This window comes from Primulina eburnea, chromosome 1 (genome assembly GCF_022965805.1).
Source record: "Primulina eburnea isolate SZY01 chromosome 1, ASM2296580v1, whole genome shotgun sequence".
Classification (NCBI taxonomy): domain Eukaryota; kingdom Viridiplantae; phylum Streptophyta; class Magnoliopsida; order Lamiales; family Gesneriaceae; genus Primulina; species Primulina eburnea.
Genome location: NC_133101.1, coordinates 36,920,079 through 36,992,167, shown reverse-complemented (window position 1 = coordinate 36,992,167; position 72,089 = coordinate 36,920,079). Strand labels below are relative to the sequence as shown.

General features: G+C 36.5%; 1 protein-coding gene across 18 annotated transcripts; it reads right to left on the bottom strand.

Annotated features, from left to right (window-relative positions):
- Positions 1–14,025: 14,025 nt before the first annotated feature.
- Positions 14,026–24,151, bottom strand: LOC140829782 (uncharacterized). 18 transcript variants are annotated; one of them, XM_073193121.1, is made up of 11 exons: positions 23,991–24,151; positions 23,178–23,262; positions 18,664–18,799; positions 18,521–18,565; positions 18,376–18,450; positions 17,589–17,705; positions 17,449–17,523; positions 17,258–17,332; positions 16,917–17,182; positions 16,634–16,837; positions 16,462–16,554 (listed from the first exon to the last, which is right to left on the bottom strand). In XM_073193121.1, the coding sequence occupies exons 2-7, from the start codon at positions 23,187–23,189 to the stop codon at positions 17,489–17,491; spliced, it is 420 nt and encodes a 139-aa protein (XP_073049222.1). In that variant the 5' UTR covers positions 23,190–23,262; positions 23,991–24,151; the 3' UTR covers positions 16,462–16,554; positions 16,634–16,837; positions 16,917–17,182; positions 17,258–17,332; positions 17,449–17,488. The 18 variants fall into 18 exon arrangements, with proteins under 18 accessions (XP_073049227.1, XP_073049271.1, XP_073049249.1 ...); XM_073193134.1 differs by having other exon boundaries at positions 18,664–18,777; XM_073193075.1 differs by having other exon boundaries at positions 18,521–18,552; positions 18,664–18,777.
- Between the last annotated feature and the right edge of the window lie 47,938 nt (positions 24,152–72,089).

The following is a 72,089-nucleotide window of genomic DNA, read 5'->3' as shown; positions in this document are numbered from 1 at the left end:
AGATGGCTCGGAAGAATGAAGGAAATTTTCAAGATAAAGGAAGAATGAATCTTGCTATCCTAGTGAGTTGGTGAGATGAGGAAAATAGAATGATATCAAAAGATTCTTTGGGGATATTAGAGGTGCAAGGGGCCGAAAAAAAGTCTAGGTTCAATGAGAAAATTGCTTAATGAATTACTTGTTAGTGATTTAAAAGTGGGGAGAATATCTGCCTAGAAAAGATCAAGGAAGATAATAAAGAATGAGTTGTAAATTAATATTAAATCTTTTTTTTAAAAAAAAGGGGTGGCCGATTTTTATCTACCAAATCATGGGAGAATATTGTTTAATTTATTAATTCTTGGGGATTAAAATTGAGGGAATTATTCTACCATGAAGAGATAAGGAAAGATATTAAATAAATGGGTTGACAACTATTTTTAAATTAAACAAGGAGGGGCCGAAAATTAAAGGATAATGGGAGGAAAATATTTCTTAAATATTGTATTTTAAATCTTTAGTGTTTTATCTACCCATTAAATATTTTTGTGAATTAATAATTCAATTAAGGAATGCCCTTATCTTGCATGCATGACTAAATATTTAATTTACTTAGATAATTCCTAAAACATTCTTTTGCATTAAATTAACTTATTATTTATCAAAAATAAATTCTAAGAATGTTTTCAAAATATTAAATTTTATTTCCATACTCCAACTCCAGTCCGGCATCACTTATTTAACTAAAAAGGTAGAAACTAAACTACTGCATAGAATAATTAAATTTAAAGAAAAGAATTTAAATTCTCATGCAATAAAATCATATTTAAACACTAAAATTATGCATGGCTTATACGTAGTCTAATTTACAGGTTCTACAGAAGTAGACCTAGCGAAAGTTGCCGCAGTCAGAGATTGGGTTATGCCGCAGCATGCATCCGAGATCCGTAGTTTCCTTGGGCTAGCAGGATATTATCGGAAGTTTATTCGAGGATTCTCTTCCATTGCAATTCCACTCACATCATTGACCAAGAAGCATGTTAAATTTGTGTGGAGCGAGGAGTGTCAGAAGAGCTTCGATACTTTGAAGCAAGCTCAGTTTGGGCGCAGTATTGATGCAGCATGGGAAGTTGATAGCGTATGCTTCTTGTCAGCTGAAAATCCATGAGAAGAATTACCCTACCCATGATCTAGAGTTGGCCGCCTGGTATTTGCCTTGAAGATTTGGAGTCATTTTTTTTTATGGGGCGAAGTGCCAGATCTTTACCGACCACAAGAGCCTCAAGTACTTCTTTACGCAGAGAGAGATGAATATGTGTAAGGGTCGAGATTATTAGTCTTCATTGACGTGAGACTCGGAAGATATGAGTATGCATGACATGCAACGGGAGGTATTAAGTTAGATGATATGCGAAAATATTCAAAATAGGACAGAACAGATGGCGCACATGCGCGAAGATATGCGCGCATCTGCACGAGAATTACAGTAGCATCGGCGCACATGCGCGAGATAAGGCACGCATATGCGCGACACGTCCAGAGACATTGGCGCACAGGCGCGAGATAAGACGCGCATATGCGTGACACCTCCAGAAGCCTTGGCGCATATGCGCGAGATGAAGCGCGCATATGTGCGAGGTGTTGTATTGCCGAGACCCGTAGGTCTCGCGCATATGGGCGAGTGATGTCGCGCATATGCGCGAGACGTGTACTTCAAAGAACAAGCCATTTGTCCTAGGACATGCAAGATATATATATAGAGGTGTCTTCTTCCTTCCCATTTCAGCTGAGACCACCGAGAGAAAGGTTCAAGGAAAGGGAAGGCTCTTTTCATTTAAAAGCTAACTTGTACAAGATTTTTACATCCAAACGTTAATCCGATTTCGGTTTTGAGCTCCTCTCATTATTAGCTACAAGGTGATGTAAGTTTCCTTCAATTCCTGAATGATTTGAGATATGGTAATTGGGGAAATTATGAAGTACACTATATTATGTGTTCTTGTGAAGTTAATGATCATGTATTCAAAGTCGGATCGAAGAAATATGATCGTACGCAATTGTTATGAATTTCAGCATGTTTAGAACTAAATTATGCCAGATTTTGGGTAGTATCACATGACTATGATGATGTTTATGAGTTGAGAATTATGGATTGGTGATATGTGTCGAAAGTTGGATTAGCCGGTATCGAGAAACTACGCCGATATGCCGTTGAATTGTACTGAGATTGATTGTTGAGTATAATGTGTTGAATTGAGTTAGAATTTGATAGAATGTACATTGATGATGCCATTTCAGATTTGTATTGGCGACTTTGATATCGAGACTTCGACTACGACAAATTGTACGACGAAAGGTATAATTCATGTTTTGTTTGGGGAAGACACAACTCAAATGAGATTCAATTTGAGTTTCCCAACAAAATCACATACTAGATTCATTGTTTATCTCTTTGATGTGATTTGGATTTGTTTATAGTTTTATATTCACATCTCTTGATATGATCATGCTTTGTCCATAGATTTATATTCAAGCATTGAGATAGGAGAGTCATTGACAGAATTGTCAAACTAGACGTTCGGTGTATCGACACATAGGAGCAGACTTCCTCCGATTGTAGACATTCGATACAGACACGACCGAAGTCTAGGAGTAAGACGTACAGTTACCCCGAATGGGAGGGTAGGTAACAGACAGTGACGTCTTATTCATCCCGGGATCCCTAGAGTAGAGTCTAGTTGAGTCAAGACATGATTTGATTTGCATTGCATGCTTATTTAGATTGGTTTCATAGACTATGGAACCCATTATTATTGCTTTATGCATGATTCATGATTTTATGTTAGCATGTGTACATGTTTTATACTGGGATTTGTTCTCACCGGAGTTTCCGGCTGTTGTTATGTCTGTATATGTGCATAACAACAGGTGGGGCAGGATCTGGGTCACGACAGAGATGAGATCGAGATAGCGTGGTGACTACGGTTGCAAAAGATGACTAGTGGCTCTTACTAGACTTGTATTATTTGTAGTTTATGGTTTGTATTAAACACTAGTTTGGATTGATGGATTAGAATAAGACATGTATTTATGTTGTGAAATAAAACATAGAACTCTCTTATGCTTGATTTATAAACATTAGAATTAATGTCAAAAAGCGAAAATTTGACCCACATTTTCTCACAGATCCAATTAATCCCAGATAGAATCGATTTAGAGCCCGGGTCACCACAACAGGTGGTATCAGAGCAGTAGGTTCTGCAGACTGAGATAGAATAGAATGAGCAGGGTAGATCGAGTCATCTTCATTGCTTTTGATGTGCTAGTATGATTTATTGCTTTCCTTATTATATGTTGTATTGTAGCTGAGTTGATTTACAGCATATAATTGCCCAGACTGAATCAGAACCGATTCTGGATCAGAGGAGGGCTGAGACAGCTTGTATAGACTGTGTACTAACCTGTTTGATAACCAAATATGCCGCCTAGAAGGATACCGCAACCAGCTGCAGGACAAGTGCCAGAACAGGGGAGTACGTCAGGTACTCAGATGGACGTAACTGCTACCCCGATGGAGACTCTGTTGAAGCGGTTTCAGTCGTTCCGACCCCCGACTTTGAAAGGCACTGAGAATGCAGCGGATTGCGAAAGCTCGCTGGATGATATAGAAATGTTATTTGAATCACTTGCATATTCAGATGAACGTAGAGTAAAGCTGATTGGGCATCAATTGCAAGAAGTGGCCAAGAGTTGGTGGCTAACGGCGAAACGAGCCCTAGAACATCGAGGTATTGATATTACTTGGAAAGTCTTTAAAGATGAATTTTATCAACGTTTCTTTCCAGTGTCATACCGAAAAGACAAAGGGGCAGAGTTCGCCAACTTGAGACAGGGGCAATGGAACATAGAGGAGTATGTTGCCAAATTTTCTTCCTTGCTTCGATTTGCACCACATGTAGCAGGGAATGACGAGACGGTCGCCGATCAATTCATAAATGGTTTGAATCCAGATATCTTCACCTTAGTGAACACGGAGCGACCCAACACTTTTTCTGAGGCGCTGAACCGAGCAAAGGGAGCAGAGGCTGGCTTGATTAGGCAGCGTGGAGCTTCCTATAGTGTTCAGGGTCAGAGACCGACGCCATCGGCCACCGTACAATTTCCACTAACTCCTCCTCGATTTGATAGTGGAAGCAGTAGTGGCAAGAAAGAGTTTTTGAAGCCTAAGGGCAAGCAGTTTAAGAAATCAGGGAGCAGTTCGTCGAGCTCCAGTGGATCCCGACAGAGAGGTCAGGGTCAGAGTTCAGAGTATAGTGGTGTTTATTGCAATTCGTGTGGAGGCAAGCATGCCACGGAGCAGTGTCAGGGAGTCATGGGCCGTTGTCACTATTGCAGACAGCCGGGACACTTCGCCAGAGTTTGTCCCCAAAAAGGTGCCCAGAGATTTCAGAGTGCAGGGTCATCAGCTTCAGTAGCTCAGCCCGAGTGGCAAGCTTCGTCTGTCCATTCCTTCCAGCCCACGCCTACACAGTCCTAGCCTAGAGCCAGAGGTGGCCAGACAGTGAGCCAACCTCCCAGACAACAGGCTCAGGTGTTTGCATTGACAGAGGAGCAGGCACAGGATGCGCCAGACGACGTGATTGCAGGTAACTGTTTTCTTTGCGGTTATCCTGCATATGTGCTGATAGATACAGGTGCATCACATACATTTATATCAGAACGTTTTGCATTGTTGCATTCCTTGCCTGTCGAGTCAATGTCTACTTTAGTATCTATTTCTTCTTCGTTGGGAAGTGGTCTTATATCTGTGACTTCAGTAGGACACTGTATACTATAGTTTGAGGGACATGAGATTGATTTAGATTGTGTTGTACTTGGTCTATCTGATTTTGATTGTATTGTTGGGATTGACATGTTGACTAAGTACAGAGCTACCGTAGATTGCTTCCACAAGATTGTCAGATTCAGACCTGAAATGACAGAGGAGTTGAAATTCTATGGTAAGGGTTCCAGATCTCCGATTCCCTTGGTATCTGCTTTGACTATGAGTAGATTGCTACAGAAAGGAGCAGAGGGGTTCCTTATTTATTCTGTAGATCTACAGAAATCGAGCCCGACATTGGCAGATTTGCCAGTAGTACGGGAGTTTGCAGATGTATTTCCTGACGAGATTCCAGGGTTACCTCCAGCCCGAGAGGTTGATTTCAGCATAGATCTTATTCCAGGTACCGTTCCTATTTATAGAGCTCCGTATAGGATGGCGCCGATAGAGCTGAAAGAACTGAAAGCACAGTTAGAAGATCTTCTAACCAAGGGATATATCAGACCCAGTGTATCTCCTTGGGGCGCTCCAGTGCTATTTGTGCGAAAGAAAGACGGTTCTATGAGATTGTGTATAGATTACAGGCAACTGAACAAGGCAACGATAAAGAATAAATATCCTTTGTCTAGAATCGACGACTTATTTGATCAGTTGCAGGGATCTTCTATCTATTCCAAGATTGATTTGCGATCGGGATATCACCAACTCAGAGTTCGAGATGTTGATATACCGAAGACAGCATTCCGGACCAGGTATGGACACTATGAGTTTGTTGTCATGCCTTTTGGTTTAACGAATGCTCCAGCGGTGTTTATGAGTTTGATGAACCACATCTTTCAGAGGTATTTGGATGAGTTTGTGATTGTTTTTATTGATGATATTTTGGTGTACTCTAAGAATCTGAATGAGCATGCCAATCATTTGAGAATTGTGTTGCAAACACTGAGAAATGAAAGATTATATGCTAAGATGTCAAAATGTGAGTTTTGGCTGAGACAGGTTGTCTTCTTGGGTCATATCATATCTGGAGACGGTATTTCGGTGGATCCGAGTAAAGTGAAGCTGTTATCAGTTGGCCGAGACCGACTTCTGTGCCAGAGATACGCAGTTTCATAGGTCTAGCAGGGTACTACAGAAGATTCATCAAAGATTTCTCCAGCATTGCGAAACCGATTACCCAGTTGACACAGAAGAATGCGCCATTTGTGTGGTCTGAAGATTGTGAGTCTAGCTTCTTAGAATTGAAGAAGAGGCTGACTAGTGCACCTGTCTTGATGATTCCTTCAGGTACGGGTGATTTTGTTGTATATTGTGATGCATCTCACAGAGGGCTGGGGTGTGTTCTTATGCAGCGAGGTTATGTGATTCCTTACGCCTCGAGACAGCTGAAGACTCACGAGACTCGATACCCAATTCATGATTTTGAATTGGCGGCTATCGTATTTGCATTAAAGATTTGGCGTCATTATCTTTATGGCGAGAAATTTGAGATCTACTTGGATCATAAAAGCCTAAAGTACTAATTTTCTCAGTCAGAATTAAACATGAGACAGCGCAGATGGCTCGATCTGTTGAAAGACTTTGATTGCGAAATCAAATACTATCCAGGGAAGTCAAATGCAGCAGCAGACGCCTTGAGTCGAAAGGTTTGTGCTTTATCCTTGTCGACGATAGGGGTTTCGAATTTAGTTGAAGATTGCTGTTTGTCTGGATTAGCATTTGATACAGGTAGTAGACCATTGCTACTTTCTTCGATTCAAGTTGAGCCAGATTTGATTATGGGAATTAAAGAAGCACAAAGAACGGATCAGAATGTTCAGAGATCAATTCAGATGGTCAGATCAGGGCATATGTCAGAATATCAGGTACATAATCATGTTCTATACGTGAATAACCGTCTTGTAGTGCCAGATGTTTCAGATATGAAACAACAGATATTGTCAGAAGCGCACTGTAGTCGGTTTAGCATTCATCCTGGAGGCCGTAAAATGTACAAAGATCTGAAGACACAATTCTGGTGGAAACAGATGAAGACAGATATTGCAGAATTTGTGTCTAAGTGCTTAAACTGCCAACAGGTGAAGGCTGAGAGAAAGAAGCCCGGAGGTTTACTTCAGAGTTTATCTATTCCAGAATGGAAATGGGATCACATTTCCATGGATTTCGTGACGAAGTAACCTCGATCATCTCGGGGCTGTGATGCGATTTGGGTCATCATTGATCGACTAACCAAATCTGCATGCTTTATTCCATACAGAATGACATACCGACACAATCAGATGGCTGAGATATATATCAAAGAGGTAGTCAGATTGCATGGTGTGCCGAAGTCTATCGTATCAGATCGTGATCCACGATTCACTTCACACTTTTGGCACAGTTTGCAGCAGGCCTTAGGTACGACATTACACCTGAGTACTGCTTATCATCCCCAGACAGACGGACAGTCAGAGCGGACTATCCAGACTTAGAGGACATGTTGAGAGGTGTAGTGCTAGATTTTGGCACAATTCGGCAAGATTCACTACCGTTGTGTGAATTCTCGTACAACAACAGCTATCAGACGAGTATCGAGATGGCACCGTTTGAAGCTTTGTATGGCAAGAAGTGCAGATCTCCGTTGTACTGGGATGATATATCTGAGGTACCAGAACTTGGGCCTGATATGATCCGTGAAATGACTGAGAAGGTAAAAATCATTCAGAAAAAATGAAGACGGCACAGGATAGGCAAGCCAAATATGCTAATATCAGACGTAGGCCGTTGGTATTCGAGCAGGGAGACAGGGTATTCTTGAAGATTTCCCCTTTCCGAGGCGTTGTCATATTTGGCAAACGCGGGAAGTTGTCCCCTAGATACATCGGTCCTTACGAAATTCTTGAAAAGGTTGGCGATCGAGCTTATCGATTGGCTCTTCCTCCTTGTTTATCTGGGATACATGACATTTTTCATGTATCGATGTTACGTAGATATATGCCAGATATTTCTCATGTTATTCACCCTGACGAAGCCGAGCTTGATCAGACATCGAGTTATGTTGAACAACCGATACAGATTCTTGATCGGAAAGAAAAGAAGCTCAAAACGAAGACTATTCCACTAGTGAAAATCCAGTGGAGTCGTCATGGCATCGAAAAAGAGACTTGGGAGACAGAAGTGGATATGAGACAAAACATTCCGAGTTATTTACATGATGTAAGTGATTTTTCAGTTTTGATTATACTACCTTTCATGTACTGCGATTTCGAGGACGAAATCAATTCTTAGAGGGGGAGAAATGTAAGGCTCGAGATTATTAGTCTTCATTGACGTGAGACTCGGAAGATATGAGTATGCATGACATGCAAGAGGAGGTATTAAGTGAGATGAGATGCGAAAATATTAAAAAAAGGACAGAACAGATGACGCACATGCGCGAAGATATGCTCGCATATGTACGAGAATTACAGTAGCATCGGCGCACATGCACGAGATAAGGCGCGCATATGCGCGACACGTCCAGAGACATTGGCGCACATGCGCGAGATAAGGCGCACATATGCGCGAGACATGTACTTCAAAGAACAAGCCATTTGTCCTAGGCCATGCAAGATATATATATAGAGAGGTGTCTTCTTCCTTCCCATTTTAGCTGAGACCACCGAGAGAAAGGTTCAAGGAGAAGGAAGGCTCTTTTCTTTTAAAAGCTAACTTGTACAAGATTTTTACATCCAAACGTTAATCCGATTTCGGTTTTGAGCTCCTCTCATTATTAGCTAGAAGGTGATTGTAAGTTTCCTTCAATTCCTGCATGATTTGAGATATGGTAACTGGGGAAATTATAAATTACACTAGATTATGTGTTCTTGTGAAGTTAATGATCATGTATTCGAAGTCGGATCGAAGAAATATGATCGTAAGCAATTGTTATGAATTTCAGCATGTTTAGAACTAAATTATGCAGATTTTGGGTAGTATCACATGACTATGATGATGTTTATGAGTTGAGAATTATGGATTGGTGATATGTGTTGAAAGTTGGATTAGCCGGTATCGAGAAACTAGGCCGATATGCCGTTGAATTGTACTGAGATTGATTGTTGAGTAAAATGTGTTGAATTGAGTTAGAGTTTGATAGAATGTACATTGATGATGCCATTTCAGATTTGTATTGGCAACTTTGATATCGAGACTTCGACTACGACAAATTGTACGACGAAAGGTATAATTCATGTTTTGTTTGGGGATGACACAACTCAAATGAGATTCAATTTGAGTTCCCAACAAAATCACATACTTAGATTTATTGTTTATCTCTTTGATGTGATTTGGATTTGTTTATAGTTTTATATTCACATCTCTTGATATGATCATGCTTTGTCTATAGATTTATATTCAAGCATTGAGATAGGAGAGTCATTGACAGAATTGTCAAACTAGACGTTCGGTGTATCGACACATAGGAGCAAACTTCCTCCGATTGTAGACACGATACAGACACGACCGAAGTCTAGGAGTAAGACGTACAATTACCCTGATTGGGAGGGTAGGTAACAGACAGTGACGTCTTATTCACCCCGGGATCCCTAGAGTAGAGTCGAGTTGAGTCAAGACATGATTTGATTTGCATTGCATGCTTATATAGATTGGTTTCATAGACTATGGAACCCATTATTATTGCTTTTATGCATGATTCATTATTTTATGTTAGCATGTGTACATGTTTTATACTGGAATTTGTTCTCACTGGAGTTTCCGGCTGTTGTTATGTCTGTATGTGTGCATAACAACAGGTGGGCAGGATCTGGGTCACGACAGAGATGAGATCGAGATAGCGTGGTGACTACGGGCGCAGAAGATGACTAGTGGCTCTGACTAGACTTGTATTATTTGTAGTTTATGGTTTGTATTAAACACTAGTTTTGATGATGGATTAGAATAAGACATGTATTTATGTTGTGAAATAAAACATAAAACTCTCTTGTGCTTGATTTATAAACATTAGAATTAATGTCAAAAAGCGAAAATTTGCCCCACATTTTCTCACAGATCCAATTAATCCCAGATAGAAACGATTTAGAGCCCGGGTCCCCACAATATGCGTCAGAGGCGTTGGTTGGAGTTAGTGAAGGATTAAGACTGTGACATTAGCTACCACCCGAGTAAAGCTAATGTAGTTGCGGATGCATTGAGCAGGAAAGTCGCAATAATGGCTCATTTAGTGGTTTCTAAACCTCTCCAGTTGGAGATGCCGAGATTTGATCTAGAGACTTATCCTCGAGGTAGAGTTCCCCGTCTATCTACCTTGACTATTCAGTCCTCTCTTCTAGATCGTATTCCAAGTGGGCAGTCAGCAGATGAACAATTGGCAAAGTGGAAGCAGAGATATGAGGCCAAGGGCAGTGTCTTGTATACAGTTAGCGACGGTATTGTGAGATACCAAGACAGGATTTGGGTTCCTAGCAGTGATTCTATCCGAGCAGATATTCTATCCGAGGCCCATATGTCACCGTACTCTATTCATCCGGGGAGTACAAAGATGTACAAAGATCTGCAGTTGTTGTACTGGTGGCCAGGAATGAAGAAGGATATCCGGCGTTTTGTATCCGAGTGTCTGACCTGTCAGCTTGTGAAAGCAGAGCATCAGAGACCAGCAGGTATGCTCAAGCTTCTTCCCCTTTCCGAGTGGAAGTGGGAGAATGTCACCATGGACTTCGTGACTGGTCTGCCGAAGTCAGTCAGAGGATCAAATGCTATCTAGGTGATCGTTGATCGTCTTACCATATCAGCGCACTTCTTGCCTATCAAGACGACTTTCACCATGATTCATTATGTAGAGTTGTATATCCGGGAGATCGTCTGACTTCCTGGTATTCCCGTTTCTATCGTATCTGACAGAGGCCCTAGATTCACTTCCTAATTTTTGAAGAGTTTGCATTCGACTATGGGTACGAAATTTTTGTTTAACACAGCTTTCCACCCTCAGACAGATGGGCAGTCAAAGTGAGTTATTCAGATTTTGGAGGATCTCCTCCGCACTTGTGTTATGGATTTCTCTGGGATTTGAGAGTCGAACTTGTCATTAGTGGAGTTCACCTATAACAACAACTTCCAGTCGTCTATTGATATGGCTCCGTTTGAAGCACTGTATGGTCTTAAGTGTAGATCTCCTATTCATTGGGATGAAGTAGGGGAAAGAGCATAATTGGGTCCGGAGATTATTCAGCAGACTGCCGATGTAGTAGTCAAGATCCGAGATAGGATGAGGACCGCACAAAGCCGACAGAAGAGCTATGCAGATAAGAGGAGGAGAGATCTAGAGTTTGCCGTTGGCGACCATGATTTCGTGAAGGTAGCACCTATGAAGGATGTCATGCGATTCGGAAAGAAAGGAAAGCTCAGTCCGAGATTCATCGGACCATTTGAGATCCTCGACAGAGTTGGGACGCTAGCGTATCGTGATGCTCTTCCGCTGAATCTGGCCGGAGTACACAATGTGTTCCACGTCTCTATGATGAGTAATTACATTGCAAGTCCTTCGCATGTCTTCAACTGTGAGCCGTTGCAGCTTACCCGAACCTGTCTTATGAAGAGAGACCAGTGCAGATCTTAGACAAACAGGAAAAGAAGCTTTGGAACAAGCTGGTTAAGCGAGTCAAAGTCAAATGGCTTAACCATTCAGAGGATGAAGCTACATGGGAGTCTGAGCCAGAGATGAGGAGTTGTTACCCCGAGCTATTCGGTAAGTTTTAATTTCGAGGATGAAATTTATTTTAAGGGGGGAGAGTTGTAGAACCCGTAAACCAAACTACATATAAGCCATGCATAATTTCTTATTTAAATTAAAATGATTTTTATGCATGAGGATTTAAATTCTTTTCTTTAAATTTAATTATTTTGTGCAGTAGTTTAATTGTTATCTTTTCAGTTAATTAAGTGAGGTCGGACTGGAGTTAGAGTTTTGAGATAAAATTTAATATTAAGAAGACATTCCCAGAATTTATTTTAGCTAAAGAATAAGTTAATTTAAGGTAAAAGAATGTTTAAGGAATTATTTAAGTAACTTGAGGTAAGTAGGAAATAAGTTCATTTAGGTTCCATAATTAATGTGTTAATTCAATAAATTATTTAATGGATAGATAAGAGTCTAAAGATCTAAAATACACTAACTATTCAATATTTCACCTCCACTTAATAGCATAATTTCGGCCACCTCATAGATGATTTAATATTTCTTTGGCAACTCACCACCTTTGACTCTTTCCTTATTATTTCTTAGAATGATAACCCCTTCATTTTTAATCACCATTAATAATCAATCATTATCCTTGCCTTGTTTTGACATGGAATAATCGGTCATGCCCTCAATTATCCCTCCAAAAATCTTTTGGATATCAAACCAAGTCCTCATCTAACAAATTCAAAGAGAGCAAGACTTGGTCATGCCATTTAAATCCCTTCTATATTGCAACTCCCCTTCATTTTCCTCCTGACCATTTCCCCCTCTCCCTTGCACCGAAATTCAGAGAGAATTCAGAGTAAAAATCGAGAGTGAGCTAGGGAAAAATAAGAGAGAAAATCTAGTAGAAGCAAGAAAGTGAAGAGCACTCCGTCTTCTCCGCGCCGCGTCGTCGTTTCGTTCGTTTTTCTTTCTAAAAGAACCAAGGCATGATTATATTTTCATTCACTCCTCAATCAAGCCATATACTGAAATTTTTACATCACATGTTCAAGATTTTAATCATCAAAACCGAAAATCTATTCAGCACCATTCGAAAATGCATGCACAGAATTTTCTGGTTTCTTTCATGCTTCACGGTTTCGGCTGTTTTGTTTTTTCCGGAGGGTGGCTCGATCCTAGGCTGTCAAGACGGCACCTAGACATGTACTAGGGTGTATTAGGACCATGTCGGTCCATTATCAAGCCCGATGCATGTTGGAATTCAGAAATTGACAGCAACTCATCCCTAGTGTCACTTTGTGTTTGATTTTCTTGTTTGCTGTCAAAGGAGGATGATTCTGATCTTGGCTGCCCTAGGGGCTATAGCCATGGTTAGAACCCTTCCTTGACATGTCTAGGACATGAAAAAGATGCCCTTTCATGGATCGGTTCACGTCCCAATCGGTTTCAAAAATAAACAAGAACAGCCCCTTCGGTTTTGGAAAAATTCTGGTTGTTGTGTGTGTGTTGTGTTTCGAAATCATGGTGTGGTGTGGGTCTTGATTGGCTCTTTAGCCCTTAGCCATGGTCCATACCATACCCCTTCATGTCTAGATCATTCCATGGTCAACCAAATGGCCATTGGAATGATCCATGACAGCAAACAACAGCAACGTCCCTCACGTGCAGTTTGTTGATCTCGGTTGGGAGTGTGGTCACGTTTCTGGTGTGGGTTGGATTGTGGCTGGCCTAGGGCCCTTAACCATGGTTCAAACCATACGTTACAATGTTGGGGAGAGGCTATGGTTGGTGGTTCGAGCCCCAATGGCCATTAGCCTCGCAAACAACGCAAAGGAACGCAAGCGCTGCTGCTGTCACTACAAGAATAAATGCTTATGGTGACAATAATAAATGTCATCATATTCAATATTTATTGACATTTATGTTTTAGTGACACCTAAAACAAATGTCGTCTATTCCAATGTCGTATTAAACTTCCTGACATTTTTTAATGTCATTATAAGACGTTAATGATAACTTCATACGTGTTACTAATTATTCATATAATGACAATTTTAAATGTCAGGAAAACTCATGTTTTAAAGACATTTATACATGCCTTGCTATTATAGCAATAATGACAAATTTATATGTCAGGTAACATAATTTATAATGACAACTAAAAATGTCGTGTATATTATTTATAGTGACAATAAAAAATGTCACTAATGATATGTTATAAGGTTAATTTAAAATGTCTATTATGTAATCTGTAATGACACTTTTACAAATGTATTCTATACTAGTATATAAGGATATTGAAAATTGTCATTAATAGTTGTTTATAATGACTTTTTGAAATGTCTCCATATGAGTTTTACAATGACATTTTTTATGTACATGATTTAAAGTTCTATTGTGACATAAAAAATGTCATATTTTATGAAATGCCAACGATTTTCAATATTTTCATGACATAATATTCAAGGATATAACAAATTAACATAAATACAAATACAAAATTTTAAAATAGAAATTAAATTGCATTGTCATTAATTTTTATTTTGCAATCATTAATGTATAAGACTGACAAATTTGTTATCTCGAAAAACATCTATATCACAACAAATGTACCAAATATATTTAGTTTATGAACTAACAAACAATCAAGTCTTCTAAAGCAAAACATAAGGAAACTTGTGACGCATCTTCATTATTCAATCATCTCATCTTAATCAAAATCAAATATTCTTATCACCTACAATAAAAATTCATATATTTGTATGAATGAAATAAAATTAAAGAAACACAAAATAAAGAGATTAAAATTTAATTCCAACTAGTGAATATCATACCAAATGATAAACTGGAAAATTATTAATATCCAAATGCACCTAGTAGAAATCTTCCTCATTAACTGTCAGCTGTAAATATAATTGATATTGGTTTAAAAAGATAATAACATGACGGACATAATAATAAATACTAGTTAATTGAAAAGTTGAATATCATACCAAATGACAAGGCCAAGCTATCATTCCTCCAAGTGCATCCCCAACCTTTTGTAAAAGATCATATGGCCTAATCAAACTCTCTTCCCGTTCTAGGAGCACTAGAACTTGTATTTCACACCAATTTGGTCCCAACGTCTATCTTCCTACTTCGGTATTTGGATCCATGCTACGAACCACTCTTTTTGCCACAATTTTCGTCGAATCAAATAGATTTTTTATTGAGACAGAACATCCAATCTACGTGAAAGTGCAAAAGAGAAAGTTTTGATAAAAACAATTACAAAGTACAATCATCAACAACCATTATGCTAATGAGTGTGTCAGCTAGCCAGAAAACAAAAAAGCATAAAGAAACATCATTCAAATTAGTTAACTCATGAAAACAAATATACATGTAATATATATTCTCAACCAAAATATACTATCTAAATCAATAAATGGCTAACTTGAGATAATTATAAGCTCACACAAAACATAGCTTACAAAAAAGCAAACTCCAACTCATCATGCCACATCAAATAATAAATAATATCAAGGTTATAAAATTCTATGATATCGTCTCAAATTGAGGCCTGATTCTAGCAGCTAAGAACACATATATGCACAACTTCAAGAATTTAACATAAGGCAGTCAAGAAGAGCATTGATCATGAAAGAAAAGTACTAATTTTACAATGACTTTGATTCTAGTTCTCGGAAATCAGAAATTACTTCCAGCATTAATATAAATATATCAGCTCGTGTAACATTCAGGCATAAACTAAATCGTAAATCATTCCAGCAGTAATGCAAATATATAATGCCCCTCACATGCCTCATTCTTAAACTTCCATACCTACTACTTTTCACTTTGTAAGACAAGTAAATCGTAATCCACATGTTGCAGTCCCGTAGTTTGCCTAATAGCTTAACACTCACGCAAAACACTTTCACGAGCAACATATCATCAGACATCACCCAACATCTACTGCGAGATTGATGAATGAGTAACGCCCTCAAGGAAACAGTTTCTGAGGTACACGATTGAGGTGATTAAAAAATTGATGCCAGTATGAAATGAAACAACGGAGCAACTAGATGATGAAATTAGAGCAAATTAAACTATCCAGAAAAGTTAAACAATATGGAACACAAATTAAACACATTCAAACTGTAATAAAGACCAGTTTCTTCCATACCATTTTTTACTCACTAATCTTTCAAAGAAAAATCCTATCAGACTATGTATTGAATAGGCGCGACTAGGTTAAGCCCAAATTTTTTTTAAATAGGCGCGCCATGCGTACTATATGATCTAACGTATATTCTTAAACCAAAAGGCCAATGCTGAATCAATAAAGTACTAATTTCTGAAGTAATAAAACTAGAAAAAAGACTTTACCCTTGGAGATAATGGACTACTAGAGGATGTTGTGTGTTGTATTTTGTTGTAATTTGAAACAAGGTTTTGGTTTGGTTGATTGCAAATCTTTGATTCTAACATTGCAATGTGTTGGCCTTGTTTTCTAATTTGCTCATCCATTTTTGCTACCTTTGTCTTTTGCTCCATCACTATTCGATTGCATGTACTACGGCTTGGAACTTCTCCCCATAAATCAGATGGGTTAACACCATCACCAAGCATAAGCACTCAGGCCTGATCTATCTGGTCCAATGATTTGAGCAAATACGTCATTTTGACCAATTTGATCATCCTCATCTTCAGGAAGTTGATTTTCTAGTTCTTTCATTGCAGCCTTCACTAAAAAATCAAAATCCATAATTTATTCATAATGATTATGAAAACAAATAACTTTGAAAGTAATCTAGTTGAAGTTTATAAAACAACTTACCAATTTTTCTGCCACAATGTTGCCTGAGGGACTTCCATTAACATGAGTGAAACAGGAATGAAATAATTCAACTCTTGATGGAGGTCGCCCTTTTTCTTTTTTCTAATATGTAATTGGTTAAAAGTTTTTAGATTCTAATGCATGTAGATTTATAAGATTAAAAGGATAAATTACCAATTTTTGTTGCACTTGAGCGAAAGATCTTCTTCCAATTGTCTGATTCATTATCTTTTGGTTCCGAGCAATCTTATTTTTTTCACTTCTCTCCTGATACATTAAATTCAACTTGGTACACAAGACAAATGTCTACATGAACATTTTTATAAACATATAAAATATTGTATACCTTTGATTTTTTTGAGTTCCACTGAGAAACTAGTTTCACATATTATTCTACAAAAGCTCTTTTATCTCTTTCTTCAAGAAGAACTTGCATTGGCAACTCAGGATCATAATACTTCTGTTTTAGTTCTGACTTCCAGTTTCTCAATTTTGTTGCTATTGAACAAAGCGTCCAACTTTTTGTTCCAGGAGGAAGGTCGTACTTTTCCTACAAAGGCATTTAGACAATTTACCATCATAGTAAAAAATTATTTAATTATAAAATTATTCAATAACATTTCAATTACCTTTATAACATCTAGCATTTTTTTCTTACTATCTAGGGGCATTTTATGCCAATCTTCCACGTCAATCGGACAAAATTTACCATTTCTTGCCAAAGTACCCAAAAAATTAGTAAATTTATTTCTTCTTGATCCAATAGGACGTCCCATATCATCACATCGAATCTTAATACGTGGCAGCGTGCTAGGTCTACCACAAATTTCTTTCATAAATGGAGGGCCTCTAGTTTTCTTCTCAGCGTCAAGAGATTCACTTTCGCTATCTACATCTAGATGCAAAAAAGAGAAATAAATTATTGAATAAATAAAGTGAAATGAGTTATTACATTTTTCGTATATGTTACCTTGATCAGATTCTTCGTCCATAAAATCATTTTCAACATGTGGGTTATTGTTGAATGTGATCCTAGAAGTCAAACCTGTATGTTTTTTATATGGATAAATAAAGGATGAAGTAAGTATTATAACAAGTTATATCCAAATGTAAAAAACTATAATTGCATGTCTTTCTATATCTTAATTTTTAGGATGTTACCTTGTAATTCAATGTCATTTTGATTTGAAGCTTCATCTATTTAGTTTCTTGATGCACCTTGTATGCTTTGACAATCTGCACAAGCGTTATTTCAACAAAATATATGCTAATTAAGTTTATAATTATAAATAAGATGCTACCACTTTCTTTTGAATTTCGAGTTGTGTGATTGTCAATCAAAATCAGTGGTTGAGTATTTGTCTCATCTTGAAGTTGAAAATGAGTTTTTCCAACATTTTTATTTTTAAGAGCCATTCCTATCAAAAGCAAGTTATATAAGATAAATAAAGCATTAATAAGCATTATACCGAATTATATCAAAATTTAATCTTTTGAAATAAAAATTACTTAAGTTTCATATATTTTTATATATCATACCTTGTACATCATTGTGTTGCTGCTTTGAAACTTTATCATTTTGGTTATTTAGCATAACTTGTATGTTTTGACATTTTGTACAAGTATAGACTCCACCAAAATATAAGCAAGTTAAGTTTTAGTTATAAGCAACAAAGTTCTAACATTTTTCGCTAGCTACCATGTTATTACCAAGTTCTCTTGCAAGACTGACTTGAACAAAGTATACAACATTCATACAAATGCAAAAGGTCAAATAAGAGTTATACACAAGCAACAAACAGATTGTTTTTGTGTAAAATGTGATGATACCTCTTTTTTTTGAATTTGGAGTTACATAATTGGCAGATATAATACGTGGTTGTGTATCTTCCTAATCTCGAAGTTGAAAACGAGATTTTCCAAAAACTTTACTCTTACGAGTCATTCCTATCAAAAGAAAAGGTTAAAAATTACAAATACTTTTATATAGAATAAATAAAACATGAAGTAAGCATTATACATATCCAAACTTAATCGTTTCAAATAAAAATTAATGCTATAAGTTTCATATCCTTTTATATTTAATACCTTGTAAATCATTGTGTTGGTGCTTTGAAACTCCATCCATTTGGTTATTCAACATACCTTGTATGTTTTGAACTTCTGCACAAGTTTTGATAACACCAAAATATAAGTAAGTTGAGTTTTTAATTATAAACAAGAAAATGCTAACCTTTTCCGCTATCATTCATGCTACCGAGTTCTCTTGCAAGAGCAACTTAACAAAGTACATAAAATTCAGACAAAATCAAAAGGTCCAATAAGAGTAATACAAAATCAGCAAACATATCCTTGATGTATAAAGTTACATGCTACCTTTTTTTGAACTTCGAGCTGCGTGATTGGCAATCATAATTCGAGATTGTGTATTTGCCTTATCTTGATGTTGAAAATGAGGTTTTCCAACAGTTTTACCCTCACGAGCCATTCCTATCAAGAGAAAGAGCCAGAACTTGAAGATAAAAAAAAGTTAGTTATATCCTTTGATATGATAAATAAAAGATCTAGAGTGAAAAATGAAAATAAAATACATAATGTTATTATTATTTTTCTATCACAAATCCACTCTACTAGTTTCACTTTATATCATATTAACTAAAGATAAAAAAATATATATGCAAGAAAAAATTTCATCATTAACTAATTCTCATCATGCATCAACATCAATTTCAACTCCTGCAACATCATCCGAACCCAAATGACTTCTTCATGTTCATCCTCGTCTTCAGGATTACAAATACAACTTTGAAGATATGTATCAACATCTGCCATAGGTTGCATTTTATACTTTGCTCGTGCATCGGTGGTGATAATTACATGCCAATTACAATCAACTGGATTTTCCACATAAAAAACTTGCATGGCTTGTGATGCTAATATATAAGGCTCGTTGTGACGCTTCACATTTGTAAAATTGGCCAACATAAAACCATCTTCATCCAGTTTTAGTCATTTGCCTTTGGAGACCCAATCACATTCAAATAAAACAACTTTTCGACCTCCCTCATAATCTAACTCAATCACATTTTGCAAAATCCCATAATAATCAGGTTCACTTGATACTGGATTCTGATCTCTTATACTCGAATAACTTGAAGTGGTAGCCCAAACAATTACACCACAATTCTAAGTTTTTCTCTGGCCTTCCACTTCTTTTGTATGAAACCTAAAACCATTGGAAATGAATTTTTCATACCGTATCCCTATGAAATTTGGGCCTCTGGCAAGTGATGTCAAATCATTTGATACTGGATCATCTTGTTAAGGATTTTTATTTTCAATTTATCACACAAAAAAAATTGATAAATTATGTATTAAAATCATAATATTTAACCTTAATGACAATTACAAAAGAAACTTACATGTTTCGAAAACCAAGAGGCAAAAGACTCACTATGCATACGTTCAATTTGGTGTGGTGGAAGACCGGAATGAGTAAGATTCAAAATCTGACAGTGTTCACTGCAAATTAAGAAAGATGATTTGATAAACATCGATGATTATATATTTAAACACAATGAAATATATAATCACATACTCTATATAAGATTGTATGTGATGACAGTTGAGTAACACATATTGATGTGCCTTCTTTAATGTCTCTTCATCAAACTTAGTTACAATGGGCTTTCCAAGTGCATAACCAGAGGCCGTAAACATGTCCAATGCGAATGTTGAGCCGATAGTAGTCTCATCATTTCTTGTTGATTGATTGAATTTTGTCTCTACATAATCAGCTAAATAAAAAGAACAAAATGTCAAACATTCCTCAGCCAAATACCCCTCAGCAATGGATCCTTCTGGCCTACTTCTATTTCGAACATATAACTTCAATGTCCCCAAGTACCTTATACCAAAAACATAAATTTTGTATTATTTAGTGAAAATAATAATTTAAATAAAATAATATCAATAATATTTGTTTTTACCTTTCTATTGGATACATCCAACGATAGTAAACTGGTCCAACAAGTTGTACTTTAGTAGTCAAATGTACAGTCAAATGAATCATTATGTCAAAAAATAAGGGAGGAAAAATCTTCTCCAATTGACAGAGGATCACCACAATATCTTTCCTTAGACGAACCACATTAGTAGGAGAAATTACTTTACAACATAGCTCTCTGAAATACCTACTCAATCTAATCAAAGGAGTCCGGACTGATTTAGACAAAGTTCTACGTAGTGCCACCGGCAACAACTGCTGCATCAAAATATGGTTGTCATGGATTTTTAGACCAATTAATTTGCCGGTTTCATTTGAACACACCGTGAAATGTTAGAAGCATAGCCATCTGGAACTTTAACTTTTTTCAAAACCTTGCAAAATGTGCCCTTCTCATTTTTGCCCATTGAATAACATGTTGGAGGCAGATAAACTCTACTTGGTCCTTTCTCAATAGGATGAAGTGCTGATCTTATTCCAATTTCTTGCAAATCAAGACGTGATTTAATATTATCTTTTGTTTTTCCTTCCATATTCAGCAGTGTCCCACAAATTGATTCGCACACATTCTTCTCAATATGCATAAAATCAAGATTGTGGCGTACCACATTATCTTTCCAATATGGTAAATCGAAGAAAATACTCAACTTTTTCCAATTGAATGGTAGTTCTGGATTATCATCAACTGTTTTTACAAATTTCAAATTAAAATTTTTCGACTCGTTGATCACTGTGTCTCCCGAAAGTATGGGTGATGGTCTTCCATACTCTTCTGTGCCATCAAAATTTTGAGCATCTTTGCAAAACTCATGATCACCGTTCAAAAATTTGCGGTGTCCCATATAACAATATTTTCTGCTATTTTTTTTAACCAGCATGAATGTGTAAATTTGTGGCACACTGGGCATGCAAATTTACCTTTGTTGCTCCACCCAGATAGGGTTGCATATCCAGGAAAATCACTTATAGCCCATAATAATGCGGCATTCAATTGAAAATTCTGCTTGGTTGATGCATCATATGTCTGCACTCCTACCTCCCACAAATCCTTCAAATCTGCAACAAGGGGCTGCAAGTAGATGTCGATGTTATTTCCAGGAGCAGATGGACCAGGTATTAGCAATGATAACATAAAGTATGGTTGTTTCATACACATCCATGGTGGAAGATTATAAGGCACTAAAATGACTGGCCACGTACTATGTGCCACACTCATATCTTTGAATGGATTAAATCCATGTGAAGCTAATCCTAGCCTTATGTTTCGGGGATCCTTTACGAATTTAGGGTGGTTATGGTCAAACGTTTGCCAAGCTGGGGAATCAGCTGGGTGTCGCATGTAACCGTATTTCATGCGAGATTCAGAATGCCATCTCATATGGACTGCTGTTTTGCAGGACATGAAAAAACGTTGTAACCTAGGCTTTATTGGAAAATACCATAAAACCTTACGTGCAACTTTCCTCTTGTCACCAATAGGATCATTTTCAGATGTTTCCCATCTAGGCTCGTTGCATGTTTTGCATCGAACTTTTTCTTCGTCCAACCGCCAGTATAAAGTGCAATCATTAGGACAAGCATCGATCTTTTCATAACCAAGTCCTAATTGCTTCATCAATATCTTTGCTTCATAGTATGACTTTGGTAAATCTTTCATGGCATTTGGAAATGCTTCTCTCAACAAATCCAAAAGCATATTGAAGATTTTATTGGTAATTTTTCCAAGACATTTTAAGTGAAGCAAGCGAATGATGAATGAAAGTTTTGAGAATTTCTTGCATCCGGGATATAACTCTTTTTGTAAATCATCAATTAGTTTATAGAATTTCTCGGCCTCTCCGATTGGAATCTCTTTATCCTTTTCAAATACTACTGTATTGATTGTATCACCATCGTTTTGTGGGACCCCAAAAGCATCGTTAACTAATCCCTCCATATCATCTACATCATCACGAGATGGAACAGAACTAGATATTGAAGATACACTACATGCTATCTCTCCATGAGCCACCCAGTGAGTATAACCTTTGATAAATCCATCAACCGTCAAATGATCATAAGCATCCTTTCTTGAAACACATATGCCAATCTTACATTTTGCACAAGGACACGCAATCATTCCATTTATGTTTGCATTAGAAAATGCAAAATCTAAGAAACTCTCAAGTCCTTTCCTGTATTCCTTGGCTTGTCTCGGCAAAAAAATCCAACTTTTATCCATCACAATTCTGGTAAAAAGATATACTTAAACTAGTCCAGCAAACAAATATATAATTTGTGTATGTGGGGAGTAAAATATCGAACAAGATATATACAATTAGTGTATCAAAACACAACAATAATTTAATAACAAAAAAAATATGTGAACAAAAGTAAACTAGAGTGAAACCCAAAAATCCCTTATAGATAGTTATATTTTTTTTATAAATTAATTTCATATACTTTTATTATTTCCAATCATTTTAAAGAAAATAAGTTAGCTTTGAGATCACCACTTTTAACGGCGATATCCTAAACCCAGATAAAGAATGTAGCAGTCTATATATATGTTCCATATGCATCAAACACTGACATAGCATCATATGATTAGTTGCACTTCTAGAAAATGTGACCTAGCAAGAAATTATCACTCTATAACGGTAGTAAAAGCCCTTTTCTGGATGATTTTCAGAAATAGAAGTGACACTCAAAAAACATTTCAAATCTTGAATCTCAAACAATTAATCATTTAACTTCATAACTAAATAAAAACATATTGATTTTCAAAAAAAAAAAAAACTGAATATCGAGAACATAGATACTAAATCTTGAATTTGCCATAAAAAAGTTGAAATTCAAATTCAATTATGAACACATCCAACAAAACTATAGAGGGAAGCATTACATAAATGGTCATATGCTATATAACTTTTGCGATCGAGAAATGCACAAGCATAAGCCTCCCTGCTGAACAGTTCAATAAACTTCTCCTGCAATCGATGAGCACCATGGGCCATAAACAGTAGGTTTAAAGAGTTCAAAATCAAATCTAAATTGAAGTTTTAAGGCCTTCTAAAATTGCAAATTATTACCAGATGATCAACAATTACTATAAATGATTATTGCCAACCAAAAATTATAATCAGAAGCAAGCTATTAAGTATCATCATAAGTGTTCCATCAGGTCTAAGCAAAGAACTCAAATACATAGAGTAACTGTACCCAAAATAAGTAGATAAATTTCAAGCACGATAAGATGAAGAATTTTAACTGAAAATAGCAATGAAAAACAATATAATCCAGACATTTCTGCATTTTTCCAACTTTACTTGGGGAACCGTGTTCATCATACTGTACCCCAAGATTCGATACAAGCATACATTTTAAAATAATCCTTTTCAAGCTTCTATATATTTTGTCCATATTGATCGCATTTCCAGGGAAAAATTCAACATTTCCAAATATCTTAAACCAATCAAGCCATATCATAAACCAATCAAGCGAATATTTAGAGACAAAGAAGAACCAAGAACAATATTTATGTTATGAATCAACTTTGTAATCACAAAAATTGTGACTCAAAATCAAACACTCCTCTATTCTCAATAAATCAATGAAGCGAATCAAATGAATCGAACTCCTCTTCTCTATGAATCAAAAACTCTTATAAAAAAACCGTGACCAAAATCTCTTCCAAAACAAGGGATTCGGAACTTACCGGAGATGAGCGGCTGGACAAATTTGAAAATGAGAAGCGGCTGGACAAATCTCAAACCGTGACACTAGAAAAAAAATAAGAAGGAAGGATTAGCGGCTGAACGAGGGAAAAGAGAAGTGCGCGAGAGATTTGGGAGAAAGAGCGCGAGAGAGATTTGGCACACTGTATAAATTAGTCCATCGTTCTTTCCTTTTTTTCCTTTTAATTAAATTAATTTTTTTTTTGTTTTTTAATGAGAGTGAGAGTGAGAGTGAGAGATTAAAAAATTGGAAATGAGTGGGAAAAATAAGAACTTTTAGTGGCATTCATTAAAAACGTCATTATAACATATCTAATTTAATATTTTTTTTATAAAAAATTTTATGTGTAATCAATGTCATGATATGTATGTAATAACGACATTATTTTAAAAATGTCACTAAGAAAATGTCAGTATAGCCATTTTTCCTTGTAGTGTGTATTTGTTTGACAGCAACTTTGTGCTTCGGTTTGGAGGCTCGTTTGAGTTCTTGGTTGGCTTTTAGCCTATGGCCTTGCACTGGACAGTACCTCATCAAGTTAGGAATGTCGTGTTTTTGGCCGTTTGTGATTCACTTAAGTTTAAAGGTTGTACGAGATTTTATGGTGCGATGTGCCAAAATGACTCTCGAAAGAGCGTTTCTTATTTTTGGCCTCCATTCACCAAATTTCGAATTGTAAAATTTTGGGAGCATTATTTCATCATTTTAGGTGTATTTTAATCATGACTAAATGATGGTTCAGTGTTGGTTCGAGTTGGCACGGAGTCATGATTAAATACGAAGGCATTGGGCGTAATTGTCTCGTTTTTGGATTCAATTACAAAGTTTTGGTCAAGTTAAAATCATTTGCATATTTTTCATGTAAGATTTAGGTCGCAGCGAGCCTGGGGACGATCCAACCCATTCGGTAAAATTAATGCGGGATATTTAATTATGTTACGTGCAAAAATATAAAATATTCATTTTTGAGATTTATGCGATATTGCTTGTGGCCACTTCATTATCATGGGATTATTACTTCACCCGGTGGTCACTTACTGGTTCAGATCAGTTCATTTATTGGTACGGATATCCAGTCCAAGGGCTGTGATGATCTCTACCACCCAGTATACTGTGGTTTAGTCTGATCAGGCGATCCAGTTCAGTTCAGTTAAGGGGTCACTTGCGTAGAACATATTCTCAACATAAACTTATGACATGTTATTTTATGACAGAGCTCGATTGAGCAAACAGTTCACTTATGATTTTCAGTCAGTTATGCACGAACTATAATTACTCATGACACGATATTTTACGTTACGCCAGACTCATGATATTTTGACCATGCATGCAATTTTATTATTATTACTTGTTATTTATGATATATGCATGCTGAGTCTTTAGACTCACTAGACTTGATTGTTGTAGGTACTGATGAGATCGGGATCGAGGGCGGGGACCAGTGAGCCATCTTGGGTCGGCAGTAGTGGAACCCGAGGACCTCATTTTCAGCATTTACCATTTTTATGCCCAAACATTTTATCTTTGTTGGATTATTTTAATTTGTTATTTTGCAAACAATAATTTCTTCCGCTGTGATATTTTGAACATTAAACTCTATTTATCAGTTTATTTTACGAATGAGGCAAATTACTTGTTTTAAAAGAAAATTTTAAATTTTTCCGCAAATTTTCAAGTACGAATTTCGGGCCTCTACATTCACACTCAAGAGCAGGCTTTTGCTAAGCCTCTTTCAAACAGGTTAGGCATGGTTCCTGAACTTTTGCAGATACAACCTGTTGAGGAAAGGACCACAGCTCCCGTAAACGCAAAGGTCTCAAGTACTCCTGCACTACCAGAACTGCCTACTCGATCATCGTCTTGGATCTCTGTTCAAGAGCTGGCCTCGGTGGATGAGTTCATTCAGTCCAATGTTCCTACTGCTGCTCCACCACAATCAAATCAGGATGTGTTCTCCTCAGAACCTTCACACGAATCCCAACCCATGGAAGCTTTAGATGATCATCCATTACCAAATCTTGAGAAATTTTCTGCTTAACATCAAGCAAAAATGACAGCTCTCCTGCATAGGTTTTAATGCCCGGAAATTTAATCCTAGTAATCGGTAATTATGGATTTATAATTTGATATGATTACGAAGGATTAATCGGGACACGAAATAAAATTATATTTGAAGGGTGAAATTGTTGGACAGAACTTTCGGCGCCCGAGCGGTAGAAAACAACCGCCCGAGCGCCAATGTTTCTGTAATTCTCGTCGTGGGCAGAAGGTTCGGCGCCCGGGCGGTAGAGTTTGACCGCCCGAGCGCCAAGGGTGCATTTGGAAATACCGGGACAGAAAACGCCGCGCCCGAGCGGTAGTTTATCACCGCTCGAGCGCGAGCCATGCAGAAAGAAAAATTGACATTTGGCTTGTTGTACGCCGTGAGTATATATATATATATACAAAACGAATTTATCCTTCAGAATCGAAAAGAAATAGAGAAAAGGTTTCTGTGAAGTTGTTGAAAATCCTTACGCCTTTTCTGAGAAATCCGTCCGTCTGAATTGTAATCCGACTTCGGTACTGTAATCCTATCGACGTAGGCTACACTTTGACGTAAGTTTTACTACGTTTTGACATGATTTGAAATTATGCTATTGTCAGAATTGAATAGAATTCATATAAGATGTTCTTGACATGTTAGACATCATAGAATCGAAGTCAGATTTAGAAACGGACTAATTATGGAATTGTTGTGAATTTTTTTAGGGTATATTGAGTTATACCGGACAGATTTGAATTGTGATTGGATTACAGATTATACTGGATATGGGTTATGGATTGTAACTATTATCTGGTGATGTTGTATTGACGGGGATACTGAAATTGTACCATTATACCGTTGATTTTGAATTAGATCCAGATTGATCAGATTGTTATTGATTTGAACGGTATCTTGACATGAGATTGTTGGTATTGTCAGTACCAGACAGACTGTGAGTTCAGGACTTCGACTGAGCCAGAAACCGACGAAGAAAAGGTATAAGTCAATGTGGTATTGGGAGATGGACTTGAGTCGGTATGGACTTGGGTTTCCCTAAATCACATACTTTACTTTAGTGCATTGATATTTGCATTGATTTGATTAATATACTTGTTCTCTTGATATCTAGACAACAGGTATTGGTCGAACTGTCTTGTGACACACCGTGCCGGATAGTGGTGGTATCGCCACAGCACATTGCACGATGTCACAAGATAGGATGCTAGCGATAGAGCTACAGTCCTTGACGGTTAGGTCAGGACACTGGATGTTTGGTTATATCGAGTAATGGAATCTATTACGGAATTCGATATAGGAACACCATATTTGGTTATATCGAGTAAAGGGTATTGGAATTCTTCTATTACGGAAGAAGATGAACCGTGGGTGAGCAAGGGTATACGCGAGTGACTTGTTCTGGTTCAGTGCTTCACTGCGTGGGGTTAGGGGCTGGGCTAGGCTTCGGTTGGGTCTGGGCGTGGTCCAGGGAAGGTTAGGGTCGTTTGGGCTCGGTGGGGGCTTGGTTGGAAGAGTCCTAGTTGGGTTAGGTGTCCTAGACATACAAGGAAGCACCCACACAACACAACAGATTTTTGGGTCAACTTCAGTAGGCTTTGTGAGCGGGTTAGGATCATGTGTTCGGGCTGGGCTTGCACAGTAGGGTCCCTAGATGGGTTGGCTAGGTTTTGGTTCAAGGGGGCTCGGGCGTGGCTCGGGTAAATTAAGAGATGGCTCGGTGTATTCGTCGAAGGGTCAAAAACGAGATTAATTAAGCCAAAATTGATTCCATGGGTCCACGGGGGTGGCTCATGACTTGGAAGGGTAGAATAAATACTAAAAATGTTATGTTTAAAATTTGGGATCAAAATAACGAGTTTTTGGATTTATTCAGAATTTAATCGCCGCACGAAACGCTAATTGACGAGTTAATTGAAACGCCTAGTTTTAAGCTTCATAAAATTATGAAAAATTAGGTTTAAGCTTAAATAATTATTATAAGTCTAAGTTTTTAATTTGGGAATTTTATATTAAGGTTTGTTTTATTCGGGATTAAAACGCATTAATACGTCACATTTAAAGAATAAATTAAAAGTCATCGATTAAGCTAAATAAAATTATGAGAAAATTCTTGTAAGCTTAAATAATTATTTGGGACATGTTAGGGTCAATGAAATTAAGAAAATGTCAAAAACGAGAAATTTTACGTCCAGGGGTAAAACGATCATTTTACACCTAAAAATTAGTAAACGTCGTGGCAGTGCCCTATTTGCTGTTTTATATGCTAATATGATTATTTGGAATGTTTATGAATTTTTATATGTTCAAATGTTATTTTAAATGTTCATGGATATGTATATGTTAAAATGTTATTTTTAAAACGTTTATGGATTTTATGGTTTAATTAAGGACATTTAAAAGACATGATGCATGTTTGGTTTAAAAGAAAAACGTTATATGCATGTTTAAATTTTATTAAGTGATGAGAATATGAAACGTTGAAGGAAGTGAAGTAATTGTGACTAATACGATGATATGTTGGAAATTTCGTGAGGGTTATGGTCCCAGTGGGAGCCCGACGATCGTGTTTCCTTGGATACGGACATGTAGATGTATACGATAATATGTTAATACGTAAGGCCAAGGCCCAGTTGACCGGTGAGAGTGTTGCTGGTGTCCCCGCCGCCCAGTACTGTGGTTACATGTAGATGGATCCATCGCCCAACACGTAGACGTAGACGTAGATGAACACGAAAGTCACAATTAACGATCTGAATTCAACGAAAGGAAAAAAGAAAACGTATATGTTGATGATGATATGTATATGAACATGTGGATGATGACATGGATATGTTTATGAAAATGTTTATGAAAAAGAAATATGAAAACGTTTTTATTTAAAAGTTTTATGCATTATGAAAATGTTTACGAAAATGTTATGTTTATGTTTATGCATCTTCATGAAAACGATATTTTAAGTATAAGTATTTTTCACTATTATATGTTAACTGTATTACGTATTACTCGTTATCAAGAACATGACGTGTTGAGTCTTTAGACTCACTAGGTGTGTATGATGCAGGTGATATAAATAACTATGATATTGGAGGTCTTGACGAGTGACTTGCTGGACTGTCGGTGCACATAACCCGAGGACCAGCGCTTCTATTTCCGCATTTAACTTTACGATTTTAAGTTAAAGATTTTTACGACATTTTATTTTATGCTTTTTGAGAGATTTTGAGAGGTTTAGTATGGGCTACACTTTTCAACATTTATTGCTTTTTAGGTTTGGTAAAACATGTGACGATTTCATTTTTATGACTATTTCACTTGATTTTTTTTAAATGCTAGTTGGATGATGTTTTATTTTAAAGGGTAAAATATTTTATAAAAGAAAAAAATATTTTCTTGTGTAGCATGTTGGCCGAAATTTAATAAAAAAAAATTTAGTACTTTTAAAGAAATAAAAAGGGCAGATGTTTCACGAGGTAGGAGACCAAGTGTTCTTGAAGATTTCTCCTTTCAGAGGTGTTGTCAGATTCGGCAAGAAAGGGAAACTGTCTCCACGATATGTTGGTCCTTATGAAATTCTCGAAAAGATAGGAGATCGTGCCTATCGACTTGCTTTGCCGCCTTCATTGTCAGGAATACATGATGTGTTTCATGTATCGATGCTGCGGAAATATCTCCCTGATGATTCACATGTGATTCAACCAGACGAGACTGAGCTGGATGAGACATTGAGTTATGTCCAGAAACCGATCCGGATTATCGATCGTAAAGAAAAACAGCTCAGAACGAAAATGACTCCGTTGGTGAAAGTTCAATGGACTCGTCATGGTGTTGAAGAAGCTACGTGGGAGACTGAATCTGATATGAGACAGGAATTCCCAGCATTATTTCACTAATGTAAATTTGGAATACATTGCTGTATATACTCCTTGTTGATATGAGAGATTGCTTGTGATTTCGAGGACGAAATCATATCTTAGGGGGGGATGAATGTAATGCCCGGAAATTTAATCCTAGTAATCGGTAATTATGGATTTATAATTTGATATGATTACGAAAGGATTAATTGGGACACGAAATAAAATTATATTTGAAGGGTGAAATTGTTGGACAGAACTTTCGGCGCCCGAGCGTTAGAAAACAACCGCCCGAGCGCCAATGTTTCTATAATTCTCGTCGCGGGCAGAAGGTTCGGCGCCCGGGCGGTAGAGTTTGACCGCCCGAGCGCCAAGGGTGCATTTGGAAATACCGGGACAGAAAACGCCGCGCCCGAGCGGTAGTTTATCACCGCTCGAGCGCGAGCCATGCAGAAAGAAAAATTGACATTTGGCTTGTTGTACGCCGTGAGTATATATATATATATATATACAAAACGAATTTATCCTTCAGAATCGAAAAGAAATAGAGAAAAGGTTTCTGTGAAGTTGTTGAAAATCCTTACGCCTTTTCTGAGAAATCCGTCCGTCTGAATTGTAATCCGACTTCGGTACTGTAATCCTATCGACGTAGGCTACACTTTGACGTAAGTTTTACTACGTTTTGACATGATTTGAAATTATGCTATTGTCAGAATTGAATAGAATTCATATAAGATGTTCTTGACATGTTAGACATCATAGAATCGAAGTCAGATTTAGAAACGGACTAATTATGGAATTGTTGTGAATTTTTTTAGGGTATATTGAGTTATACCGGACAGATTTGAATTGTGATTGGATTACAGATTATACTGGATATGGGTTATGGATTGTAACTATTATCTGGTGATGTTGTATTGACGGGGATACTGAAATTGTACCATTATACCGTTGATTTTGAATTAGATCCAGATTGATCAGATTGTTATTGATTTGAACGGTATCTTGACATGAGATTGTTGGTATTGTCAGTACCAGACAGACTGTGAGTTCAGGACTTCGACTGAGCCAGAAACCGACGAAGAAAAGGTATAAGTCAATGTGGTATTGGGAGATGGACTTGAGTCGGTATGGACTTGGGTTTCCCTAAATCACATACTTTACTTTAGTGCATTGATATTTGCATTGATTTGATTAATATACTTGTTCTCTTGATATCTAGACAACAGGTATTGGTCGAACTGTCTTGTGACACACCGTGCCGGATAGTGGTGGTATCGCCACAGCACATTGCACGATGTCACAAGATAGGATGCTAGCGATAGAGCTACAGTCCTTGACGGTTAGGTCAGGACACTGGATGTTTGGTTATATCGAGTAATGGAATCTATTACGGAATTCGATATAGGAACACCATATTTGGTTATATCGAGTAAAGGGTATTGGAATTCTTCTATTACGGAAGAAGATGAACCGTGGGTGAGCAAGGGTATACGCGAGTGACTTGTTCTGGTTCAGTGCTTCACTGCGTGGGGTTAGGGGCTGGGCTAGGCTTCGGTTGGGTCTGGGCGTGGTCCAGGGAAGGTTAGGGTCGTTTGGGCTCGGTGGGGGCTTGGTTGGAAGAGTCCTAGTTGGGTTAGGTGTCCTAGACATACAAGGAAGCACCCACACAACACAACAGATTTTTGGGTCAACTTCAGTAGGCTTTGTGAGCGGGTTAGGATCATGTGTTCGGGCTGGGCTTGCACAGTAGGGTCCCTAGATGGGTTGGCTAGGTTTTGGTTCAAGGGGGCTCGGGCGTGGCTCGGGTAAATTAAGAGATGGCTCGGTGTATTCGTCGAAGGGTCAAAAACGAGATTAATTAAGCCAAAATTGATTCCATGGGTCCACGGGGGTGGCTCATGACTTGGAAGGGTAGAATAAATACTAAAAATGTTATGTTTAAAATTTGGGATCAAAATAACGAGTTTTTGGATTTATTCAGAATTTAATCGCCGCACGAAACGCTAATTGACGAGTTAATTGAAACGCCTAGTTTTAAGCTTCATAAAATTATGAAAAATTAGGTTTAAGCTTAAATAATTATTATAAGTCTAAGTTTTTAATTTGGGAATTTTATATTAAGGTTTGTTTTATTCGGGATTAAAACGCATTAATACGTCACATTTAAAGAATAAATTAAAAGTCATCGATTAAGCTAAATAAAATTATGAGAAAATTCTTGTAAGCTTAAATAATTATTTGGGACATGTTAGGGTCAATGAAATTAAGAAAATGTCAAAAACGAGAAATTTTACGTCCAGGGGTAAAACGATCATTTTACACCTAAAAATTAGTAAACGTCGTGGCAGTGCCCTATTTGCTGTTTTATATGCTAATATGATTATTTGGAATGTTTATGAATTTTTATATGTTCAAATGTTATTTTAAATGTTCATGGATATGTATATGTTAAAATGTTATTTTTAAAACGTTTATGGATTTTATGGTTTAATTAAGGACATTTAAAAGACATGATGCATGTTTGGTTTAAAAGAAAAACGTTATATGCATGTTTAAATTTTATTAAGTGATGAGAATATGAAACGTTGAAGGAAGTGAAGTAATTGTGACTAATACGATGATATGTTGGAAATTTCGTGAGGGTTATGGTCCCAGTGGGAGCCCGACGATCGTGTTTCCTTGGATACGGACATGTAGATGTATACGATAATATGTTAATACGTAAGGCCAAGGCCCAGTTGACCGGTGAGAGTGTTGCTGGTGTCCCCGCCGCCCAGTACTGTGGTTACATGTAGATGGATCCATCGCCCAACACGTAGACGTAGACGTAGATGAACACGAAAGTCACAATTAACGATCTGAATTCAACGAAAGGAAAAAAGAAAACGTATATGTTGATGATGATATGTATATGAACATGTGGATGATGACATGGATATGTTTATGAAAATGTTTATGAAAAAGAAATATGAAAACGTTTTTATTTAAAAGTTTTATGCATTATGAAAATGTTTACGAAAATGTTATGTTTATGTTTATGCATCTTCATGAAAACGATATTTTAAGTATAAGTATTTTTCACTATTATATGTTAACTGTATTACGTATTACTCGTTATCAAGAACATGACGTGTTGAGTCTTTAGACTCACTAGGTGTGTATGATGCAGGTGATATAAATAACTATGATATTGGAGGTCTTGACGAGTGACTTGCTGGACTGTCGGTGCACATAACCCGAGGACCAGCGCTTCTATTTCCGCATTTAACTTTACGATTTTAAGTTAAAGATTTTTACGACATTTTATTTTATGCTTTTTGAGAGATTTTGAGAGGTTTAGTATGGGCTACACTTTTCAACATTTATTGCTTTTTAGGTTTGGTAAAACATGTGACGATTTCATTTTTATGACTATTTCACTTGATTTTTTTTAAATGCTAGTTGGATGATGTTTTATTTTAAAGGGTAAAATATTTTATAAAAGAAAAAAATATTTTCTTGTGTAGCATGTTGGCCGAAATTTAATAAAAAAAAATTTAGTACTTTTAAAGAAATAAAAAGGGCAGATGTTTCACGAGGTAGGAGACCAAGTGTTCTTGAAGATTTCTCCTTTCAGAGGTGTTGTCAGATTCGGCAAGAAAGGGAAACTGTCTCCACGATATGTTGGTCCTTATGAAATTCTCGAAAAGATAGGAGATCGTGCCTATCGACTTGCTTTGCCGCCTTCATTGTCAGGAATACATGATGTGTTTCATGTATCGATGCTGCGGAAATATCTCCCTGATGATTCACATGTGATTCAACCAGACGAGACTGAGCTGGATGAGACATTGAGTTATGTCCAGAAACCGATCCGGATTATCGATCGTAAAGAAAAACAGCTCAGAACGAAAATGACTCCGTTGGTGAAAGTTCAATGGACTCGTCATGGTGTTGAAGAAGCTACGTGGGAGACTGAATCTGATATGAGACAGGAATTCCCAGCATTATTTCACTAATGTAAATTTGGAATACATTGCTGTATATACTCCTTGTTGATATGAGAGATTGCTTGTGATTTCGAGGACGAAATCATATCTTAGGGGGGGATGAATGTAATGCCCGGAAATTTAATCCTAGTAATCGGTAATTATGGATTTATAATTTGATATGATTACGAAAGGATTAATTGGGACACGAAATAAAATTATATTTGAAGGGTGAAATTGTTGGACAGAACTTTCGGCGCCCGAGCGTTAGAAAACAACCGCCCGAGCGCCAATGTTTCTATAATTCTCGTCGCGGGCAGAAGGTTCGGCGCCCGGGCGGTAGAGTTTGACCGCCCGAGCGCCAAGGGTGCATTTGGAAATACCGGGACAGAAAACGCCGCGCCCGAGCGGTAGTTTATCACCGCTCGAGCGCGAGCCATGCAGAAAGAAAAATTGACATTTGGCTTGTTGTACGCCGTGAGTATATATATATATATATATACAAAACGAATTTATCCTTCAGAATCGAAAAGAAATAGAGAAAAGGTTTCTGTGAAGTTGTTGAAAATCCTTACGCCTTTTCTGAGAAATCCGTCCGTCTGAATTGTAATCCGACTTCGGTACTGTAATCCTATCGACGTAGGCTACACTTTGACGTAAGTTTTACTACGTTTTGACATGATTTGAAATTATGCTATTGTCAGAATTGAATAGAATTCATATAAGATGTTCTTGACATGTTAGACATCATAGAATCGAAGTCAGATTTAGAAACGGACTAATTATGGAATTGTTGTGAATTTTTTTAGGGTATATTGAGTTATACCGGACAGATTTGAATTGTGATTGGATTACAGATTATACTGGATATGGGTTATGGATTGTAACTATTATCTGGTGATGTTGTATTGACGGGGATACTGAAATTGTACCATTATACCGTTGATTTTGAATTAGATCCAGATTGATCAGATTGTTATTGATTTGAACGGTATCTTGACATGAGATTGTTGGTATTGTCAGTACCAGACAGACTGTGAGTTCAGGACTTCGACTGAGCCAGAAACCGACGAAGAAAAGGTATAAGTCAATGTGGTATTGGGAGATGGACTTGAGTCGGTATGGACTTGGGTTTCCCTAAATCACATACTTTACTTTAGTGCATTGATATTTGCATTGATTTGATTAATATACTTGTTCTCTTGATATCTAGACAACAGGTATTGGTCGAACTGTCTTGTGACACACCGTGCCGGATAGTGGTGGTATCGCCACAGCACATTGCACGATGTCACAAGATAGGATGCTAGCGATAGAGCTACAGTCCTTGACGGTTAGGTCAGGACACTGGATGTTTGGTTATATCGAGTAATGGAATCTATTACGGAATTCGATATAGGAACACCATATTTGGTTATATCGAGTAAAGGGTATTGGAATTCTTCTATTACGGAAGAAGATGAACCGTGGGTGAGCAAGGGTATACGCGAGTGACTTGTTCTGGTTCAGTGCTTCACTGCGTGGGGTTAGGGGCTGGGCTAGGCTTCGGTTGGGTCTGGGCGTGGTCCAGGGAAGGTTAGGGTCGTTTGGGCTCGGTGGGGGCTTGGTTGGAAGAGTCCTAGTTGGGTTAGGTGTCCTAGACATACAAGGAAGCACCCACACAACACAACAGATTTTTGGGTCAACTTCAGTAGGCTTTGTGAGCGGGTTAGGATCATGTGTTCGGGCTGGGCTTGCACAGTAGGGTCCCTAGATGGGTTGGCTAGGTTTTGGTTCAAGGGGGCTCGGGCGTGGCTCGGGTAAATTAAGAGATGGCTCGGTGTATTCGTCGAAGGGTCAAAAACGAGATTAATTAAGCCAAAATTGATTCCATGGGTCCACGGGGGTGGCTCATGACTTGGAAGGGTAGAATAAATACTAAAAATGTTATGTTTAAAATTTGGGATCAAAATAACGAGTTTTTGGATTTATTCAGAATTTAATCGCCGCACGAAACGCTAATTGACGAGTTAATTGAAACGCCTAGTTTTAAGCTTCATAAAATTATGAAAAATTAGGTTTAAGCTTAAATAATTATTATAAGTCTAAGTTTTTAATTTGGGAATTTTATATTAAGGTTTGTTTTATTCGGGATTAAAACGCATTAATACGTCACATTTAAAGAATAAATTAAAAGTCATCGATTAAGCTAAATAAAATTATGAGAAAATTCTTGTAAGCTTAAATAATTATTTGGGACATGTTAGGGTCAATGAAATTAAGAAAATGTCAAAAACGAGAAATTTTACGTCCAGGGGTAAAACGATCATTTTACACCTAAAAATTAGTAAACGTCGTGGCAGTGCCCTATTTGCTGTTTTATATGCTAATATGATTATTTGGAATGTTTATGAATTTTTATATGTTCAAATGTTATTTTAAATGTTCATGGATATGTATATGTTAAAATGTTATTTTTAAAACGTTTATGGATTTTATGGTTTAATTAAGGACATTTAAAAGACATGATGCATGTTTGGTTTAAAAGAAAAACGTTATATGCATGTTTAAATTTTATTAAGTGATGAGAATATGAAACGTTGAAGGAAGTGAAGTAATTGTGACTAATACGATGATATGTTGGAAATTTCGTGAGGGTTATGGTCCCAGTGGGAGCCCGACGATCGTGTTTCCTTGGATACGGACATGTAGATGTATACGATAATATGTTAATACGTAAGGCCAAGGCCCAGTTGACCGGTGAGAGTGTTGCTGGTGTCCCCGCCGCCCAGTACTGTGGTTACATGTAGATGGATCCATCGCCCAACACGTAGACGTAGACGTAGATGAACACGAAAGTCACAATTAACGATCTGAATTCAACGAAAGGAAAAAAGAAAACGTATATGTTGATGATGATATGTATATGAACATGTGGATGATGACATGGATATGTTTATGAAAATGTTTATGAAAAAGAAATATGAAAACGTTTTTATTTAAAAGTTTTATGCATTATGAAAATGTTTACGAAAATGTTATGTTTATGTTTATGCATCTTCATGAAAACGATATTTTAAGTATAAGTATTTTTCACTATTATATGTTAACTGTATTACGTATTACTCGTTATCAAGAACATGACGTGTTGAGTCTTTAGACTCACTAGGTGTGTATGATGCAGGTGATATAAATAACTATGATATTGGAGGTCTTGACGAGTGACTTGCTGGACTGTCGGTGCACATAACCCGAGGACCAGCGCTTCTATTTCCGCATTTAACTTTACGATTTTAAGTTAAAGATTTTTACGACATTTTATTTTATGCTTTTTGAGAGATTTTGAGAGGTTTAGTATGGGCTACACTTTTCAACATTTATTGCTTTTTAGGTTTGGTAAAACATGTGACGATTTCATTTTTATGACTATTTCACTTGATTTTTTTTAAATGCTAGTTGGATGATGTTTTATTTTAAAGGGTAAAATATTTTATAAAAGAAAAAAATATTTTCTTGTGTAGCATGTTGGCCGAAATTTAATAAAAAAAAATTTAGTACTTTTAAAGAAATAAAAAGGGCAGATGTTTCACGAGGTAGGAGACCAAGTGTTCTTGAAGATTTCTCCTTTCAGAGGTGTTGTCAGATTCGGCAAGAAAGGGAAACTGTCTCCACGATATGTTGGTCCTTATGAAATTCTCGAAAAGATAGGAGATCGTGCCTATCGACTTGCTTTGCCGCCTTCATTGTCAGGAATACATGATGTGTTTCATGTATCGATGCTGCGGAAATATCTCCCTGATGATTCACATGTGATTCAACCAGACGAGACTGAGCTGGATGAGACATTGAGTTATGTCCAGAAACCGATCCGGATTATCGATCGTAAAGAAAAACAGCTCAGAACGAAAATGACTCCGTTGGTGAAAGTTCAATGGACTCGTCATGGTGTTGAAGAAGCTACGTGGGAGACTGAATCTGATATGAGACAGGAATTCCCAGCATTATTTCACTAATGTAAATTTGGAATACATTGCTGTATATACTCCTTGTTGATATGAGAGATTGCTTGTGATTTCGAGGACGAAATCATATCTTAGGGGGGGATGAATGTAATGCCCGGAAATTTAATCCTAGTAATCGGTAATTATGGATTTATAATTTGATATGATTACGAAAGGATTAATTGGGACACGAAATAAAATTATATTTGAAGGGTGAAATTGTTGGACAGAACTTTCGGCGCCCGAGCGTTAGAAAACAACCGCCCGAGCGCCAATGTTTCTATAATTCTCGTCGCGGGCAGAAGGTTCGGCGCCCGGGCGGTAGAGTTTGACCGCCCGAGCGCCAAGGGTGCATTTGGAAATACCGGGACAGAAAACGCCGCGCCCGAGCGGTAGTTTATCACCGCTCGAGCGCGAGCCATGCAGAAAGAAAAATTGACATTTGGCTTGTTGTACGCCGTGAGTATATATATATATATATATACAAAACGAATTTATCCTTCAGAATCGAAAAGAAATAGAGAAAAGGTTTCTGTGAAGTTGTTGAAAATCCTTACGCCTTTTCTGAGAAATCCGTCCGTCTGAATTGTAATCCGACTTCGGTACTGTAATCCTATCGACGTAGGCTACACTTTGACGTAAGTTTTACTACGTTTTGACATGATTTGAAATTATGCTATTGTCAGAATTGAATAGAATTCATATAAGATGTTCTTGACATGTTAGACATCATAGAATCGAAGTCAGATTTAGAAACGGACTAATTATGGAATTGTTGTGAATTTTTTTAGGGTATATTGAGTTATACCGGACAGATTTGAATTGTGATTGGATTACAGATTATACTGGATATGGGTTATGGATTGTAACTATTATCTGGTGATGTTGTATTGACGGGGATACTGAAATTGTACCATTATACCGTTGATTTTGAATTAGATCCAGATTGATCAGATTGTTATTGATTTGAACGGTATCTTGACATGAGATTGTTGGTATTGTCAGTACCAGACAGACTGTGAGTTCAGGACTTCGACTGAGCCAGAAACCGACGAAGAAAAGGTATAAGTCAATGTGGTATTGGGAGATGGACTTGAGTCGGTATGGACTTGGGTTTCCCTAAATCACATACTTTACTTTAGTGCATTGATATTTGCATTGATTTGATTAATATACTTGTTCTCTTGATATCTAGACAACAGGTATTGGTCGAACTGTCTTGTGACACACCGTGCCGGATAGTGGTGGTATCGCCACAGCACATTGCACGATGTCACAAGATAGGATGCTAGCGATAGAGCTACAGTCCTTGACGGTTAGGTCAGGACACTGGATGTTTGGTTATATCGAGTAATGGAATCTATTACGGAATTCGATATAGGAACACCATATTTGGTTATATCGAGTAAAGGGTATTGGAATTCTTCTATTACGGAAGAAGATGAACCGTGGGTGAGCAAGGGTATACGCGAGTGACTTGTTCTGGTTCAGTGCTTCACTGCGTGGGGTTAGGGGCTGGGCTAGGCTTCGGTTGGGTCTGGGCGTGGTCCAGGGAAGGTTAGGGTCGTTTGGGCTCGGTGGGGGCTTGGTTGGAAGAGTCCTAGTTGGGTTAGGTGTCCTAGACATACAAGGAAGCACCCACACAACACAACAGATTTTTGGGTCAACTTCAGTAGGCTTTGTGAGCGGGTTAGGATCATGTGTTCGGGCTGGGCTTGCACAGTAGGGTCCCTAGATGGGTTGGCTAGGTTTTGGTTCAAGGGGGCTCGGGCGTGGCTCGGGTAAATTAAGAGATGGCTCGGTGTATTCGTCGAAGGGTCAAAAACGAGATTAATTAAGCCAAAATTGATTCCATGGGTCCACGGGGGTGGCTCATGACTTGGAAGGGTAGAATAAATACTAAAAATGTTATGTTTAAAATTTGGGATCAAAATAACGAGTTTTTGGATTTATTCAGAATTTAATCGCCGCACGAAACGCTAATTGACGAGTTAATTGAAACGCCTAGTTTTAAGCTTCATAAAATTATGAAAAATTAGGTTTAAGCTTAAATAATTATTATAAGTCTAAGTTTTTAATTTGGGAATTTTATATTAAGGTTTGTTTTATTCGGGATTAAAACGCATTAATACGTCACATTTAAAGAATAAATTAAAAGTCATCGATTAAGCTAAATAAAATTATGAGAAAATTCTTGTAAGCTTAAATAATTATTTGGGACATGTTAGGGTCAATGAAATTAAGAAAATGTCAAAAACGAGAAATTTTACGTCCAGGGGTAAAACGATCATTTTACACCTAAAAATTAGTAAACGTCGTGGCAGTGCCCTATTTGCTGTTTTATATGCTAATATGATTATTTGGAATGTTTATGAATTTTTATATGTTCAAATGTTATTTTAAATGTTCATGGATATGTATATGTTAAAATGTTATTTTTAAAACGTTTATGGATTTTATGGTTTAATTAAGGACATTTAAAAGACATGATGCATGTTTGGTTTAAAAGAAAAACGTTATATGCATGTTTAAATTTTATTAAGTGATGAGAATATGAAACGTTGAAGGAAGTGAAGTAATTGTGACTAATACGATGATATGTTGGAAATTTCGTGAGGGTTATGGTCCCAGTGGGAGCCCGACGATCGTGTTTCCTTGGATACGGACATGTAGATGTATACGATAATATGTTAATACGTAAGGCCAAGGCCCAGTTGACCGGTGAGAGTGTTGCTGGTGTCCCCGCCGCCCAGTACTGTGGTTACATGTAGATGGATCCATCGCCCAACACGTAGACGTAGACGTAGATGAACACGAAAGTCACAATTAACGATCTGAATTCAACGAAAGGAAAAAAGAAAACGTATATGTTGATGATGATATGTATATGAACATGTGGATGATGACATGGATATGTTTATGAAAATGTTTATGAAAAAGAAATATGAAAACGTTTTTATTTAAAAGTTTTATGCATTATGAAAATGTTTACGAAAATGTTATGTTTATGTTTATGCATCTTCATGAAAACGATATTTTAAGTATAAGTATTTTTCACTATTATATGTTAACTGTATTACGTATTACTCGTTATCAAGAACATGACGTGTTGAGTCTTTAGACTCACTAGGTGTGTATGATGCAGGTGATATAAATAACTATGATATTGGAGGTCTTGACGAGTGACTTGCTGGACTGTCGGTGCACATAACCCGAGGACCAGCGCTTCTATTTCCGCATTTAACTTTACGATTTTAAGTTAAAGATTTTTACGACATTTTATTTTATGCTTTTTGAGAGATTTTGAGAGGTTTAGTATGGGCTACACTTTTCAACATTTATTGCTTTTTAGGTTTGGTAAAACATGTGACGATTTCATTTTTATGACTATTTCACTTGATTTTTTTTAAATGCTAGTTGGATGATGTTTTATTTTAAAGGGTAAAATATTTTATAAAAGAAAAAAATATTTTCTTGTGTAGCATGTTGGCCGAAATTTAATAAAAAAAAATTTAGTACTTTTAAAGAAATAAAAAGGGCAGATGTTTCACGAGGTAGGAGACCAAGTGTTCTTGAAGATTTCTCCTTTCAGAGGTGTTGTCAGATTCGGCAAGAAAGGGAAACTGTCTCCACGATATGTTGGTCCTTATGAAATTCTCGAAAAGATAGGAGATCGTGCCTATCGACTTGCTTTGCCGCCTTCATTGTCAGGAATACATGATGTGTTTCATGTATCGATGCTGCGGAAATATCTCCCTGATGATTCACATGTGATTCAACCAGACGAGACTGAGCTGGATGAGACATTGAGTTATGTCCAGAAACCGATCCGGATTATCGATCGTAAAGAAAAACAGCTCAGAACGAAAATGACTCCGTTGGTGAAAGTTCAATGGACTCGTCATGGTGTTGAAGAAGCTACGTGGGAGACTGAATCTGATATGAGACAGGAATTCCCAGCATTATTTCACTAATGTAAATTTGGAATACATTGCTGTATATACTCCTTGTTGATATGAGAGATTGCTTGTGATTTCGAGGACGAAATCATATCTTAGGGGGGGATGAATGTAATGCCCGGAAATTTAATCCTAGTAATCGGTAATTATGGATTTATAATTTGATATGATTACGAAAGGATTAATTGGGACACGAAATAAAATTATATTTGAAGGGTGAAATTGTTGGACAGAACTTTCGGCGCCCGAGCGTTAGAAAACAACCGCCCGAGCGCCAATGTTTCTATAATTCTCGTCGCGGGCAGAAGGTTCGGCGCCCGGGCGGTAGAGTTTGACCGCCCGAGCGCCAAGGGTGCATTTGGAAATACCGGGACAGAAAACGCCGCGCCCGAGCGGTAGTTTATCACCGCTCGAGCGCGAGCCATGCAGAAAGAAAAATTGACATTTGGCTTGTTGTACGCCGTGAGTATATATATATATATACAAAACGAATTTATCCTTCAGAATCGAAAAGAAATAGAGAAAAGGTTTCTGTGAAGTTGTTGAAAATCCTTACGCCTTTTCTGAGAAATCCGTCCGTCTGAATTGTAATCCGACTTCGGTACTGTAATCCTATCGACGTAGGCTACACTTTGACGTAAGTTTTACTACGTTTTGACATGATTTGAAATTATGCTATTGTCAGAATTGAATAGAATTCATATAAGATGTTCTTGACATGTTAGACATCATAGAATCGAAGTCAGATTTAGAAACGGACTAATTATGGAATTGTTGTGAATTTTTTTAGGGTATATTGAGTTATACCGGACAGATTTGAATTGTGATTGGATTACAGATTATACTGGATATGGGTTATGGATTGTAACTATTATCTGGTGATGTTGTATTGACGGGGATACTGAAATTGTACCATTATACCGTTGATTTTGAATTAGATCCAGATTGATCAGATTGTTATTGATTTGAACGGTATCTTGACATGAGATTGTTGGTATTGTCAGTACCAGACAGACTGTGAGTTCAGGACTTCGACTGAGCCAGAAACCGACGAAGAAAAGGTATAAGTCAATGTGGTATTGGGAGATGGACTTGAGTCGGTATGGACTTGGGTTTCCCTAAATCACATACTTTACTTTAGTGCATTGATATTTGCATTGATTTGATTAATATACTTGTTCTCTTGATATCTAGACAACAGGTATTGGTCGAACTGTCTTGTGACACACCGTGCCGTATAGTGGTGGTATCGCCACAGCACATTGCACGATGTCACAAGATAGGATGCTAGCGATAGAGCTACAGTCCTTGACGGTTAGGTCAGGACACTGGATGTTTGGTTATATCGAGTAATGGAATCTATTACGGAATTCGATATAGGAACACCATATTTGGTTATATCGAGTAAAGGGTATTGGAATTCTTCTATTACGGAATTCGATATATGTAAGGCCCGAGATTATATCATTTTAATCCGAGATTATTTAATTTACGAATTTTGGAATGAGGAATTAATTCCACGATTTTTGTAATTAAGTTGGATTGAAATTGAATTAAAAAGAGTTATTGGAGCCGAATTGCAATTAGTGTAAAGTTGGGGGGGGGGGGGGGCTAAAATGTAAATTGTGAGAAATGGACACTTGTAGTGCCATGCATGTCAACGTGTGATTCTCTCCTCATCATTCCAATTTCAGAATTTTGAGAGCAAAGAATAGCCGAGACTTTCATTCCTTCGGTCCGTTTCCATTTCAAAATCAATAGTGCAAGATCCGGCCACCCGATTGTTAATCCGAACACGGTTATGTGATTCTCTAGTCGACAGCTACTACTGGACGTAAGTTTTGTTAATTTCTGATATCATTTGAAAATATGATGTTGTAGGAATTTGATATAAGTCATATACGATGTCCTGGATATGTTAGACATCGTAGAATCGAAGTCAGATCTGAAAAAGGATTGATTCTGGAATTATTGTGAATTTCTGATTATATTAATTGAAATTAAATAGATTTGGATTATAGACTGATTACAAATCGTATCGAATATGGGTTATGATTTGTAATTAATATCTGGTGATATGGTATTGACGGGAATACTGAGATTGTGCCGTTATGTCGCTGATTTGAGTTAATTCAGATTAATCAGATTCAGAGTTGAATTGAGAATGGAATATTGATATTATGATTCTCGATATATCGTTTCAGATTAAAGAGACAGTCTTGAGTTCAGAACTGATATTACTTCAGACCGAATCTACAAACGAAAGGTATAAATTAATGTTGAGTTGGGATTGCACAACTCGAGGGAGGTTTGACTCGAGTTTCCCTAAATCACATAATGTACCTTATTGCATTGATATTTGCATTAGGTTGAGTGATATACCTGTTCTCTTGATATTAGATGACAGGTATTAGACGAGTTATCTTGTGACAGAAGTGCCGGATAGTGGTGGTATCGTCACGGCACATTGCACGATGTCTCAAGATAGGATATTAGCGATAGAGCTACAGTCCTTGACGGTTAGGTCAGGACACTGGATGTTTGGTTATATCGAGTAATGGAATCTATTACGGAATTCGATATAGGAATACCAGGGCACTGGTTATATCGAGTAATGGAATCTATTACGGAATTCGATATAGGAACACCATATTTGGTTATATCGAGTAAAGGGTATTGGAATTCTTCTATTACGGAATTCGATATAGGAATACCAGGGCACTGGTTATATCGAGTAATAGAGATTATGGTTCCATCCTTTACGGAATTCGATATAGGAATACCACATCTGGAAACCGGGATCCCTAGACTAGGATTGAGTCTAGTCTAAAACGTAGAGTCACTAGTCTGAGTGACAGCTAGATTGAATGGTATTGAGTAATACTGATTTATGTTCCTGATATTGGTACATGTTTAGAATAGAAGTTATTCTTGATATTGAGTATGTGCCTGATATTGGTATATGTTTAGAATAGGAATTATTCTTGATGTTGAATTATGTTCCTGATATTGGTACATGTTTAGAATAGGAATTATTCTTGATATTGATTTATGTTCCTGATATTGGTACATGATTAGAATAGGATTTATTCTAGATATTGAATTATGTTCCTGATTAGGGTACATGTTTAGAATATGATTTATGCTTGTTATTGATTTATATCATGATGTTGATATAGGATATGATTTTTGTTATATGCTCTTATATGATTTATATGATTGCATGTATACATGATTTATACTGGGATATTTATATCTCACCGGATTTATCCGGCTGTTGTCTTGTCTGTATGTGTGCATGGCAACAGGTGGGATAGGAGCGGGGTCAAGACGAGAACGAGGCTGGATTAGATAGCGTGGAGATCCGGGCTTCAGAAGCAACTTAGGATTCAGCACCGACATGTAGTTGAACCTAGTTGGATTATTGTAGATGACATCAGATTTGTATGTTCATATTTAACATGTAATTTGATTTTAATTACATTACGTTTCCACTTTGCCTTTTAAAAGAAAAATTTTTAGACCCTGTTTATTATGAATGATTAAATATTCCTAAAGATGATTAAGGAATGGATTAGCGTCCGGGTCCCCACAACAGGTGGTATCAGAGCTGTAGGTCCTTGAACTGTAGGTTCCTTAGCACTGAGATAGAAAAGAGTGAGCGGGGTAGACTGAGTTTTCTTTCCTGCTTTTGATTGCTAGCATGTGATATAGTATTATGTTGATTTACATTGAGTATGCTAGCATTCCAGCATGTTTTATTGCGTTTAAATGTACGTACCTGAATATCTGAACTGATTTGGTAATATATCTGATTTGAAAATAAATCAGAACCAATTTTGATCAGAAGGTAAGCTGATCAGAAAGGGATTGAGATTGATTATCTCCTGTGATTACTGACTCCTGTGATCATCAGATATACCTCGTAGAAGAATTTCAGAAAGGGGTAGTACTTCGTCTGATCAGATAGATGTATCAGAAATTCAGATGAAAACTAAATTGAAAAAGTTTCAGTTATTTCAGCCGCCGATTCTGAGTGGTATCGGGATGTCTGAAGAGTATGAGAACTGGGGTGATGACATAGAAATACTGTTTGATTTACTCGATTGTACAGATGAACAGAGAGTTAAACTTGTATTCCCTCAGTTACGAGAAGCTGCCAGAAGTTGGTACTAGAACTGAGAGGTTCCCGAGGATTTCAGGGAGCTGGATCATCTGGATATGGTGATCAAGGAATCAGACCCAGGATACACTCGATGATATAGTGGCAGGTATTGTTCCTTTATGATTATGGTGCATATGTATTGATATATACTAATGCAATCGATATGATTATCCTGGATTGGGTGGCACTGATATACGCTTTACCTGTTGAGTCTGTATCTACTGTAGTATTGTTTCTTTACCTTTTTGGGGAAAGAATTTGATATCAGTGATATTCTGTGATATGTTGTATACTGCAGTAAGTTGAGAATGGGATTGAATTAGAATAGATTGTACTTGTATTGTCGGATGATGCCTGCATGATTGATATTGATATATTGAACAAGTACATAGCTATGATAGATTCTTGCCAGGAGATGGTAAGATTCGGACCTGAAATGGCCAAGGAATAAATGATATACGGTAAGGATTCTTGATTTTGAATTCCTTGATATCTGTATTGTTTATGATTCGATGATTATCGAAAGGAATGGAGTAATTCCTTATGTATTCAGTTGATGACTGAAGTTGAGCTTACCAGGGATTGATTTACTAATAGCAGGAAGTTTGCTATAGTCTTTCAGATGAGATTTCAGGTTGTCCTGTATCCGGAAGAGTGATTTCAGCCTTGATTTGATACCAGGTATTGGTTTCATTTTATAATTTGTATAGACTGATACTGATTGAACTGAAAGAATTGAGATATCAGTTGAAAGAATTATTGTCTAAGAGTTAGAGTTACATTTGAATATATGTTTCTCTGGAAAGTATTTCAGTTCCGATTATGGATTGATGGATCCTGTGTTCAACAATATTCTGAAGACCTTATGCTCGTTTTATCTATGACATTTTGATATGTTCGCAGCGTATGATTGAATTGAATATTCTGGGAACTGAGATTGTGGTATACAGAATTGTTCGGATATGAATCTCGATTGTGACAGATTGTATTCAGAGTCTATGATATCTGAAGATAGTATACTGACTGACTTATAGTACTGTTGAGACAGGGATCAGTGACTGAGAATGGCCTGGAATATGGCAGAATTTCAGAGATATCAGAAATGTCAGAAATTGCGTCTTATGCAGTCATTAGATCAGTATTGCGTATTGATATCCTGAATCTGATCTGATATTATTATCATTCTGAGTCTGTGTTTGACACCGATTGATATGAACCGTTGAGTTTAAATACAGTTCAGTCGAGTCAGAACTGGTTTTGAAGATTAAAGCAGTTCAGAAGTTTGATCAGACTGTCCAGAACTTGATTTTGGTAGTTAGAACAGTGTGTCAGAGCCGAATACCAGGTAGGTAATATTTTATTTTATATGATTAGCTGATTTGTTTGCGTCAGATATTCGAATTTGAATGACAGGTATTGTCAGATGCACACAGTAGTAGATTCAGTATTATTCTGGTAACAGGAAATGTGTGATAATTCGAATAGACAGTTTTGATATAAACAGATGAAATCAGTTATGACAGAATTTGTATGGAGATGTCTAAATCGCTGTCTGATGAAGACATAAAGATAGAAACCAAGAGATTGATTATCTTGATTGTTGATTTTTAAATAGAAATGGGAGTACATTTCTATGGATCTGGTGATGGAATCACCGAAATTTTGCCAAGATTGTACCAGTAGGTGGTTATGATTGAACGATTGTTCAAATCTGCCTATGTCATATGGTACAGGATGACGTATTGATATGACCAGACGACTGAGAGGTATGTCAGGAACGGAGGTCAGATTGTATTAGATGCCAAAGTTGATTTTATCAGACTGTGATATTCGTTTGATTTTGTACTTTTGGCTGAGTGTACATCATGATTGTTCATCTATGACTTATAGATTGAAGGATAGTCAGAGTGAACTATCCCGATACTGGAGGATATCCAGGAAATGTAGTGCTTGCTTTTAGCACTAGTTGACATGATTCATTGTCATTTGTGAATTATTGTACAATAATAGCTAGTAGATGAGTATCGAAATAGCTTTAGTTGAAGTATTGTACAGTGAGAACTGTGAATTTCCTTCGTATGGAAATGATATTGCAGTGATGCTTGAGAGCAGATTTGATAAGATCGAAGATCTGATAAAGAAAATGAAACTGATCCCGAAGAAATGAGGATAGCTCAGAATACATAGATTAAATAAGCCAACGTCGGACGATGACGATTGGTATTGGAGGCCGAAGGTTGAATATATCCTTGAATAGGATTAATAGATGAGGATATTGATTTGCTTTAGAATTGTTGATTGGTATATACGGATGTTGTATAGCTAATAGTGGTGATTGATTCTATCACAAGTTAGTTCGAGTAGGATTATGATATTATACTCCTTGGATGATTATTCCTGTCTGGAATCAGAGATTCATGAAAAAGAGATATTTCCGGATGAAAAATATTTCGTTGTTGGAAGTACAGTACAGTCGTTGGGACATCGAAGAGGATAACTGAAAGACCGAATCTGATATGAGATTGAAATGTCAGAGTTGATTCATTGAGATACGTTTTCTGATTTACCTCTTGTATACGTTTCGTGTTGATATCTGACTTAATTACCTGTGATTTCGAGGACGAAATCGTATCTTAGAGGGGGAGAATTGTAAGGCCCGAGATTATATCATTTTAATCCGAGATTATTTAATTTACGAATTTTGGAATGAGGAATTAATTCCACGATTTTTGTAATTAAGTTGGATTGAAATTGAATTAAAAAGAGTTATTGGGGCCGAATTGCAATTAGTGTAAAGTTGGGGGGGCTAAAATGTAAATTGTGAGAAATGGACACTTGTAGTGCCATGCATGTCAACGTGTGATTCTCTCCTCATCATTCCAATTTCAGAATTTTGAGAGCAAAGAATAGCCGAGACTTTCATTCCTTCGGTCCGTTTCCATTTCAAAATCAATAGTGCAAGATCCGGCCACCCGATTGTTAATCCGAACACGGTTATGTGATTCTCTAGTCGACAGCTACTACTGGAAGTAAGTTTTGTTAATTTCTGATATCATTTGAAAATATGATGTTGTAGGAATTTGATATAAGTCATATACGATGTCCTGGATATGTTAGACATCGTAGAATCGAAGTCAGATCTGAAAAAGGATTGATTCTGGAATTATTGTGAATTTCTGATTATATTAATTGAAATTAAATAGATTTGGATTATAGACTGATTACAAATCGTATCGAATATGGGTTATGATTTGTAATTAATATCTGGTGATATGGTATTGACGGGAATACTGAGATTGTGCCGTTATGCCGCTGATTTGAGTTAATTCAGATTAATCAGATTCAGAGTTGAATTGAGAATGGAATATTGATATTATGATTCTCGATATATCGTTTCAGATTAAAGAGACAGTCTTGAGTTCAGAACTAATATTACTTCAGACCGAATCTACAAACGAAAGGTATAAATTAATGTTGAGTTGGGATTGCACAACTCGAGGGAGGTTTGACTCGAGTTTCCCTAAATCACATACTGTACCTTATTGCATTGATATTTGCATTAAGTTGAGTGATATACTTGTTCTCTTGATATTAGATGACAGGTATTAGACGAGTTATCTTGTGACAGAAGTGCCGGATAGTGGTGGTATCGTCACGGCACATTGCACGATGTCTCAAGATAGGATATTAGCGATAGAGCTACAGTCCTTGACGGTTAGGTCAGGACACTGGATGTTTGGTTATATCGAGTAATGGAATCTATTACGGAATTCGATATAGGAATACCAGGGCACTGGTTATATCGAGTAATGGAATCTATTACGGAATTCGATATAGGAACACCATATTTGGTTATATCGAGTAAAGGGTATTGGAATTCTTCTATTACGGAATTCGATATAGGAATACCAGGGCACTGGTTATATCGAGTAATAGAGATTATGGTTCCATCCTTTACGGAATTCGATATAGGAATACCACATCTGGAAACCGGGATCCCTAGACTAGGATTGAGTCTAGTCTAAAACGTAGAGTCACTAGTCTGAGTGACAGCTAGATTGAATGGTATTGAGTAATACTGATTTATGTTCCTGATATTGGTACATGTTTAGAATAGAAGTTATTCTTGATATTGAGTATGTGCCTGATATTGGTATATGTTTAGAATAGGAATTATTCTTGATGTTGAATTATGTTCCTGATATTGGTACATGTTTAGAATAGGAATTATTCTTGATATTGATTTATGTTCCTGATATTGGTACATGATTAGAATAGGATTTATTCTAGATATTGAATTATGTTCCTGATTAGGGTACATGTTTAGAATATGATTTATGCTTGTTATTGATTTATATCATGATGTTGATATAGGATATGATTTTTGTTATATGCTCTTATATGATTTATATGATTGCATGTATACATGATTTATACTGGGATATTTATATCTCACCGGATTTATCCGGCTGTTGTCTTGTCTGTATGTGTGCATGGCAACAGGTGGGATAGGAGCGGGGTCAAGACGAGAACGAGGCTGGATTAGATAGCGTGGAGATCCGGGCTTCAGAAGCAACTTAGGATTCAGCACCGACATGTAGTTGAACTTAGTTGGATTATTGTAGATGACATCAGATTTGTATGTTCATATTTAACATGTAATTTGATTTTAATTACATTACGTTTCCGCTTTGCCTTTTAAAAGAAAAATTTTTAGACCCTGTTTATTATGAATGATTAAATATTCCTAAAGACGATTAAGGAATGGATTAGCGTCCGGGTCCCCACAATATAGGAATACCAGGGCACTGGTTATATCGAGTAATAGAGATTATGGTTCCATCCTTTACGGAATTCGATATAGGAATACCACATCTGGAAACCGGGATCCCTAGACTAGGATTGAGTCTAGTCTGAATTGTAGATCTACGAGTATTGTCGATAGCATGATATTGATTATGTTTCAGATTTGTTACATATTCTGTTACCTGATTACATGCTTTATATTTGTTTATATGATTGCATGTTTTGTTGATTTATACTAGGATTTATTCTCACCGGAGTTATCCGGCTGTTGTCTTGTCTGTATGTGCACTTGACAACAGGTAGGGACAGGATCAGGGTCCAGGAGATGAGAAGAGATCGTGATTAGAGTGGAGGCTCCGGACTTGGATTGTAGATAGGGTTGGACACTTGACATTAGTTGTTTAAACCTTAGTTGAATGTATGTTTGTAGTACAGGACTTGTACTTTTATATACTGAGTTGTATATTAGTTTGACTTCACTACGTTCCGCATAAAAAAAAAAAAAAAAAAATTTAGACCCTGTTTATAATTGATTAATTAGTCCCAATGATGATTAAGAACTTGATTAGCGTCCGGGTCCCCACATAGGTCATCTGAACTCACCCCATCGGAGCAACCACTAGAATCAACCGAAAATGTTCACCACGACGAGAATGTCGTTTCTGAACAAATCAATGCTCTTGAATTCACTTCTCCTGCTCCACTATTGCAGCACATACTCTCTTGACTGCTCCAGAAAAAATCTCTGCTAAACCTGGTCCTTCTACTTCTCTGCTGGACACAATCCCTCCTACTGCGCCACCATAGTTTCCAGTCTGTACTGCATTGTTTGTATCTGTTTCTGACTCTGCTGCTCATATTGCCCATGTTGCCGAAATCAGGCAGCGTATGCTCACCAGAACTCCATCTCCGGAACCAGAAATATTTAACATGGAATTTGAGATAAAAGCTCTGCAAAGAAATCTCAACAATTTATCAGAGATGGTAAAGCAAATCTGGCGTGAACATGCCGCAGAAGTGAGTGGCGCACAGTTTTTCCGAGAACATATCTCTAAAGAGATATTTTGCACGATGGAATCTGTTAACAAAATTCATGTTGAGACAATTGTTGTTAGACCTAAATTAATTGTGGCGATACGAATCAAAACCAGCAGGCTATTAGTACAAATCAGTAGACAATATAAAAGCAGGACTAAGTTTTCAGAACTTAGATAACCAGAAGCAGAACCTAGTCTGGAAGTAGAATAACTTGACGTCTTCTTTGCAAACTGAAGTAGTCATAAAAGTTACCATTACTTTATCGAGTACAAGTATTTATTGCCCCATTAAATTCTGTACTAATTCATTTAATTCACTTTACCCATTTTAGTAAGTAACAAGACTGATTGTGTTGAAAGCTTTTTGCAAGATCCATTTAAGGAATAAAGCTTGTTTCTTTCAAACACCAAAAGAGCCGTTTTTTATTATAGACGTTGGATTCAAGTTATCTATATATATGGATCAAACCACTTAGAGATGATCGCTGGTCATTTTTATCTATCAAACGCTACTTTGAGGAACCGCAATTCAATCACCATCTTCTAAGCTGAAACTTGCAGAAAAGCAGTACACGATTCATATTTTACATCTGATCTTTGGAGATCATCTTGTACTTTTGTTTCTTCATCTATTCAAACAAAAAAATTTTCTATATTTCGAGAAGAGCTTGTAAACTGGAAACGAGTCTTTTCCAGAACTTTGTTATACTGAATCATTTTGTGTTTAGTTACTAAGAGTTTCAGTGGGCAAAAGATAAGCCCTGCTGAATTGGGTGTGTACAAGTGTTGTACTGTAAAATCCAAAGTCTTTTAGTGATACCTTCTGGAAACAGAAAAAGGGGGACGTAGAAGATTTTATTTTCGCACTTCCAGAAACAACTACTATTTTATTGCATACTGTTATTACTGTTGTCACCCTACTCCATCGGATCGTTTCCTGCACTTACTTTTGTGATCTGCTGGACTTATTCGAACAAGAATATCTACAATCAATCTCTAACAGAATTGTAGCACCTTTTGCAAAAACATTCATCAATGGAGAAGAGTTTATTCACCCCCCCCCCCCCCCCCCCTAAACTCTACATCGATCCCCAACATCATCATCAAGGTAATGGTCAAATTGAACTTGCAATTAGAGAAATAAAACAAATTATTAGAAAAAAATTAATCCAAATCGAAAAGATTGGTTTTTAAGATTAACTCATGCATTATGGGCTTATAGAACTGCATTTAAAACATCATTAGGGATGTCACCATATATGTTAGTTTTTGGTAAGCATTGTCGTTTATCAGTTGAACTAGAACATAAAGCATATTGGGCAATTAAAGCATTTAATTTTATTCTAGATGATGCATCTAAAGTAAGATTATTGCAATTAAATGAACTTGAAGAAATAAGAAATGATGCATATGAAATTCAAAAATTTATAAAGATAACACTAAATTTTTTCATAATAAAAATATTATGAGAAAGTAATTTGAAATTGGACAAAAAGTTCTACTTTATAATTCTCGTTTGCATTTATTTCCAAGAAAACTAAGATCGAGGTGGTCAGGACCATTTATTTCCAGGAAAACTTATAATTCTCGTTTGTATTTATTTGCAGTTATATTTGATTATCCTCATGGTGCTGTTGATACTGAAAATCCTAAAAATATTTATGTGTTTAAAGTTAATAGGCAAAGACTTGAACCTTTTATAGAAAATGAAATTCTTAATGATGAGTTTATGCCTTTATATGATCCACAATAGTTGTTTGATATTTTCATTCTGTTTTTGCATATAATAGTTCATTTCTCAGTTAAGTGGCGGTAAAGGTACTCCGTGACTGTGTAAGTCGGTTTCCCCAAAATAATTGAAATATATATAATAATTATAATAATAATATGGGTGCTTGTATTATAAATCTTCGTAAATATTTTGCTTTTTTACCCGATAATGCGTTGAAATAAATTTATAAAGCTAGATGTGAGCGACTAAGGTTGATGATGTCATATGACATACCGAATGATGTCCGTTTGACAATTGAAGCAAAAGTCCGATTGGTTTGGGAAGCAAGTGAAATAATATTAAGACATATGCCAAGATTTGGTAAAAGCACATATGCCAAAAAGCAAAGAGCTAAACGTATATATGGATATAATAACGTGCAAGGTGGAATTGTAAAGGTAAATGAAAAAATGTTGGAATGACATAAATGAATAGAGAATATAAAATTTTATTCATTAAGAATGGTCTTAGTAAAGAGCCTTAGAATAATTTTCTAGAGGTTCTTGATACGCATTCTAGTGGATATGTGTAAAATGATCTTCTTAAACTATGGTGGCAATTTCAACATGAGGAATATCAATATGGATGGTTGAATTAGCCTTACAACGATCCTACTGTAGCAACGCATATCTGTTTAGATAAGTAAAAAAAAAATATATATATATACACAATTTAGTCTTGGGAATCTGACGTTAGAAGACAATGTTTGCCAAGTTATAAGAAAATTGGATGGGAAGCATATACTCGACTCATAGAAAGCGTTGAAGCCGTTACTGAACGTAAAATCAGAAGAAGATGTGAGCCACCACAACTACGTTATACATATATATATATATATATATATGTGTGTGTGTGTGTGTGTGTGTGTGTTTTAATTTTATGTCATTTTTATTTTCTTTTGAAAATAATAATTTCCTGTTCAAATATTGACCTTTGGCATGTTACAGTTATAAATATATATGATATGATCTAACAATTGCTGAAAACATATTTCTAAACATGTCAACATCCACGGTAAGTAAAATAAAAAATATTTGTCTATTTTGTGGATCTAGTGCAGGAAAAGATTCAATTTATGAAGAAGTAGCAGAAAAGCTTGGAATAACACTTGCTAAAAAAAAGATTCATTTGGTATATGGTGGTGGTGAAGTTGGTCTCATGGGTAAAGTTGCTAAAGCAACGCATATATGTGGAAGTGAAGTCTTAGGCATTTTTCCGATTACCTTAGCCAATCTTACTGGACCAACAATAGGTGAAGAAATAAAAGTGGACAACGTGTATGAACGAATTACTAAAATGATTGAACATTCAGACGCTTTCATTGATTTGCCAGGAGGTTTCGGTACTTTGGAGGAAATATTTCATACTGTTTGCTGAAATATCCACAATAAGCCGATTGTTTTGTAAAATGTTAATCATAATAGTTGTTAAATGTTAACAACTATTATGATAAACTGTTATTGTTTCTTGATGATGATGTGGAGCAGTGATTTATTTCATTAGCTTCACGAAGGATGTTAGTTCTACTACAAGTTAAGGTGAACTTATTGATTTACTGCAAGGATTTAGTCATGAACCAGATCCATTCTTGTCTAAACTAATTGGCCAACTGCCAAGAGTAAGAAAAGAAAATTCATGTGATGCTAAACTTGTGATTCAATGGTAATGTTTTTTTTAGGTATGAATAATCTCCTCTTCTTCTTCTCTTAATTTTTTTTTATATGAAAAAAAGAAAATTTATACATATATATAGTAATAAAAATAATAATTTTTAGTTCAATGTCGAGTAAGGTGTCAGTAAAATGTACCTGAGACGCATTAGTTAATAATTATTGAAAAATCACAATACGCTAGATTTTAATATTCATTATATTCCAATTACAGATTACAAGAAAAATTAGTTTTTTTTATTGATGTACTATCAATGTGTTCTAAAAACATCAATCAATGTGTTCTAAAAACATCAATTCAATGTGTTCTAAAAAAACAAAAAGATTTGTTTGTATTGGATAAGTTTCAAAAGTAGTCGGAGGTATCCGATTTATGTTATTGTAAAACTTTTCAGTCACATTTAAAAAAAAAAAAAGAGAAAAAAGGAAAGTTTATTTTTTGTAAATTTTTCTATTTTGTTTTCAATATTAGTTTATTTAATTGTCTGCTTTAATACTTATACTTTTTCAATGAGAGTTAATATTAATTCTAACTCCATGAGTGTAAATCAATTATTCATTAAATATTTTGACCTAAAAGAATATGGAGTTAAGGCTTTTACGAAAATATTTTTGATATTATACATGTTATGGTGGGTGGTGTGACTGATTTTTTTGACTATATTATTATAAAAAAATTAGAATTTAAAATATATATATATATATATATATATATATATATAAATTGGTATATGATTTTGTTTTTAAAATAAATATGTTTGTATATTGAATATATAAAAGGAATAAAGAATCTAGCTTGTGATTTTCTATTAAATTTTATTACTAAGGGACTAGTAAAAAGATAGTGTGGAGATGTGATAAAACTTAAAATAATAATTTTTATATGTTACAACCTATATTTTAAAATTTAAGTTTCATTAAAATAAAAAAATTATGTTATTTTAGTATTGTTTGTTTATATTTAGTAGTCTTACTAAACATGTTTTATTTTCAGGTTTTCAGACGTTGGTAAAATAATGATAACTCAAGCTACAAAATTCAAATTGAGATGACTCAAACATGTTTGTAATTTTTGAGGAAGTACTTAAAACTTTGCAGAAGACATGAATTTTAAAAAAAAAATTCATTAAGATGATCAATTTGTGCAAATATCAAAAGTATGACATATTTACTTTTACTATGATGAGCTTATAATAAAAATATCACAACGATTTCAATATTTAACCAAATGAGGTGAACTAAAATGCCAAATTCATCAACAGACAAAGCCCTACATGTTTGCTGTTTTCAAATTCGGAGATTAAAGTCGTGAATCATAGCATTCGAAGAAGGGTCATGGAGTTGAAGTTGGAGGAGACAAAAACTACTATTACAGCTACATGGCAAAAATGAAATTTTTGACCTTTTCTCTCGTTTGGCTTATAAATAAAGGCCTTATGTTAGCTTGAAGAGTATCACATCCCATTGTAAAATATAGTTTGTGTGTATAAAAGTTCTAAGTTTAATATTTTTTATTTCAAAACCTATGAGTGAGGATTTTAGAGTGGATCAAAAGTAAGCTCATGGCAAGCTAAATCTAATATGTCAAGGTGAAGAGGATGAATTTTTGTTGAATTAAAATTGTTTACATTTTGTATATTATTTCTCTATTTCTTTTCATTTAATTAACTTCTTTTTATTGTAGGTATAAAAATGAGTTATTTGTTGTTATCAATTTAAATCAAATGCTTGATACCATTGAAGTGATTATCTTGATTTATTGTTTAATTTTGATACAATAAATATTTCATCAATTATTATTATTGTTATAATTGTTATTATATATATATATATATATATCATATATTTCATTTAGACGATAGCTTGGCTCTGTTGGTTGTTCTAAATGAAATATTATGATTTAATACTAACATCTAACAATCTAAGATTTATTTTATTTTAACTAAATTTTACTTTCTCCAAACTAAATAATTAAATCATATATTTCATTTAGGCAATAACGTGTCTCTGGCGGTTGTTCTAAATGAAATATAATGATTTAATTTAACATTTATTTTATGTAATTTTATATTTATACAGTTATATATATTGTAATGCTCGAGAATTTGATCCTAATAATCTGTAATTATTGATGCATAATTTGACATGATTATAAGAGGATTAATCGGGACACGGTTTGAATTTGATATAAAGATGTATATGTGCGAGGACAGTAGCATCGGCGCACATGCGCGACCGGATGCACGCACATGCGCCAAACAGGCAGAAGACCTCGCGCATATGCGCGGAAGATGTCGCGCATATGCGCGAGCCTATACAAGTGAGCTCCAGAAGCTATCGCGCATATGCGCCAGTAATGTCGCGCATATGCGCGAGCTGCCAAGGCCGAGACCAGTAGGTCTCGCGCATATGCGCCAGTAATGTCGCGCATATGCGCGAGACATGCAAAAGGAAAAATTGACGGGTGGATTCTTGTGCAACGTTGATTATATATATATATTTATATATATATATATATATATATATATATAAGCACTCCTTCAGCAATTCAGAGGTAAGGAAAACGAGAAGAGTCTGGGGGAATTCAAGAAAAATCCTTACGCATTTATATTTCGATTTGTTCGTCCGAATTTGAATCCGAGTACGACACCGTGTTCCTAGCAACGACAGCTACCACAGGACGTAAGTTTTGTTACGTTTTGTTAAGATTTGAAATTATGATATGTCCACAATTAGATATGATTCATATATGGCGTTCTTGACATAGTAGACATCATAGAATCGAAGTCAGATTAAGAAACAGATTGATTATGGAATTGTTATGAATTTCAGAGTTAAATTGACTGAGATGTGATGTCAGATTTGTACGGTACTTGATTATAAGTTAATAGAATTGGTATAGACTGATATGGTATTACCAGTACCGCAAGATTGTACTTTTGTACTGTCAGAATTTGATAAAATAGAGGTGTCGTGATTCGATTAGAATATTGATACAGTATACTGATATTGTCATTGCCAGATTGAACAGTGACAGACTTTGAATCAAGACTTCGATTGTATCAGAGCGACATAAAGAAAGGTATAAATAAATGTTGATTCGGGATTGCACAACTCGAGTTAGCTTTGACTTGAGTTTCCCAAAATCACATACTTTATTTTATTGTATTGATATTTGCAGACTATCAGATTGATATGTTAATCTATTGACTTAGAGCAGAGTCATAGTTTGAGTCTAGGGCAGATCAGCCTAGCTAGGGCAGAACCGCCGAGTCTTTGTCAGAACTGCGAAGACTCTAGACTTACGGTGTATCGATTAGCTTAGATGTAGATCGACGTCTATTGTAGACATACGATACAGCATACCAAAGTCTAAATTAGATCGAAATACCTAGGTTAGAAATAAGATAAGATAAGATAACAAGTCATTGACTTAAATACAGATTCGTATTTGTTCATGTAGTCAGATTGGATATATGTTTTAATGATTGTTTATGCTTTTATATATGTTTTATATGATTGCATTCATACATTGTTTATACTGAGATATTTATATCTCACCGGAGTTATCCGGCTGTTGTCTTGTTTGTATGTGTGCATGACAACAGGTGCGACAGGTTCAGGGTCACAGAGGTGAAGAAAGATCGAGTAGAGTGGAGACTACGGACTTGGACTAGAGATAGGGTTTAAACACTTGATAGTTAGTTGTTGAACCTGAGATGTGTATGATTGTATATTGTAGCAGATTTATATTTTATACTGATATGTATAGGAGTTTGATTCCATTACCTTCCGAATTTAAAAAAAAAAGAAAAAAAAATTAGACCCTGTTTATTATAATTGATTTCTTTAGTCCCATTGACAATTAAGAAGATGATTAGCGTCCGGGTCCCCACAACAGGTGGTATCAGAGCGATAGATCCTTTAGATTGAGATAGAAGAGGCTAGTGAGCGGGGTAGATTGAGGTTTTCTTTCCTACTTTTGAATGCTAGCATGTCTTACTGCTTTAATACATGTTACTTCTTTATCTGATTTGATATAGTAATATGTTTTATTGAAATTGGATCAGTACTGATTCTAGATCAGCAGTAAGATGATCAGAGGCGGATTGAAACAGAATTGTGGTATTTGTTACTAATCTATTTGATTATCAGATATGCCTCCAAGACGAGTACCAGAACATGGAAGTACATCAAATCCTCCAATGGATGTAACACCGACTCCAATGGAAACGTTACTGAAACGATTTCAGTCATTTCATCTGCCAACCTTGAAAGGAACAGAGAACGCTGTGGAATGCGAGAGTTGGCTTGATGATATAGAAATGTTGTTCGAATCCTTGGAGTATACAGATGAGAGGAGAGTGAAATTGATTGGACACCAGTTACACGATGTTGCAAAAGACTGGTGGATTACGAGAAAGAGAGCCATGGAGCATAGAGGTACGACTATTACCTGGAATATATTTGTTGCGACTTTGATTGTTGCACTCCCAAGAGCAGGTTGTCCACAAGTAATATAATTCGGTGAGTCCGAATATCGTATCCACAGGGAAGCTAAGGTAATTACAAGTCCACTTACAATGTCTTTTGTTTGTTTTGTTTTGTTTCTTTTTAATTTTAATTGTTCGAATATTTAATGCGTAAATTTTAATTGTTCAAATTTTAATTTAAGTAGTTGAGATTAAAGGATCCACTCTTGGTATTTAAATAAAGTTAACATTAACGAACAATATTGAAATCCACTTAATAAAATGGTTCCAATATATTAAATAATCATATTTATATTATGTTATAAATTATTATCTCATAAATAAATAATATATACCAAAACTTATAAATGTGGTCAAGTATTTATTGTGCTATATATATATTTGTAAACACTAAATCAAGGTTCCCACTTTAAATGGTTGGTAAAACCAAACTAACATTTAAATGGTACCAAGAAAATATTATTATGATATATTTATATATAGTAAATCAAGGAATCCAAGTTAAATGGTTGGTAAAACCAAACTAACATTTAAATGGTTCCAAGAATTTAATATATATTTATATATATTAAATCAAGGCCTCCAATTTAAATGGTTGGTAATACCAAACTAACATTTAAATGGTTCCAATAATTTAGTGTAACATATAGCAACAATAAATCAAAACTCCCACTTATAAGTAGGGTATAAAAATGCTTAAAGAAATAAATATAACATAAACAATAAATAATGATTAAATAATATAAAACATAGATTCTTACCTTTTAATAACCTTATTATCATGCCAAGAGTTTCACCTTATCATCTCAACTTTTGGAAGTTAGCTATTCATTATTCAAAGTGTAAAACTTTGAATACGAAATTAACATGCTAATTATATTTAAATGAAGAAATAAAGGAAAAATATAGAGAGAAATATTATGAACTCAAAGGTTTGTTCATAGAATGAGGGATATCTCAATACATTACAATGCACCCCTATTTATAGCCAAATTTGGGGAGACAACCAAAAATAAAATATTATTTTTTACACATAAGTCTTCATTGGTGTTCCAAGAAATTAATATTTTAATACACATCACTTTTGAAAATCTTCTTCTCCGAATTTGCTTCTTCACATCCAAAGAAACATGTGGATAATTGAGTTGTCTAGTTGTGGTAATTTTTTCAAACCATTTGACCAAGTAATTTGAGAGATATGGTCAAAATACTAGAGCATGGTAAAACTGCCACTCCTTTGGTAACTTTATTTGTTGCATAATTTGATCCCACTTGTGAGAAGATTTTTATCTCATGCTTTCCATTAATATTGTAGATATTAACATCAACTTTCTACAGGTTCAAGAATCATCTTAATCCCATTTGCAACACCAAGTTTATTCGTGTTTTATCGAACCTGTAAAAATAGTAAAAACTTATAATTACACAACAACTTATATTTTATACAATTTATTATAAAACATATAATATTTAAACATTTAATAAAACAAAAACTATATATTTATATAATAAAACATTTAATTAATATACAATATTTTATCTTTATCACACTCCCCAACCAGCTTATTGCTAGTCCCTAGCAATTTAAGCGTTAATATCAACACAAAACATATTGATTAATTTAAATAGAAATGTAATCAAAACTATCCAAGTGTTTAAATTAAATTTGAAAACTGTCAAAGTTATATTAAGATCATTATAATTATAATTTATGAAATAATCTGAACTGATCAATTCAAAGCTTGTTTTCAGGTAGTTAAATGTACATGGCCTTCAGAAATTCCTAATAAGAGTCTCAACTCCATATTCTCACAGGTTAATAAGTGTTTCAATTTATGGGAATGATTTCTCTCATGGAGTTGGAATACAGATAAATGCTCAAGAAAATTGTTTACAGAATGCAGACAGACAAACGAGCCAAACTAATCCAAAGATAGGAAATCCATTGATTTAAAATCCAGTTGTTCTTATTATATATTTTTTTTCCTGATATTTTTTTTTACATCATGGAATCAGACTAAGTTTATGCTTCTTGACCACATATTTATTTAATTTGTACAATGTATTTCTCTCTTTCTTTCTTTTTTTCCTTTTTTTTTATTTGTATTTTTATGAGAGATAAATGGGTCGCAACATGTAACTTAAAAATTACATAGATCTTCAACATCTTTCTTTTTTTTCTTTTTTCTTTTTTCAGGAAATATCAATTTTTTATTTTTTTTTCAAAATAAGAACACAAGAACTAAACAATAGATAGCCTCTCTGATGATCAATAAAGGCTCGGAAGCTGTTTTCTCAATCCTCTCCACTCACTCATAAAATATGTGTGAGTTTAAAAATTTTAGACACTCTTATCAGGTATATCATGGACCACAACTTTAATAACTGATTTTATCACAATGGTTAATCATTCAAAAAGATTTCATAAATCATATTTTTATAGTGATCAAAATATTAAAATTGACTTTTTTTTTCAAATAAAAGTTTAAACATACTTAAATATTTATTACAATTTCTAATCTAAACCTTTCAAACATGTAATGTATGACATTTTTGCAAAAATTACTAAGATACAAACAATAAACATGATTTTATTTTAAAATAATATTTATATATTTTTTATTTTTATTTTAAATTTTTTTTTAAATTTTTTTTTAAGTTTTCTCCCCCCAGTCAGAATATTACATTGTCCTAATGTCAAAATAACTATTAATAAAGAGTACATAATGAAAGAGATATCACCTGGAATTTTATTGAAGATAACAAACTGAAACAAACGCAAACCAATCCACGACGTTTGAATCAATGGTCCAACTCCCTTTTCTTACTGCTTGATTGCGACCAATTGATATTTTCTATCATCGGATCAGGCTTATGAACAAAAGCTTCCAAATCATCAATTAATTGGTCGACAGTCGAAGTACAGATGAGCATCCGTCGTGAATTTTCTGAAATGAAATTCTGTTCTACAGCTTTATAAAGAAATGTCAACAAACTGTCATAATAATTATTGATATACAACATGCCCACAGGTTTATTATGGATATTAAGTTGTGCATAAGAAACTGTGTGAAAAATTTCTTCTAATGTACCAAAACCACCTGGTAGTGCGATAAAAGCATCAGAATTTTCAATCATTTTGGTGATTCATTCATACATAGAAGAAACTTTTAATTCTTCCCCAATCGTAACACCTGTAATATTTCCTTCAGCTAAAGCTGTAGGAATAATACCCAAAACCTGACTACCTCCAAGATGAGCAGATGTTGAAACAGATCTCATTAACCCAATATTACCTCCCCCATATACCAAGTGAATTTTTCTCTCAGCCAATATCTTTCCAAGATTATTCGCTGCTTCTACAAACACTTCATTTTTTCCAGGACTCGACCCACAAAATACACAAATATTTTTCAATGTTTGTGCAGAGGATCCAGCCATGTTTTTACTTTCTTTTTTCTTTCTGCGAAAATAGAGAGAAAGATGAGAGATTTTATAGGGGTAATATGTTATCATGACAAAACTATGGGTCACAGCTGTAAACAGAATAAATAGTAAACACAATAATGACACACATGCATATAAACAGTAGTGTGATTGTGGCTCACAATTTTCCTCTGGTTTTACGTCCAGAAACGGCTTCAACGCCTTCTATAAGTCGAGGATATGCTTCCCATCCAATTTTCTTATAAATTGGCAAACATGGTCTTTTTTAGTCGGATTCCCAAGACTATGACGCTCATTTTGGTATTGTTTCCATAAACGGAGAAGTTCAATATGCACATGTCCACTAGAATGCGTCTCAGGAGTCAATAAGATGTTATCTAAAGACTCCTTACTCAGCCCATTCTTAATGAAACTAATTTTATCTTCTCTGTTATTGGAAACACATCCCAAAGATCTACATCGTTTGTCACAAGTCCATCTCGCACACTTATGACAAATCCCTAAACTTTTGGCCCTTCGTTTTTTCGCATAAGTGCTTTTTCCTAATCCAGGCAAATACCGAATGAGCAATGATTGTGGAACTTCTCCTCCTAATCGGACCTTAGCTTCTATTACAAGACGAATATCTTCTGGAATTCTTTTTGCATTAGCAATCTCAATCTTTCACACCTTCCTGCATAAATTTTTCTTAGAACATTTTCAGAAACAGAGGGAAAATATTTACAAATTTTTGAGAGAATTTCATCCATTTTGAAAAGAAAAGAAATGATTTTTTTAATTTTATTTTATTTTTGTATCAGCAATTATGGGAAACTGATTTAACCGACTATGAGAGTCACGGAGTACCGTTATCCGCCATTTAACCGGGAAAATAAAAAGATTAAGGAAACCTGAAATAAAAACAAACAAAATTAAATGCAACATAAAAATTTAAGGATCAGAAAGGGAAATAAACTCTTCTTGAAAGATTTCATTTTCCAAAAATGGTTTAAGCCTTTTTCCATTCACTTTAAAAACATCACCATTTTTAGGATTTTCAATATCCACAGCTCCATAAGGATACACATGCTTTACAACATATGGGCCTGTCCATCTTGATCGTAATTTTCCTGAGAATATGTGAAGTCGAGAATTATAAAGCAAAACTTTTTTACCAATCTCAAAAGATTTTCTAAGAATTTTTTTATCATGAAATGATTTGATTTTTGCTTTATAAATCCTTGAATTCTTATACGCGTCATTTCTGAGTTCATCAAGTTCATTAAGTTGCAATTTACGCAATTTGTTGGCATCATCCATGCTTGAATTTAAAGTTTTGATCGCCCAATAAGCTTTATGTTCCAATTCCACAGGTAAATGACAAAGTTTTCCATAAATCAACCTATAGGGAGACATATTCAATGATGTTTTAAAAGCTGTTCGATATGCCCAAAGTGCATCATTAAGTCGCAGAGACCAATCTTTTCTATTTGAGTTAAAAGTTTTTTCCAAAATTTGCTTTATCTCCCTATTAGCTAATTCAACTTGTCCATTTGTTTGGGGATGATAAGGAGTAGTTACTTTATGAGTAATACCATATTTTTTCATGAATGAAGCAAACGGTTTATTAACAAAGTGAGTTCCCCCATCACTTATCATGGCTCGAGGAATTCCAAATCTACTAAAAATATTTTCTTTTAAAAATTTGATGACGATTTTATGATCATTTGTTCGACATGGAATTGCCTCTATCCATTTGGAAACATAATCAACTGCAACTAAAATATACAAATATCCAAACGACGGTGAAAAGGTCCCATAAAATCAATTCCCCAACAGTCAAAAATTTCAATTTCAATGATAGGATTCAAAGGCATCATGTTTCTTTTTGAAATCGCACCCAATTTTTGACAATTTTCACAGATCTTGCAGATTTCGTGGGTGTCTTTAAACAAAGTGGGCCAATAAAATCCACACTGCAAGATTTTTGCAGCCGTTTTCTTTGAAGAAAAATGTCCTCCGCATGCTTCTGAATGACAAAATTTAATGACACTACTTACCTCATTTTCGGGTATGCAACGTCGAAAAATTTGATCCGAACAATACTTGAACAGATACGGATCATCCCAATAAAAGTTTTTTACCTCATTCAAAAATTTTATCTTGTTCCAAAAATGAGCGAATTTCTTTAATGGTTTTTGGAGGTGGTAAATTGGCAATGACATCAACTTTTGCTTTATCAACTTCAATTCCATGAGATGACACGACATGTCCCAAAATAATTCCAGAAGTAATCATGTAATGACATTTTTCCCAATTTAAAATAAGATCTTTTTCCTCGCATCTTTTTTAAACTTTTTCTAAATTTTCAAGACTATTATCAAATGTATTCCCAAAGACAGTTAAATCATCCATGAAAATTTCCAAACAATTTTCAACCATGTCGCAAAAAATTCTTAGCATACATCTTTGAAATGTTTGCTCGGCATTGCATAATCCAAATGGCATCCTTCTAAATGCAAATGTTTCAAAAGGACATGTGAATGTAGTTTTATCTTGATCTTCGTGTGCAATGGGAATTTGATAATAACCTGAATATCCATCAAGAAAACAGTAGTATGGATGACCTGCTACTCTTTCTAAAATTTGATCCAAAAATGGTAATGGAAAATGATCTTTTCTAGTGGCGTCATTTAATTTTCTATAATCAATACACATTCGCCAATTAGATGGGACTCGATTTGTTAACAATTCACCTTTTTCATTTTTTATCACTATTATGCCAGATTTTTTCAGAACTACTTGTGTTGGGCTTACCCACTTACTATCAGAAATAGGGTAGATAATCCCAACATCAAGTAGTTTGAGAAGTTCAGTTTTCACAACATCTTTCATGTGTGGATTTAATCTCTTTTGTGGTTGTTGAGATGTTTTAGTATTTTCTTCTAAATGAATTTTCTGTGTGCAAATTAGTGGATTAATTCCCTTGAGATCTTTTAGTGTCCAACCAATTGCATTTTTGTAGTGACCCGTTCCAGAATCACCTACTAATCAAAAACTAAGCATGCAATTAACCTAATTAATTGCAATCAGAGATAACAGCGGAAATATGGCCAACAACAATAGTTATACAACCCAATCGAAATCGAAGTCTAGACTAACTCAAAATGAAATATCCAGTACAACCATATCGAATCAAATGGAAAACACTGAAAACTAAACCAACCAGCTACTCAACGTCCTCCTCCTGCTCCTCCTGAGCCATCCAACCTGAGGCCTGCCCCGTGGGAATGGGGTGTCCAAGAATAAACAAAACCGAGGACGTGAGCGATAAGAACGCCCAGTACAAAAGTATGAGTATACAAACCTATATGAAATGCACATGCTATGATATGATACCAGGGTAGTCAAGAAACAGGAATCACAAAGGATCTCAAAATGCTCAGTCTAGAGGCGCCAAGTGGATAGTGCCGCGCGGTCCAACCTCTGGGTCACTGCATCCACTACAAGACAGACGTGGACCTAAAATGTCCCGGACCACCGAAGCCCTCCCGACCCGTCGGCCACTGTGTACTCTCGGTGTCCATGCGTCCACAAGACAGGGCTGAGCGGCCCCAAGATATAGCTTATCTCGAAAGAGATACAGCTCAACAGTAAAGGCTATCTCGAAGGAGATACGGCTCAACATGATATGCAATATGCATCATACTCGTGACATAATAGCATGCATCATATGACATATAACAATGCAGCAAATACTCATGCAACACATATATGAATGTATACTCAACCAGGATATCTCGGATAGTACTTTCGTACCTCTATCACAGCAAGCCTAGCCTTACGCAACACCGCTAATCAGGTCTAGCACAAGCCTACGCATCAAAAGCATACTCAATCAATACTACCATGCTCGACTAGCAAAACCAGTACTCCCTAGTACTACCAAAGGTTTAGGGTTTACCTTCGTCCGTCGACAGCCCTTTGATGTCGATTGCCTTGAAACTCAGGCGCCGCTACGCTACTACTCCTGGCAGCTCTTGGCTATCGCTCGACCAACAACTAACCCTAGAAACCTTCCAAATCCTCTCAACTATGAGGCAAAATCATGAATTGGCAAGTCACAAATGAGAAATCCGAGCACTATTTATAGGCCATGTTCGGATCCTCCGAACAACACTTCGGAACGTCCGAACGCTACGTGTCCATTGGCTCTTGACAGCTCATGATCGGATCCTCCGATCATACACTTCGGACCGTCCGAACATGCATGGAAAAATGACGTGTCGATCAACACTTGACACCTATGATCGGATTCACCGAACTACACTTCGGATCGTCCGAACTCTTCGGTGCTTCCGAACCCTCTTCGGTCCGTCCGATCATGACCATAGCCAAAATTACACCTTAAACCTTCTTAATCACCATTACTCCGTTAATTACCCAATTTGGAATTCGGGCTACTACATTCTCCCCCCCTTAAAAGATTTCGTCCTCGAAATCAGGCTTAGAGAATGAACAAAACGAAATAACAACATCATTAATACATCTCAATTGTTGTTGAATACAACTGATACTATGATTACAACTGAAAACACAAATTTATACAAAGCACAACTCAAAAGAGCTCTGGATGCTCCGAACGCATACGACTCTCTAACTCCCAAGTGGCTTCTTCAGTGCCTCGACGCTGCCACTGCACTAAGACAAGAGGAATGATCTTATTCCGCAACACCTTATCTTTGCGATCTAGAATCTGAACTGGTCGCTCCACGTAAGACAAATCCGTATCAAGTTGAACTTCAGATGGATGTAAGATGTGCGACTCATCTGCTACATAACGTCTCAACAAGGATACGTGGAACACATCATGAATACTTGATAGGTACGGCGGCAACGCAAGTCTGTAAGCTAAATCTCCCACACATTCCAGTATCTCGAATGGACCAATAAATCTCGGAGACAGCTTACCCTTGAGACCAAATCTCAAAATCCTGCGAAAAGGCGAAACTCGGAGAAACACCTTCTCACCTGGCTGAAAATGAAGAGGTCGACGTTTTGTGTTCGCATAACTAGCCTGTCGATCCTGAGCAGTCTTAATCCGCTTCTTGATTACTGCAACCTTATCTATAGCCTGCTGGACTAACTCCGGTCCCTCTACCTGTCGTTCCCCGACTTCATCCCAGAATAATGGAGTACGACAACGTCGCCCGTACAACGCCTCAAATGGTGCCATACCAATACTACGATGATAGCTGTTGTTGTACGCGAACTCAATCAAAGGCAAATGATCCTGCCAAGCGGTTCCGAAATCCATAACACAGGCTCGCAACATATCCTCAAGCGTACGGATAGTCCTCTCTGATTGACCGTCAGTCTCCGGATGATAAGCAGTACTCAGACTCAGTGTAGTACCCAAAGCTGACTGGAAACTACCCCAAAACCGTGAGGTAAAACGAGGATCTCTGTCACTAACAATACTGACAGGCACTCCATGCAAACGTACAATCTCCTGAATGTACAATCGAGCCATACGATCGAAAGTGAAATCACGATTATACGGCAGAAAATGAGCAGACTTGGTGAGTCGATCCACCACTACCCAGATAGCATCGCTGTTCCTCGAAGATAATGGCAAGTGAGTAATGAAATCCATCGTAATATGCTCCCACTTCCATTCTGGAATAGGTAAGTTCAACAACAATCCTCCCGGTCGACGGTGCTCTGCCTTAACCTGCTGGCAAACTAGACACTTGGAGACAAACTGATACACGCTGCGCTTCATCCCTTTCCACCAAAACCGCATCCTCAAGTCTCTATACATCTTGTTGCTTCCTGGATGAACACTTAACTTGCTTCGATGCGCCTGAGACAATATCTCGTCCCTCAAAGTGTCATCCTCTGGTACTACAACCCGATTAGATAAGCACAGAAGACCATTGGACTGATAATGGAAATTGCTATCACCACCAACTAACCGAGCTAATCTCTGAGTCTTGAGATCAGACATCTGAGCTTCTCGAATCCGAGTGAACAAATTGGGCTCAGATAAAATGGTAGCAACACGAATGCTCTCCATACCTTTCCGATGCTTGAAGTTAAACCCCAACGAGCAACTATCCTGGATGGCACTAGTCATAGCACAAGTCTGAAGTGCAGAGGCTCTCACCTTGCGACTAAGCGCATCAGCTGTGAGATTCGCAGAACCTGGATGGTACTTGATCTCGCAATCATAATCCTTCAGCAAATCCATCCAACGACGTTGCCTAATGTTCAACTCAGCCTGAGTGAACAGATATTTCAGACTCTTATGATCAGTAAAGATTTCAAACTGAACACCGTACAAATAATGACGCCAAATCTTCAGTGCGAACACTATAGCTGCCAACTCTAGATCATGAGTGGGATACTTCTCCTCGTGAGATTTCAGCTGTCTGGAAGCATAAGCAATCACATGACCGTTTTGCGCCAACACACACCCTAAGCCTTGAGTGGAGGCATCGGTGTAAACACTTAAACCATCAGATCCTGACGGTAACGCCAAAACAGGTGCGGAAGTCAGAAGTCGACGAAGCTCTCTGAAACTATCTTCGCACTCGGATGACCACTCAAATGGAACATCCCTCCGAGTAAGTTGCGTCAATGGTCTGGCTATCTGAGAGAAATTCACGATGAAGCGACGATAATACCCTGCCAGACCTAGAAAACTACGGATCTCAGCCACCGTCGTCGGACGTGACCAATTCAGCACTGCTTCAATCTTGCTGGGATCCACAGAAACTCCTTCCTTGGAAATCACATGACCAAGGAATACCACACGATCAATCCAGAACTCGCACTTACTCAGCTTAGCATACAATTGCTTCTCGCGAAGAATCTGCAACACAATCCTCAAGTGTTGGGCATGCTCATCCACACTGTGGGAATAGATCAAGATATCGTCAATGAAAACCACCACAAACTTATCCAGAAAATCTCGGAAGACTCGGTTCATCAGATCCATGAACACCGCTGGCGCATTCGTCAATCCGAATGGCATAACTAGAAACTCGTAATGCCCATAACGAGTACGAAATGCAGTCTTGGAAATATCATCATCTCTGACTCTCATCTGATGATAACCCGATCGCAAGTCGATCTTGGAGTAAACAGAAGTACCCTGAAGCTGATAGAACAAGTCATCAATACGGGGTAAAGGGTACTTGTTTTTGATCGTCACCCGATTCAGCTGGCGATAATCAATGCACAACCGCATCGATCCATCCTTCTTCTTGACAAACAAGACTGGAGCTCCCCAAGGCGAAACACTCGGGCGAATATAACCCTTATCAAGAAGATCCTGCAATTGCTGCTTCAGCTCTCTCATCTCTGACGGAGCAAGACGATAGGGGGCACGAGAAATCGGTGCAGTCCCTGGCATTAAATCTATGCCAAATTCCACCTCTCTAACCGGAGGAAAACCAGGAATCTCATCTGGGAAAACATCAGGAAATTCACAAACCACTGAAATATCCTCTAGACCAACACTACCTGTGGATGAATCAATCGCATAGATGAGGTAGCCTTCCCCGCCCGACTCTAAAGCACGACAGGCTTTCAGAGCAGATACCACTGGCATCGGAGGTCGCGCTCCCTCACCATAGAAAAACCAACTAGAGCTTTCAGTCGTACGAAACTGAACAAGCTTCTGGTAACAATCCACAGTAGCTCGGTAGGTAGTCAATAAGTCTATACCCAAGATACAATCAAAATCTTCCATCTCTAGGATCATAAGATTCGCAGTCAACTCGTTACCCTCAAAATCTAAGGGACAACCCATCACTAGACGCTTCGCTAACACCGAATGACCCATCGGAGTAGAAAAAGAAAGAATGACGTCTAGAGAAACATAGGGTAACCTATGACGCTTAACAAATCGTGCAGAAATGAAGGAATGAGAGGCTCCTGTATCAATAAGAACAAAAGCAGGAATACCGCATAAATGAAAAGTACCTGCTATGACTCTCTCCGTCTCATCTGCAGCCTGATCCTGGTTTAGCGCAAAAACCTGACCTTGGGCACGAGGTCGAAGATTCGAACTACCCACTGCCTGACCCTGCCTCCTCTGCTGAACAGTCGTCTGAGATCCAGAACCGGATCCTGCTCCACCTCGCAACTGAGGACAATTCTTCTTAATATGCCCCATCTCTCCGCACTGATAACAAGCTCCTGCGGCTACTCGGCATTGCTCCGATGGATGGTTCTTCCCACAATGCGCACAAGACTCCTTCTTCTTACCAAAGCGGAAAACACCACTAGATCGAGATCCAGATCCAGAAGAAGATGAACCAGATTTCTTGAATGACTGAGATCGAGGCCTCAAAGTACTCGGAGGTCTAGAAGAAGAAAGAATAGCCCTACCACGCTGGAGACTGATCTCTGCCTGGCGACACCGGTTCACTAACCCATCATAAGAAGTAGGATTATCACAGACAGTGACTCGATCAAAGATCTCCTGATTAAGGCCCTGGAGGAAATGATCATACTTGGCCTCAGAACTGCCACTGATATGAGGAGCGAAGGGTAACAACTTAAAGAATTTCTGCTGATACTCATCAACAGACATACTCCCCTGCTTAAGGTTCAGGAGCTCAATCGTCTTGGCCTGGCGAAGGGCTGGAGGAAAGTACAGCTGCATGAAAGCTGCACGGAAATCGGCCCAAGTCACCCTACCCTGCGACTGAACTATCGGCGCAGAAGTCGATCGCCACCACCTGCGAGCACGGCCCTCGAGAAGAAAACTAAGGGTCTCCATCTTCTGCTCATCGGTGCACTGGAATGCGCGGAAACAACTCTCCATGCGCTCTAACCAATCCTCCGCATCATCGGGAGTCTCACCGCCAACTAAAGGCTTAGGCCCCATCTGC

Coding starts and splice junctions, on each gene's coding strand:
- LOC140829782 (XM_073193109.1), bottom strand. CDS start 17,279: ATGGACGAAGAATCTGATCAAG. Junction 17,183..17,257: donor GGACGAAGAATCTGATCAAG/GTAACATATACG, acceptor TTTTGCATCTAG/ATGTAGATAGCGAAAGTGAA. Junction 16,838..16,916: donor AAATGCTAGATGTTATAAAG/GTAATTGAAATG, acceptor ATGCCTTTGTAG/GAAAAGTACGACCTTCCTCC.